The sequence below is a fragment of the Drosophila takahashii genome, unplaced genomic scaffold, assembly GCF_030179915.1.
Source record: "Drosophila takahashii strain IR98-3 E-12201 unplaced genomic scaffold, DtakHiC1v2 scaffold_173, whole genome shotgun sequence".
Lineage (NCBI taxonomy): Eukaryota > Metazoa > Arthropoda > Insecta > Diptera > Drosophilidae > Drosophila > Drosophila takahashii.
Window position 1 is genome coordinate 1 of NW_027221671.1, and position 60,347 is coordinate 60,347.

At 59.1% G+C, this 60,347-nt stretch overlaps 4 protein-coding genes across 4 annotated transcripts; 2 read left to right on the forward strand and 2 right to left on the reverse strand.

The window, feature by feature from the left end:
• Nucleotides 1-5,955: 5,955 nt before the first annotated feature.
• LOC138914268 (uncharacterized) lies at nt 5,956-7,452 on the forward strand. The gene has a single exon (XM_070219379.1). It carries the CDS (start codon nt 5,956-5,958, stop codon nt 7,450-7,452), a length of 1,497 nt encoding a protein of 498 aa, XP_070075480.1.
• An 8,911-nt stretch (nt 7,453-16,363) lies between these two features.
• On the forward strand, nt 16,364-17,563 carry LOC123003133 (uncharacterized). The gene has a single exon (XM_044394683.2). The coding sequence runs from the start codon at nt 16,364-16,366 to the stop codon at nt 17,561-17,563; it is 1,200 nt and encodes a 399-aa protein (XP_044250618.2).
• A 23,317-nt stretch (nt 17,564-40,880) lies between these two features.
• LOC123003136 (uncharacterized) lies at nt 40,881-42,587 on the reverse strand. The gene has a single exon (XM_044394686.1). It carries the CDS (start codon nt 42,585-42,587, stop codon nt 40,881-40,883), a length of 1,707 nt encoding a protein of 568 aa, XP_044250621.1.
• Nucleotides 42,588-43,161: 574 nt separating this feature from the next.
• Nucleotides 43,162-44,844, reverse strand: LOC138914269 (uncharacterized). The gene has a single exon (XM_070219380.1). The coding sequence runs from the start codon at nt 44,842-44,844 to the stop codon at nt 43,162-43,164; it is 1,683 nt and encodes a 560-aa protein (XP_070075481.1).
• Between the last annotated feature and the right edge of the window lie 15,503 nt (nt 44,845-60,347).

Consider the following 60,347-nt stretch of genomic DNA (forward strand, 5'->3'; position numbering starts at 1 on the left):
CCCGCTTCATTACAGAAATGTTAGAAATGGATGTTGAAAATTCTCGTACATGAGATTCGTGATAAATGACTACATAAGTTAGAATATATATATATGTATGAGTACTATTTTATTTTATTTTATTATTATATGGCTGTTTTCTGCCGTTTTTTATTAAATTTAACTTAAACCGGACTTAAACCAAACGCCATATCGTATAAGATGAACGCCAAAAATACTAAAAACATTAAAATGTCCCCACCCTCAATTTTCGGCGGCCTACTGCCGTTTTTTAGGGTTTTCGGCGTAAAATCCATATAAACGGAACGCCAAAAATACTAAACCAAACGCCAAATCTTATAAACGTTAAATGCCTGTTAAAATTTAAGTCCGGATCATTTTATCCTCCGTCGTCTAACGTTTACCTCCCGGGGTCTAACGTTTACCCTCCGGGGTCTAACGTTTAACTTTTTGCGGAGATAAAATTTAAGTCGCCGAAAGATAAAAAACCACCCTCGGACTGTAAACGTTAAACCCGATTTAAATTTTAACACGGGTCTAACGTTTAGGCTTTATGGCGTTGGGTTTATACGTTGTGGCGTTCCGTTTAGTGTTTTCGGCGTTCGGTTTATACCCCCGGGTATAAAAATGGCCCGTAGTAATTAAACTACAGGCCGCCTCCCACTGGTTTGTGCGTAACGGTCAGAGGAACATTTGTGCGTAAAGCCGCGTTACTCGCGCCGCGATCCTCCGGACCGAGGACGCTTGGCCGATACCCACTGCCTCCGGAACCTCCGCGCGGGATAGCGTTCCCCCCGGAACCAATTTCCATCCCGGCATAAAGGTTATGAATTGGGATTCAAACTGCGCAAGCCTGTTGAGCCGGATAATCTCCCCCAGCCAATAATAAAAAATGGCGCGCTGAAAACTTCCGTTGTTATCCCGATCCGGGCGTTTACCCATATCACCCGGCATAGGACGGGATAGGCTGGCGTCCAATTCTATGGTCCTGACCAGAGCGCAAGTGTGGGGGTATTGCTGAAGAGCTTCCAGTGTAGTGAATTGATCCCGGAGCGAAGCAATCTCATGCGCGTGGGCATAAACCCGTTTAGGGGTGGTCATGCTACCACCTCGCAACCAACAGCGCGCCGCGCCGCAATGTAAGTAGCACCCTCGACCCAGCGCCGCACGTGCTGGCAGGCCGATACCGCTGTAAAGCTATCCACGACCGCGGTCTCCAATTCGCCAGCGGCGTTATAAAACGAAACCCGGAAAGTCTTGTTTGTCATCGTCGTATCTCCATGCGGCGTGATTGCCGAAGTCCTTTAGGCCACAAATCCTCTAAGATTACAACCACCAAATTTAAAAATATCAGAAACCCCGCCGATTTTCAGGACGCCAGCCCATACCACGCCCGGCAATCCGGAACTAACAGCCTGAGAATCGCCCTATGTTCCCGCTATGTTCGCGCAATCCGCCTAAATCGCGCCCGCGCGCCTAGTGTGAATCCCGCGCGTCGCGCGCTTTAAACGCCCGCGCGCCCGCGCGATTATATGGCCGCCGCCTGGGCTCCCCCCCTATGGACCACCGAAAAACTTATAGGGGGGATGTTGAGCAAGACCGTAACCCATACGATAATCTAGGTATTTATATAAACTAGGTAAATCAGGTATAGTAGGTAAACTAGGTAAATTAGGTAAACTGTATAACTAAGATAAATTTAGGAAACATAGTAAAGCGTAGTGCTTTGCCGCGCCGCCATGTTCCAGAAGGCGTATATCCCGCGCGAGTGAGGAATAAGGTACTTGCGCCGCTGCTCACCTCGGGCTATATCGAACCGGTCGGCAGGACATTTAAACATTCCGTGCAACAGGCGTTTCTTGACCTGCCGGCGCTCCCGGACGATGGACATACAAGGGGGCTTGCCTCCTATCGTCAGCCGGCGTATAACGTCGGTATCCCACCGGCCTGAACACCCTGTGAGATACGAAGCTGACCGAGCCCCAGTAACCCCCCGCGATGGACCCCACGCCATTCGGGGGGTTATTGCGTTTATGGGATTGTGGTATTTCCGGTATGTCTGCTATACCGCGTATGCCCCTGGGTGTCGCAACCGGGGGTAAACACGCCGGGCGCTGTGAAGTGTCTCGTCGCTGTTCTCCGGGGAGTGGGGGTTGAGGTCAGGCGGACAGCGGCCCCCACACTCTGAGAGAACACCATGAGCGACAGTATCCGGAACACGCAGACCCGAAAGTCAGCGAACCCCTCCTCCCCCCTGGTCTATATTCTGCGCCCCGGGATGCCCCCGGAGCCGGTCCTTATCGCGTCCCTCGCACGCGAAATCGTCATGTACGGCGATGATCTGCCGGGGCTGGCCGCGGCCTATTCCAGCACGGTGACGGATCTGACGAACCTTGTCGAAGGTTCAACCCTGCTTCAGAAAGAGATAGAGGCCATCCGGGCGGAGGCCAGCCACTACACCCGCACCCAGATGCGGATGCGCGACATTGTGGAGAACAGGACAAGCGTTCTTGTGGGCATACTGGATGACCCGGACGCGTCCGCCACCCTGAAGCTGAAAGCCTATGAACTGGCTGCATCGATGGCTGGAGTACTGACCCCGCCGAAGCAGCCACAGTCGGAGGGCGGACAGAACTCCGGACCGTCTGTGACTGTGCTGATTGGTGGCGCCGTGAACGCGCGTGTGCCGGGAGCCCAGGTCATAGAGGGCACCGTGGTCGAAGCGATAATGGAGAAAGCAAACGGCGGCGGGGACGCGGACGAAGCCGAGGAAGAGATGGCCGCGACCTTCCTCGCACGTTCTGCGTCCCAGGATGCGCTGTCACGCAAGCTGCATGATGATCTGGTGCTGGAAGGCGACGATGCTGCTGTTATAGAAGATGAGGCAGACTGGCGGAACGAACAGCCCGAATGATAGGGTCAGCCAGCTATAGGAGCCCAGACGATGCCTGATATTGGCGGATACACGTATACGGATACGTCCAATACCCAGACCCCGGCCGCCGGGACGATCGGGAATTACACGTATACCGGCACCCAGAACAATACGCGGGACTGTCTCTGCGACGATGAGACGACGACCGCCACGGCCGCGGCCGTAGCCAATGGCTAATTCGTTCGGCCTGTTCCCAAAATCCCGGCCGTTAGGGGGAACACCACCACGGAGAATAGACCCGAACGCGGTCGTTTCCGTCACTTTCAGTCTGGCCGCCGACCAGAGCAAGGTCACGGCTGGCGCTGCCTATATCGTAACCTCTGTGCTGGCGAATGGTTCCGTCGTCGTCCGCAACGAAGAGTATCCGGACACCGGAAGCGGCGCACCATATACGCTACCTGTGGCTACCGATAAAATACTCGGCGGTGTGAAGTCGGACGGCAAAACCATGAAGATCGCGGCTGACGGCACCATCAGCGTGGTGGACGGCGGTTCCACATACGAACTTCCGATCGCTACAACGAAGGTCCTGGGCGGCATCATGCCGGATGGGACAACCGTCACCGTCACGGAGAATGGTATCCTGAGCGCCGTAACGGGGGGCGATGGCGGTGATACTTCCGGGCTATCGGCGTTCTTCACCGTGAGCGCGACGGGGAAGCTGGCTATTAAATCCGGCGCCCTACCCACGGCGGACCCGGCCGAAGCTGGCGCACTGTGGATGAACGGCGATATTCTGACTGTATCGGAGGGATGATGAAACGGCTTTTAGGCGCGACGCTCGGTGTCAGCCTCGCACTCTATTCGGTCGCTCACGCGGCCCCTACCATATTCCCGAAAGGCATCCTCGAAGGGCAGTCTCTCTATAAGTCAGACGGCACCCTATCCGGCAAACTGTCGATCAATGCACCCGGCGGCATTGCCGGACTGGACGCTGCAGGTAACGTCACCTCGCCGGTGAATAACGCAACGTCGACAGTGCAGGACGTAAACATCCGCACGCTGCCGATTGTGTCGTTGTTTCCGTCGCGGAACTACAAAGCCACGTTCTTCGATAACTTGCAGGACCCCAGCACAAACCCGGATACGATTGTTCTCGGTGGTCACCAGCAGTACGATGACGCGTTCATAAAAATCATCGGCCAGACCTATAGCCGCGGCGATCTGGGAGGCACCGTTCTTACGGTGGTTGATTCCGATCAACCGACGTTTAACCTCCGCAATGGCGCCGGCAATGACGACAGCATTGTGGCGTTTCTGGAAACCAAAGACGCCGCACCGCGGGTTGAAGCCGGTGCGGATATCACGGACGCGGTGGATGGCGTTCCGCATACCGTCACCTTTGCCTCCGGATCTGTTACGATAACGCCCGCCCTGGCTGCGTCCGAGGTGGCGAATATCAAGAATAAGATGCGGCTTTACACTAACTGGAAAAATGGAAACGCTACAGATGGGGGGTCAATCAGTATTACTGACCTCACGGCGCACCATGTTTTTGTAAAACCGAACGCATACTACGCGTACGTCGGACCAGTGACGTCGACCCCGGCTTCGACCACAATCACCGTTTACAGCGATCCTGATAACCAGACTGTTGGCTGGCGCACAGAATTGTCGGGGTCAGCCGGAACACCGGGCACAAACTCCGGGGATACGATCGACACCACGTCCGATACGACGTCCGCCGCCCCGGGCCTTGTGTGGTCCTATACGCACCCGGCGGTGTTTATCGGCATGGCGAATAAAAAATTCGTGGGCAACCCTATGATCCAGATGACCGGGGCGCACGATTCCATTACGCGCCAGACTGCGGGTTCTGAATTGGATATCGGTGTCCCCTCGGGCATGACAGACTATTCGTGGTTCTCCAGCGGAATGACGATCGCCGCGAACACCAACGGTCACCGGCTGTCGGACGACAGCTATATGTTCCATATGGGTGGCACCGGTTACCCGCACATGCTGGAAATCTCCGGCGGTGCAGAAGCGTCCGAGGTTATCGGTCGCAATTTCTATGCGGGCACAATCGGATATGGCGACGCGGACACGTCTCCTTCATCCGTTACGGATCTGGGGTATTCCAAACTTATGCTGCGGACGACGCAGTATACGGCGCCCAACCCCACCAATCAGGTGGTCGGCGGACACCCGCACTCGTTGCTGGTTTACCAGCAGCGCATGACGGACGATTCTGATGGATCGCATATCAACGCAGACGATACGTCCCTGAACATTCAGGAAATGTTCGGAGGCACCGATCCGGATAGTTATGGTCATGCCGGCATGGACGGTATCATGCTGGGGAAAGTGCGTCTGTTTAACGGGAGTGTTTATCTCTGTGCGTCTGGGCAGGGGCTTGTCACCACCACTGGCGTCGACGCGACGGCGTGCGGCCTCACGGTAAGCTCCGACGGAGTGCATTTCAGCGGGGACATTGCGACGGGCACCGGCGGCGCTTTGGTTCCGACGGCTCCGAACGGAACACACAACAGCTATTTTTCCGCGACGAACGCCACCGGCGTCGCTGTCGGGCCATGGGAATTTCAGCAGAGCCTCATGCTTGATAATGGTGGCACAGTCGGTCCCGGTCAGGGGCTCGCTTTCCAGTTTTCGGGTTGGACTGCGGGGCAGCAGGCTCCCATGTTTGTGGGCACCAGTCAGACCGGGGTATCCCTCACAACAAACGCGGGCAATGCGGCCGACCTATCGGTGCGGAACTTCAACGCGGTCGGCACCGTAACCGCCGGGTTGCAGATCAATAACGCCGCCGCAGCGCATGACGGTCTTACGTCCTACGGCGTGGTGGGGACGCAGGTATATTGCACAGACTGTTATTCCGCCTCGAACGCAGCGAAAACGCCGGGCATCCCGGTTTGGTGGAATGGCTCGGCCTGGGCCGACGCGTTCGGGCAGACTGCGCTGCATCCGTAATACAGGGTGGAGACCACACCTGCGGGGTGTGCTAGATTATGGGAGGGGTGGTGACACTCCTCCTTTTTTGTTTTCTGATGGGAACGATCATGAGTGATACAACGGGCAGCAGCCCTACCTCCACCCCATTGACTGCGGCAACAGCCGCCAGCGCCAGTGATCCGAACGCGGTTGTCTCGGTTTCGTTTACGGAAGCCGCCGACCAGAGCAAGGTCACGGGCGGAACGGCGTACGTGCGCACGTCCACGATGGCGAATGGTGCGAAAGTAGCCCGCACAGAAGAATACCCGGCGGGCGATGGCTCCGGGGCTTCCTATAAACTGCCGGTTGCAACCAAGGAAGTTCTCGGTGGCATCATGCCGGACGGGAAAACCGTTTCGGTATCTGAGGCCGGCGTGCTGAGTGTTATCGACAGTGGGGACGACGACAATAACGGCGGCTCTACAACGAGCAATTCGCTGCTTTATAACTGGAACCCTGCGAAGCAGCTTGCCAATTTCCGCAAAGCACAGATTGGCGTTCTTGGCGCAGTCGCGGGGTCGCAGTGCCGTATCGCTTGTGTGGGCGATAGCACGACTGCGGGCGTCGGCTCCGGAACAGCCGGCAAGGAAGACAAAGACCAGCTTCGTGTGAACAGCTATCCGGCGCAGCTTGCGGCCGATCTCGCGGCGCGGGGTTTTCCCACCAGCTTCGATAATTTCTACGGGTCGCTGAATATCGGGGATGACACAGATCCGGTAACGCGGGTGGACGACCGGGTTACGTTTACCGGCACCGGAAAATGGGGCTCTGTTGCATCCCTCGGAAGCAACGCAATCACCCTCGAACCCGGCGATACTGCTGTCTTCACCCCGACGTCTGATCTGTCATACGACCAGTTCGCCCTTGCGTATGTGGATCACAACACGACGGGTCAGGTATCTGTGCAGATGGGAACCCAGACTGCCCAGAACTCTGCAGTATTCACCGGCACCAACAACACGCTGCAGCAGGTGTTTACGTTCGCTACGGCTGGATCGGGTGCGAGTGCCGCCATCACGATCAAGAATACCGGCCCCGGCGAGATTTATATCCCGGGTGGCGAACTCTGGAACAGCAAGACTCCCTACATTACGATCTGCAACTGCGGTGACGCCGGCGCGCTGTCCACGGACGTTCTTGGAACCGCTTCCGGATACAACCCGGCGGGAAGTCTGCTGGCGCTGAAGTTCAACCTCGTGCTGGGCAATGTTGGTATCAACGATATCAACTCGCAGTCCTCCACGGGGGCGACCATCACGAACGGCATCGCCGCTACACTGACAGCCCTCAAGGCGGCCGGCACGGATGTTATCATGGCGGTGCCGCAGCCGTTCACGAGCGATAATTACGCCACCCTCCTGCCGGATCTGCGGACCGCGCTGGAAGCCCAGGCGAAAACGATCGATTACGGGCTGATCGACCTGTCGGCTGCCTATAACGACAACGTAACCGCGCTGGGTTCGCTCATGTATAATAATCTGCACCCGACACGGGCGCTGTATGGGGATATTGCGCGGCTGTGGCTAGCGGCTATTGCGCCGCCGTCTCTTGCCGTCGTTATTTAACCCAGGCGGGGGTTTTCTTGACGGGAAACCCCCATTTCAGTCAGATATGGTTCCACCAGGATCTGACTGAGTGTTGAGGCCACATGATACAACTCACGCAAATTCTCCGGAAAACCTGGACCCGGGAACGAGATAATATCGCCGGCTCGGTGGAAGGGCTGTCCGGGATGACATTGATGCTTTACGCGATATCCTGTTCCCGCCTCGCACCCGGAGAGTTACTGCGGTCTCCCATTCGTTTTGGCCTCACACTGCTGGCGTATCCTGCGGTATGGGAGGACACGATATTCGCGGTGGGTATAATGCAGGTTTTGTGCGCTGCGTTCCATCACGCACCGATCTGTTCTGTTATTTCATCGTATCCGGCGACGATCGGCTGTATTTTTGCTGCATTTTGCGGGCTGTTTTTGGGGCATACGGTAGAGCCGTTGGCTTGGTTCGCATTTGCTTTCGGCGTCCTAAACCTTCTGGTAATGCAGCGGAATGTCAGAAGGATGAGGGGTCAACCAGGTGGGAGAAAGTAACGGAATACTAGCCTCTCTTGCAGTATCGCACCCTTACGCCGTCCTGTTCATTATCGCGTTGCCGGGTATCACGGCGTTCGTTGAAGCTGTAGCCAAAGTGATGGAGGCCGCGCAGCCTACGGTAGAAATGGTGCTGCGCGGAATTGCATCCCTCTTTCGGCGGAAAGGACCACCGCAGTGAACAACCTCGGGCTCTATTTACCCCACCTCAAGAACTATATCGTTCGCCCCGCCCTTGCTATGTGGCGGCCGCCGACGGAGATCGAGGTAGCCTTGATTACCGGAACGGCACTCGCCGAAAGCGGGGCTCGATATCTGGTGCAGCTAGGGTCGGGCGTAGCCAAGGGTCTGTGGGAGATGGAAGAAGCGACGTCTGAAAGCCTCCTGAACGACACGCTCCCGGGCATCCCGGCGCTACAGGCGGCGATTTACAAAGCCGCGGGCGGTAGGCCGACGACGGACATGCTGATCTGGAACCTTCGGGTCGCCCCGCTCATGGCGCGGGCGAAATATATGACGTCGCGGGAACCGCTGCCGCCGAGTGACGGTCTGGCGATGGCTGTGTATCATAAGACCGTATATAACACTATGGGCGGCGCTGCCCGACCGGACACGAACGCCCCCCTGTTCACTGCCGCTATCCGAGCGTAGGAGCCCACCATGACCGCAGTTACACCAGTTAAATACGACAGCGACGTGAAGAAGCACGCCCCGTTCGCCTCGGGCGATGTTGTCCCGGGGTCGGATATCCAGATTGATCCGGATTCCAATAACCTTCTGCGTGCGACCGACGCGGGCCTCATGGTGGAACTGGCGGCGTCTCCGGACCGACAGAATCAGTATGTGTCGTCCAGTTCAGGCAACGACGCCAACGACGGATCGCAGGCAAACCCGCTAAAAACAATCCACGCGGCGGTCAACCGACTCCCTGATTACACCTCGGGCTCCATCTGGTTGAAATCCGGCGATACCTTCAATATCGCGGATGAGGTCACGCACGACAATACAACCGCCGGACAGGACGCTGCAGTGTGCAGTATCGGCAACCGGACAATCAACTTCTACCCCTATGGGGACGCGACGTATGACCGATTGGTTGCGATCCCGGGGGCTGTCGTTGGTCAGTATGCGGGGATCACGCAGCCGGTCATCAATTTTTACGCGGTGCAGAAATCGGACGATGCGGCGAACTGTGGGGCACCCGGTTTTGCCGTGGGTTCGGGCGGTTCGCTGTCCTTCCAGCAGATCACACTCGCACTTCTCAACCAGAATAATCTTACAACCTTTATGGCGACGCCACCGTTCGATCTGGGTGCGGGAACGCTGTCTTTTGTGGGATGCACCCTCCGCACGTCATCGTTGATGTTTATCGGTGGCTCCCCCGCGGGCACAGCCGCAATTTCTCTCATTTATCCGCAGATCGATACCACGGCCGGAAAGGCTTTCCTCTATGCGACGGGGTATCGTTTGCAGGCGCCCTACACTGACGTCGCCCAGTCGACAGATAGTTATGGCACCATCCGGGCGCAAAACTTCAACGCGGCGTTGGGAACGACAGCCAGCTACCCGGGGATTGAAATTATCTCCGCGGCCGCGCGCACCTACCAGGGGTTGGTGACCACGAACAATATCACTGCGGCGTAACATGGCGCCCCCCGGAGAAGCGACAACCGAGTTTGTTTTAGACCCCGAGGCTGTATCTGACATGGCTTCGGGGGCTGTCGTTACGGCGGATTTTTCGCAGATCCCGACCGTCGCGGATATGTTCAATACGGAAGCCCGGATAAAGGCATGTGTCGGACCGGCCGGTTCCGGCAAGACCACGGGTGTGTTCGGAGCCTGCCTGCTGCACGCGATAATGCAGCCGGCCGCACCAGATGGCGTGCGGTATACGCGCATCACCGCAGTTCGAAACACCTATGAACTGCTGAAAAATGCCACATACAAGTCGGCGGAACTTATTTTCGGGAGGCTCCCAGGGCGGTTTGTCGCCTCGATCCCGGCCATTCACGTCAATTTCCCGCTGCCCGACGGAACGAGGGTCGACCTCGAAATCGAGTTTCTGGCGCTCGACAGCGAAGATGCGGTTACCAAACTGCTCGGTAAGGAAATGACGATCGTCCTTTTGGATGAGGTATCCGAACTTCCGGAAAAAGTAGTCTGGGCGGCGATCCGGCGTGTCGGGCGATACCCCTCGGGCCGTAAAGGCCGGCCAGCATATCGCGGCATTTATATGGTCACGAACGGCCCGAAGAAGAACCATTGGCTGTATGACTGGTATATGGGGTCGAACAAAGAACAGTTTGACGCCCAGTCGCTGCGCCTCGGCTTTCCGTTTTTTCGTCTATGGTTCCAGCCCCCGGCGCTTCTTCGGCCCAAAGATCCCCGCCAATGGGGAAACCCTCTGGCGTGGGCGCCGAACCCCAAGGCGGAGAACATCAAGCATCTGCCCGGTGGATACGATTACTATTATTCGATGATGGGTGAAGGCGATAAGGGCGACGCCGAAATCACGTCTTACGTGGAGGGTCGCTTCGCCAACCTCCGCAAAGGTGCGGTGGTGTTTCCTGAGTTCAACCGGGTTCGGCATGTTATCGATGCGGATCTGTTTGAACTACCGCCAGACGCGGCCATCGGCTTTTCGTTCGACTTCGGTCGTACTCCGGTCTGCCTGATGTGGTGGGTGAACGAGGACGGCCGGATGATCTGCATCGATGAGTTCATGATGCGGAACGCCTCGATAGAGGATCTGATGCAGCAGAAGGTCTGGCCGGCGTATCTGGACAAGTATAACCGGCCGCTCATTGACTGGGCCACAGGTGATCCGGCGGGCCTCACCGGAGGGCAGGGCGTCGGCATCAGTCCGTATGAGGTGTTGATGGGACCCCCGTTTAACCTACCCATGGAAGCGCCCATGCTGGGCAATCGCATTGATAGCCGCCTCGATAGTATGCGCCCCATGCTGAAGACCCTCGGACCCGGCGGCCATCCGTATTTAGGGGTCGTATCAAACTGCACCGGCCTGATTGATTCCTTGGAGATTTCGTATGTCTATGAGGAGAAACGCGCGTCGAACGGGGTCGTTAAAGATACACCGACCAAAGAACACTTCACCTCGGACCTCGCTGATGCCGCCACGTATGCTACGCTATACCGAACGATGGTAAGTCGTATGGAGGCCGCGCAAACCCACCGGGGGGCTGCGCGCCGTAGGTGGAAACTGGGAGGGTAGTATGGGCGCGACAGTGCCGCGCAGTGATGTGAAAGTCCTGCTGACGAAAAACGAAATGGCCCCGGGCTATGACGCCGCATCTGCGCAGACACTCGCGGAAGCTGCGGCCAAGCGTCTGGGCGATATGGTGACCCCTGCAGCTATTGTCGCTGCTGTACAGGCAGGATCGGGGGTGGAGGCGCTCGCCGGCAATCTGGGCGCACTGGCTGATGCGTGGTTGGCGCTCACCATGATTCCCGCGGTTTACGGTATCGACGCCCAGATTTTTTGGGCGGAAGTCTCCCGCCGCGAGGTGGACAGTCAGGCCGTGAATTATAACGTGTTGGCCCAGACGGCCCTCGCCTCCAAGTTCGGAGAGGAGTATTACGAAAAACTCAATCTCCCCACTGGCCGTAAGGACTGACCATGGCGCGGCGGAATAACAGGCTCGCGGTAGTTCAGACATTGGCTGCGCATGTGCATGGCTGTCTGGATAGATCCCGCGACGCGTGGCAGCCTGAGTTCCGCCGCATGGTGGACTGCATCCGGACGGTCCGAGGGTTCCCCCTCGATCTGCCGGCCGACGACGACCCGGATGCGGACGCCGCGAGCCGGATAACTTTTCCGGTTATCCCGGCTGTTGTGAAAGCGGTGACAGCGAATGTCCTGGACGTATTCGGTTCGTCGATCGACGCCCCGATAACCTGCGTGCCAACATCCTCCCCGGAACTACCGCAGGATGTGCAACAGTGGCTCATGCAGCTTCTGATGAACAATCTTCAGACGTTGATGCAGATGACCGGTGGCGACCCGTCATTGGTTCAGCAGGCTATCGACGGGATGCAGGAGGCCGCGAAGGAACAGATTTCCGAACGTGCTACGGACGCGGCCCAGAATCTGCAGGATGAAATAAAGGAGCGTCTGTTTACCGCCGGTTGGACACGGGAGTTCCGGGACTTCATCACAAACATGGTCATTTACCCGACGGCCGTGCTAAAAGGTCCCTTCCTCGCGCCCCGGAAAACTCGAAACTGGGATGCAGTCACCAATTCTCTTGTATTCGACGACGATAGTGTCTGGGCGGTAGAAAATGTAAACCCGTTTCGATTTTACCCCGCGCCATATGCGCGCGATTGCCAGTCGTGCGAATACGTCATCGAGGTGCGCCGGACGACGGCGGTCGATTTTGCCCTGCTGGCTATGGTGGATGGTTACGATCAAGATGGCGTCCGCGCGTGTCAGGAGGCCAACCCGGACGGCTATACAGTGCCATACTGGACCGGCATGGATCTGGACCCGGATCGGGACCTGCTGACGCTCATGGGGCAGACCACGATGGACGGCACCGGGGCGTATGACGTCATCTGTTTCTACGGGCGTATTCCGGGGTATATGCTGAACGCCGCGGGCGGCTATCAGCTAAACGACTGGCAATGGTACGAAGCCGAGATCGAGGTTTGTGGGGATGAAGTTATCCGTGCGGCGCTCAATGCGCAGCCGAGCGGACGCCGCCCCTACCAGACCAGCAGCTTCGAACCGATAGCCGGAAGTATCTTCGGGGAGAGTGTCCCGACGCGGTTGTTTGATGTTCAGCGCACCTGCGAAGCGACGGTGCGGGAGATGCTGCGCAACATGGCGTATGCGTCCGGGCCGATTGGCGAAGTAGACATTACCCGCCTCGCTCCGGATGAATCTGCGGATTTCATTGAGCCCCATGTTCTGAAGCGCGTAAAGCCCGGACTGGCCGGGCAGAACGGCACCGCGTTCGTTTTCCACGATATCGAAAGCCATCTGCAGGAGATGCAGACGGCGCTCGAATATTTCAAGGAACAGGGGTTCGAAGTTATCGGCTTCTCCCGTATGTCGCTCGGCGGACTGCCGCAGAACGGCGTCGGTCGCACTTCTGGCGGTATGAGTATGGTTCTGAACCAATCCTCAAAACCCCTGAAGCAGATTATCTCCAACCTCGGACAAGAGATTATCGTGCCCGTTGGACAGGGTTTTGTGGATATTGTCCTTATGTCCGCGCCTGATCCCACCATCCGGGGTGATATCCGCGTGCATCCGAAGGGCGTCGAAGGGCTGGTCGATAACCAGCAGCTATCGAGTGATATTCTGATGGCGATGCAGACGTTGGCGCCGGTGGCGCAGGCGCTTCGTGAGGGTAGCCCGGTCGCGCAGGAAATGTTGAGCCTGTTCTATTACTGGGCGAAGCTGAACAATATCCCGACGAACGGGATGCAGAATTTGGCTTTGTCCAACGCGTTCGCTCAGTCTACCGGGTCCGCATATCAGGCGGGGGGACTGGGAGGGCCGGCCGGGGCAGGGCAGCCGAACCCGGCCGCGCCGCCGCCTGCGCAGCTTGACGGTCGCTCCGCTCCGGCAGTCGGTGCTATACAGCAGGCGAACAACCTTCCGCAGACGATGGGACGCAGTTAATGATGACCCCCGATGAATTTAACGCGTTGGAGCCGAACTATCTCTACCCCACGGAGGGGAGTGGGTCGGTCCCGGATATGGACGCGTCCCTGAAGCCGGCCGCCTGCCTTAATTATACGTGGATGCTGGATCTGGTGCCCGAGGAGGTTTCCCCCTCGTTCTCGTGTGCGCAACCGGATGGAACCACTATCACCATCCCTGCGATCATTGAGACTTTCGCTGTCCCGGAAACAAAAGACGTTCTGTGCTTTACAGTTCCTCCGGGCACGTTTCGGGTGGTTCATACGGACTGGGAACTATCAGACTGCAACCGTCCCCGCATTTATATAAAGCGGGTCGCTGTCTGCGCGACCAACTGTTGTGAGGAATCAACCTTCACGTATTGCTGGCCGCTGGGCTGCCCATTCACTATCCTGCCCCCCGGGCGATACCAAATAGGCTTGGATATTGGTAAGGTAGTGGTCGATGAGGGTCTGGTCGGCACTTCTGTGGGCGTGACTGTTAAACTTGAATACGTGGGCCGGGACTTCATCCTGGCTTCGCAGTTCATAACTAAAGGGTGCTGCCAATGAGCGCGTCGACCGTAAATAACTGCTGCCCTGATCCGGACATGATTAAAGGGTGGGTTCAGGCGTATCTCTGGGCCGAGATGAACGCGGGTAACCTTCAGGCTCCCCTACTGGGCTGCGATGGATCGCGTCTCGGTGCGGCGAAAGTGCCCACATGTTCCGACATGACGCAGGCTATTGCGCAGTCCAAGGTCGTTATTCACGATTCGACGCTGACCGGCTCCGGCACCTGCGACAGCCCTCTCAGCGTCAATGAATCGTGGCTGAAGGCGTTCATTGATAACGAAATGGACACGCACGGCATTACGGTCGCGCCTAATTCTGGTATCGGCGGCAACGGGACGACCGATACGCCCCTCGCGCTCAATATTGTCCATGACACGTCGCTGGATGGCGCCGGAACCGAGGCCAGCCCGCTGACCGTCGACGCGTCGTGGCTGCTGAAGCAGATCCAGAACGGTATCCACATGGGCGGTGGCTTCTCCGGCACCGGGACCGCGACTGACCCTTATGTGTTGGATGTCCAGCACGATGAATCTCTGGATGGGACGGGAACTACCACAGACCCGCTTAAAGTCGATCCGGACTGGCTTAAAAACGAACTCGCGGGGGATGCGGTGCTGGCTCCCGACACAACGGATACGGTAGCGACTACAGAAAACGGGACCATCTCGACTACCATCATCGGTGGCACGAACTCTACGATGGGTGGCCCAAGTGTGTGGTTCAAGCTGGGGGGCTATATGGTGCCCGGCTACACGCCAACTCCGGTTGCGGGCTAATGGGTTGCAACTGCGGAAGTCGTGCCGCGGGGATCTTCAGATCCTCGCATCTGGCCGCCACGAGCCAGCAGCCCACGACAAATAGCCCGGAGCCGAAGGTAATTTCCCCTCGGCCTCCCCTCCTCGCTCGTATTACCCGGGCAGGTTCCAGTACGGATAAAACAACCGATGGCTAAAGCGTTCCACCGCGTCCGCCCGTCTCCCGCAACAGTCACGCGAACCGGCCCCAAGCCTCGGGAGATACCGGTTGAGGTGGTGCGGGAACGCCATTTTATTACAGAACTTCACGGGGAAGACGGGGAAGATGGGGAAGATGGCAAGCACGCCTTCCCCACGCATACCCTTGTTTACTCGGTGTCGTATCTGCGGGACGCTGATCGTAAGTATCGACACTACCGCGGACTGCGGTTGCTTTCGGGCGATGCTGAAGCGGCGGGGATGCCGGCTACCGCCAGCGGTATAACCGCGGTGCCGCTGCCAGCGAAGCAGATGCGCCTCACCCTCGCGCCGGACGTGGAAACCTTTGCCCCCTGCGGTATTCGAATATACAACCATGGCGGGTCAGAACCGCTACCTGATATAAGAGGTAGTTTTATACCGGCGCGGATTGTGTTACCTCCGTTCGTGGCGGGGGTCCCAGAGTTTGATTTACGGCTCTATGTGGAGTTTATCCTGTGACCGATCGCACCCTGTCATCGTTTCGCCGGTCTGCTTATGCGGCACCCCTGCGTCAGCTTCTGACAGAGCGCCTTGCGCTCGCGCGTGAGGAACACGAAACAACCCCGATCTCTGCTGAACGAACGGCGCGTGTCCTGGCGTGCCGTGAGATAATGACCATCCTGTTTGGGGAAGATTGATGGTGGAATTAGTCACCCGAAAATTCCAGATCCATGACGGCACCGGTAAGGTGGCTATCGCGGTCCGTTTTTTCGATGAAGACGTCCTCGCGGTCATGTATTCGCCACTGATCGGGGCCAATATCCCGGATGGAGATTTCGTGGAGTTCCACGAAAACGGTAATCCGGTGGTCCTGAGTAAAGCGACCAGCCCCCTCGTTCTCACCATCCCCGGAACGTATTTCTTCGATGTAGACGGGGACGTTGGTCCGGACGCAGAAGTCCACGTAAGTGACAGCCCGTTTAAAGTCGTCCTGACCCGGGCTATTTCTTCGGGAGGGGCGACCACATGAACGAGGCCGATCGACAGCGCATGATCGCGGTCATCCGAACGTCAAACGCCCACGCGGCCGTCATAAAATACATGCGGCAGACTTTGGCGGATGAGCGCGAACAGCTTGAAGCCTTTGATACGTCCGAGTATCGTCGGGGCCGCGTGCGGATGATGCGCGACCTACTCGAACAGTTTAACCCCGGAAAGAATTAAGCGATGAGCGGATACACACAGCAGCAGCCACAGGCTCCTCAGCAGTTCCAGCCCCAGCAGCCGGGCCAGCAGGCTCCCCAGCAGCCGGCATCCCCGCCGGTTCAGGGCGCGGCCGGTGCCGTTGATCTGTCAGACCCGTTTTATAACGCGTATTTTGAAACGGATCTGACGAACCAGATTCAGCAGGAACAACAGCAGGCGGCGCAGCAGCCGCAGGCTCCCCAGCAGAATTGGCAGCAGCCGAACACCGCTGCGGCTCCCCAGCAGCCGTATTACCCGCCGCGCGCGCCGGCAGCCCCCGACAACACTGCTGCCCTCGTTCGTTCGGAAATCCAGCGTGCGTTGGCGGCTACGGCGCAGCAGTCCCAGCAGTCTCGCCCACAGGCGGAAGCGCCGGCTCCTGTTTTCCGTCCGGAAGACATTACGCTGACGCCGCAGGAAGAACAGTCGATCGGCGGCGCGGCTGGACGGGCGCTTCTGGCGAAAGTGGCTCGCCAGGCCATCGCAGAGTACGATACGAGCCGCATCACGCCGGAGATGCGTAATCTGCGCCAGCAGACCGAGACACAGGCGCAGGCGGAACGGGCGGCCCGCGAGGCTACCACGGCGCAGCTTATGACGGTTCGCGTTCCCGACGCCCAGACGCTGATGAACAATCCGGCGTATAATTCGTTTGCGTCCGAGATGGTTTACGATGCGGCCGCACCGTTCCCCGTCCCGCGGGGGGAAGTTCTTGCTCGCGCTTTTGGGAGTGGAAATGTGGAATACGTTGCCCAGCAGCTTGAAGAGTTCCGGCGCCGCGTGACCCCACAACAGCCACCGGCTCCTCAGCAGTTTCAGCAGCCGGGGCAGCAGCAGTTCCAGCAGCCGGCGCAGCCGCAGCCTTACGGCCAGCAGAACTGGCAGCAGCCGCAAACCCAGCAGCAGCCGTTCCCGCAGCAGGGGCAGCCGGTCGGCGTTTCTTACGGCCAGCAGAACCAGTTTCCGACCGTTCCGGGCGCACCAAGCGGTTCGCCGGGGCAGTCAGTTCCGCCATCGATGGCGGCCCTTATGGGCGGTCGTCGGTTTAACCAGGCCGCTGCCGAAAAGGCGCTTGGTGATTTCGCTGCCCGTATGCGGGCAGACCCACGCGACATGGACGCTCGCGTAGGCTACGAAAAGACTTATACTCTATTGCGTGCTGCCCAGAGCGGTCGCCGCTAACGTAAAGCAGGAGTTACCCGCAAATGAATTACGGCGCCCCCGGTGGATACCCCGGCCAGACTGTCGTCCCCGCCTCATCGGGATATGGTGTATTCGAGGCTCTGAAGGACCCGATCTTCGTCACCGACCTTGTGACGCGGTATTACGCGCGCACGCTCGGCGGCCTGATCTGTTCTCAGGATATTGTCCCCTCGATCATTTCGCGGGTGGGCTCCACGGTTGTTTTCCGCCGTCCGCCCCGCGCTACGGTCTTCGATTACACAAAGAATCAGGATCTTGAGAGCGACGGCCTGAACACGGTCCCGATGGAAATGACCATCGACCGCGGCAAGTATTTTAACCTGAAGCTGGATGACGTGGATCATCTGCAGATTCAGGACGTCGATAATTATATCGACATGTATAAATACGACGCCCTCGAACAGATCGCGCAGCGCACGGACGTGGAACTGTTCTTCACGCTCGAAACGCAGGCGCATCCGGCCAATAAGGGGTCCTGTGCTGGCGCCACCTCGGGCGCGTATGACATGGGCTCCCTCGGCGCTCCCGTCGTGTTGGATAAATTCTCCGTCCTCGACTACATCAACAACGCATCCGCGGTTCTGTCCGAAGGCAATGTTGATTTCGCGGATCGGTTTATCGTGCTGCCGACGCAGGCGCTTCCGGTTCTCGCTGGTTCGCAGGTCCTCGGCCAGGCATACGCTTCCGGGCTTCCGCGGTCACTGCAGCTTATCGGTCTTGAGGCTTATGACGGCCCGATCGGCGGCTTCCGCAATATCTACTTCTCCAATCTGCTGCCGCGTCGTTGGGACCCGGTTGCCGGCGTGTGGACGTATGCGATGCCATTCGGTCGTCGGGATGCGACCGGCTTCATCACACAGATGGCGAAGAACGAGGTTGTCCCGGTCGACAGCCGTAGTTTCCACTCGTTCTGGCGCGGCCTCTTCATTTACGGAATGAAGGTTCTCCGTCCGGAAGCGGTGGGTATTATGTATGGCACGTTCAAAGTCACGAACGGCGCCAAAATCATCGCGCCCCCCACCAACGGCTAATTCCGCAGAGGGTAAGAAACTACCATGACGCAGTATAACGTATTCCTCGGTGGCAATCTGGCTCACTGGCCGCTGGAATCCACACTTAACACCGGTGTCGAAGGCCCATTTGTTCCGCTGAAATACGCGGTTCATCTGCCTCGCCGCTTTTACATGCTCCCGTTCTATTTCGACGGCGGCGATGAGCAGTGGCAGAACTTCATGTTCCGCACGACTGCCAACGGTGCAGGCTTTGCAGTCGGTGATATTCTGACGGTCCATGAGGCGGGCGAGGATCATGTTTTCGCCGGAATGAACCTCATCCTGAAGAAAGACCTCCCCTCGGGCATTGGTCTGACCATGACAGCCCAGAGCAAGGTCACGACGGATGACGGCGACACATACCAGAGCCGTACAATTACCGTCCCGCCGGGATCGAAAGCTGGTTCGGCCTACTGCCCGCCTGATTCCGACGATGGTGATTACTCCACGGCTGGCGTGTGGGTGACCATTGAAATTACCGGCGCCGCAGGGCTGGACGTCGGCACTGTTCTGGATATGACGGACGTCTGTTTCGCCACCCGTTACGCTGTCCAGGACTTCCACGATGAGCGCGGTTGTTCCTGCCGTCCGATCCACTGCGACGCGACCTACCCGCCGGTCGGTTGCCTGCCGGATATCACGGCGAACGTCAGTCAGTTCCGTCCGAAAGGCGTATCGGAAGCCCCGACGACTTCCGGCGGTTCCACGGGCAGCAGCACTTCGTCCGGTAGCAGCACCACCTCCGGATCGTCTTCGACGTCTGGCGGCACGGTGACGTCCGGTGGTTCCACCTCGGGCACTTCAACGTCTGGTTCCGCTACGTCTTCCGGGACAGCGGCTACGACCAGCGGCACGGTGACTTCCGGCGGTTCCACCACCGGTTGATTAACGGGGCTTCGGCCCCACCCCTCTTGGGAGAATAAGCGATGAAGACTTCACAGCACCGCACGGAAGTGCGGGAATACGATAAGGCTTTGGTTCCTGCGCCGCGTTACGGCATCATTGGATACACGGACCTTGGCGGCGCGCCATATCCGTGGGACCCGGAAGCGCCGTTTGACGTTAAAAACATGGAAAACGTGCGCGTCTATACCCGGAAAGAACAACCGGAATTTATCGCCGTTATCCGGGAATACAGAGCAAACGCACGGGCGAATACGTTGGCCCCTGCGCGTTGGGATCTGGCTCCTCCGCAGGAGGAACTACCGCAGGGCAACGTGCCAGACGTCGGCACCGCCGGACCGGTCCCACTGGCGGAGACCGGAACAGGTCGTGTTGCGCCTCCTATGCCTCCGCCGCAGCCGGCCAAGGCCGCCAGTAAAGGCCGGTAATGAAGGCCAGTCCGCTCATAACGGCCTGTTCCAGACTGATGGAGGACCAGCGGAAAGGCCATGAGTTTTCCCGTTGGTCTGAACTGTATTGGTTCGAGGCATATTCATGGGCTGTCCAGCAGGTATCCGCGTGGCGCCCCTCGATCTTCTCCCGGTCGATAAAACTGACGCTTCAGCCGGGCAGCCTTCAGACGCTGCCGTCCTGTTGTAACCGGGTGTCGGATACGACGGAGAACGCAATTCCGGTATCCCGCCGGGCGATGCGTATTGTGGACCCGGAGCGGGCATGTCCCCCACCGGCCGGCCGTCCGTATCGGGTGCGGGAGTACACATACGACGGCTCGGACAGTCCGAATAATATCTATGTGTATCCCCCCGTGCCGGCTGGCGACACCAGCCAGACATTCACTGTTCTGTGCGAGTATTCCCCAAGACCCACCAGTATGGGCGATGATCTGCCGGTCACCGAGAGCATCGATAGTATTGTCCAGAGCCTGATGTTATTTTATGTCTGCAATGGGGAAAACGAGAGCCCGACGCTACGAGAGACGGCCCGCGCGCACTATCAGGCCGCAAAAGACGCCATTGGCCTGACCATATCGGCGGATCTCCAAAACGAGCGGGACGCGCAACAGGACCGCCAAGATGTCAACCGCTGACCAAAAAGTCCCGCTCGAAGAATTTCATACTTTCGTGCGTCCGCTGGTGGGCGACGTCCCCTCGCTCATTCTGGATCATGCCTTGCAGGAGGGCATCATCCGGTTCTGCAATGAGAGCCGGGTGTTGGTGGACCATACCACGATCCAGTTCCAGCACGGTGTTCGGGACTATATGCTGGATATCCCCTCCGACCAGTATCTGATTGCCCCGGATTTTTCCCGTGGCCGACAGTACTGCCGGAACCCGGCCGATTACTTTTTCGGGGATATTTTCGGACCCGGCCGCAGTGACTTTATCCTACGGGATGGCCCGGAACCGGTCATAGAGTTCTCATACGCCCCTACCGGCGCCTGCGAAGTGCCGCGCACGATAGATTATTCGTGGCAGCCGCAGCGTAATTTCTGCATGGTCCCCTCCGAATTATATAACCAGTGGATGGAGGGGGTGAAGTATTGCGCCCTGGCCGAGATTTTCGATATGCCGAAAGAGGATTGGTCATCCCAGCCCCGGGCTATCCGTTATCGGGCGCTTGCTGAAGCAGAGATAGGTAAAGCCCGCGACCGGAAGCTGTCCAACTATACACACGGCGTCCTGCGTATGCGCGCTCGCCCCTTCGTCCGGGGGCGCAGAGCGTTCGGCGGCCTTACCTACGGAGCGGGGTATAACTGGTGAGAGCTTTCGGAAAACTTCAGCCACCACCTGCGGGGCTGTGTAATGACCCGATGATAACCGTCCCGGTCGTAGTGCCGTTCGGGTGTGGTCGGTGTTACGACGCGTGTGAATCAGGGATACCGCTGCACCACGCTCGCACTCACGCCCGCGATACGATCCGTGTCCCGCGACAGACGGCCGCATCGGTAATCAAGCTGGATGATGGCTCCGGCGAAGGATATCGTTTCCCGATGCCCGCAGAGTGTCTGTCCCTGCATCTGCGCCGGAAGGGGCAGTCCTGTTTCTGCCTGCGGATCGAGCCTATTTTCGCTCGATATGACGGGGCATTGGAGATCCGCTGGCCCCCGGAATGGCACCGGTTGAAGGATGGCTATTATGAAGGCCAGATTTCACAGGACCGGGGCTGCGAACAACCATGGTTCGGAGGCTGGCTCCTGTTCCGAAAGGAAGGTGCCCCTCGCACGCGGGTAACCGCTACGCAATCGATAGAGCGGAGACCTCCGGAGCATGTCGGCGCGTGTATGCCGCATGATATATCTGGTGTAACCCCAACACTATCGACAGATTGTGACGATGGTTGTGGAGGGTGTGATGATTGATTTCTCGAAGGTCGGCCGACGATCGAAGCTGTTGGACGCCATATCGCCAACTGATACCGTTTTGCAACTGGTCACGGATGGCGCGGCTCGCCTCGGACCTGCGGAAAACATGCAGGTTTACCTTACGCTGACCGCAGGACCGCAGACCGAAATCGTGCTGGTAACCTCCGCGTATGGTAATTCTCTCATCGCGGTGCGCGCTCAGGACGGCACCGTAGCGCAGAATTTCCCCGCCGGGACGTGTCTGGAAACGGCGTGGAACAAAGCGCAGATGGCGGCGTTCGTGCAGTCACTGGTTGCCCCCGACCAGGTGGGGGGCTTTACGGGAACCGCTACCCCGGGTTCAGTACTGTCGATTACGAATGGTATCGTCACCTGCGTGCGGCAGGGCGGCGCCGGCTGCGGGGAGTGCGTCTGATGTTTGTTGGATTAGACGGGTTTCATTCCCATATAGTCGGCCCGGTAAAAGCAACAGACGACTTCATCATCCTGCCCGCAACCCAGATAGGCCGCCTTACTGCGATCGCCAGCGGGGACTACACGTATCTGTTGTTGCAGGATTCCGTCGTTACGGAAGTCGTCAAATACGTCGGCGGCACGACGCTGACCCCCTCGCGCTTCGGCCGCTATACTGTTCCGGTGCAGCGTGGGTTGAACGGCACCCGGTATAATATGGGTCCGGAAGTCTGGGCACGGTATGGTTTCTGCACCCAGATCGTGTCTGACCTTGTAGCCCTAATGATCGAGAAGGGGGCGTCCTGATGGCGTATGCCCAGCCACCGATTACTACCGTCGGAGAACCGCATAACGCGCTACTCATTTCACCGGTGGCCGCTGACGGTGCGGTTCTTTACGTCGACGACACCAGCCGGCTTCCTGTCCTGGCGGATGGTGATTTCTATTACGCCATCCTATCGTCCACGAACCGCCAGAACGCGGAGCGGGTGCAGGTAACAGGCGCATCCGGGACGAATAATACCATTCTCACCATAACGCGGTTGTCGGCTACGCCCGCGTGCTACCCGGCCGGATCGTGGATCGTATATGATTCGTCATCGTCCGAGGCGCTGAACCAGAAGGTGGTAGGCACCATAGGAACCGCGACTGCGCCCCTTCAGTATGATCCGGCCACGCGGGTACTCGCGCTCAATACCGAGGAACTGGGAAACGATCTCCCGGGTCTGGTGCGGGGGGCTACTGCGCCGATCACCTATGATACGTCCACGGAGATGGTCGCCCTCGATCTGAATAGTCTGGAAGCCGAACTGCTGGCATGGGTGCAGGATACCTCGCGCGGGGCCATCAGTGTGGACGCCAATGTTCTTACATTTACCAACGGCCAGATCGGGGTGAATATCGCCGGCCTTAAAACGGCGCTCGGTATCACCACATGAGGATATCGGCTTTTTCCGGTATGTTGCCGGGTGTGGTGCCGACGGCACTCCCTCCGGGGCGTGCGGAAGACGCCGTTAATTGCTTCATAGGTAAGGGGGATGCCCTACAGCCGGAGCGTGCGCCCCAGTTCCTACCGGATGTTATTATGTCGGTAGCCGGTGGCGAGTTCGTCGGCGTCCCGCGCAGACTGTGGCGCTCCGGGGCGATGTTCGTAGCATGGGACCACTGGGTTGAGGTGGTGCCGGACCCCCGCCGGTGGGGGAGCCCGAACGCGTTTCTGTTCGTGGACGGAGGCTTTCTCTGGCGTTCGTCGGATACGTGGATAGCTGCGGGTATCGGCCCGAAACTTGTCGGTGTCGCCCCACCCACGGAGCCGCCGGCTGTGGCCGATGCGACGGCCCTCCTACGATGGGCGGTTCCCGGAGACAGCCTGATACCCACCTCGGGCGAAGCGTGTCCGGCCACCTGCCCGGATGGCGCGCAACCCGGCGAAGCCCGGATCTATGTCTGCACATGGGTAAATGACCAGGAAGAAGAAAGCGCCCCGTCTCCCCCGAGTGCGCCCCTTATTGTTGGCGCAGGCGCTACGGTAAGCGTTACTGACACCGCGAGTTCCCGGCCGGATACAGTACAGCGGTGGCGGTGGTATAGGTCCGTCGCCGGCGATAAAGGAACCACGCTCCGGTTCGTGGGGGAGACGGACGAACCGACCTTTCTGGATACCGTTGATCCCCTCGATCTTGGCGATGAACTGGAAACTACCAGCCACCTGCCGGTTCCAAACCCCAGGGGGATAACACTATTCGGCGCGACGTGCGTCATGCTGTGGGATGACGATGGTCATCTATGGCCTTCTGTTGAACGGCTACCGCACGCCTATAAGCCGATTGGTCGCGTTCGGCTCCCGTATAAAATCGTAACGGCCCGCAGCACGCCCCGGCGTTTGGAAGATCCAGCGTCCAACGATCTGCCCGGCGTCGCAAATCTGGCCTATATCCTCACGGATAAGCGGCCGTTTATGATTCAGCACCTACCGAACGAAGAGGGTTCCTCGGCGTCTGTGCATGAATATGCGGTCGATGAGCCCTGTCTGGCCCCGTGGTGCGCAACGACGGGCGAAGGTGCCACGTTTTATTGCACGCCCCGGGGGGTCATCCGGCTTTATGAAGCGGAGATTTCCGGGGTTACCGACGAAGCGTTCACCCGGGAGGCGTGGACCCGGCTCCAACCATCCTCTTACGCGCTGACGTATAACCAGAACCGTCTCCTCCTCGTTCGTAAGGATGGGTCGTGGGTTTTCGCATGGAGCGAGTACGCTCAGGATCGGGAGCGGTCGGTCAGTCGGTCGACGTTCCAAGGAACTGCTATCTGGGAATCCCCGAAAGATAATTTCATCGCGGCCGGCCCGAGCGGGGACCTTCACCAGTGGGCCAGCGCCACATACTATACCGAAGCGTCATGGCACTCCCGGACGTGGACATGCCCGGAATACTGGGGTGCAGGCGCGCTTAAAGTCGAAGTGGACATACGGCAGCCGTGGGACAGCGCCGCCGATCGCGTATGGATGTTATTTAGAAATTGGATACAGACCAACGGAGCGTGCGGTGCGGCTGCGTTCTGGGAGAAATACCCGGAATATAGGAAATACCGCCCGTTCGTCGATTATCGACTGTCGCCCCCGGTTGTGGAATTATTTTGTGACGGTGCCCGCTATTGTCGTATAGAGGTGGACACGCGGCATCCGATCCGGCTGCCCCGACACGGTAAAGGGCTTTACTGGTCCCTGCGGGTCACCAGCCGGTATAGGATATTGCGCATTATGGTGGAGCGGGCAATTCAGGATATGGCCGCGCCTACTGAACCCCAGGGAGTGCTATAAATGGCACAATCGGATAAACTTCTGGGGACGTGGCAGAACCGCCTCGTTCCTGCGTCCCTCGCCAAAGGATCGACAGCGGTTGATCGCCCGGGCGCTCGCGCGGTCACACCGCCCATTCAGGCCGGGACGCTACAGTTCGGGTCATACAATCAGGCAGATGCCCGCGCCCGGATGTATGACGGAAGCCCTTTCGCGCCGGATGACAGTATGATGCCGGCCGCGCCTATCGCAAGGAAACGTAAATGATCCAGATCAAAAGGCTCGCGGTCAGCGCGACCCTCATGTGTGCCGTCAGTGTGGCCGTTGTCGGCTGTGGTGCGCAGAAGACCGTTAATCAGGCCGCCTATGACGGGCTCGCTGCCTATCAGGTGTCCGGGCACGTAGCCGACGGCTATCTCACCTCGGGCATCGCTACCCCAGCCTCGGCGCAGATTATCTCCACCGCTTCGGATGCAGCCCTCAAGCCGTTGCAGACCCTCGCGGCGGATATTCATAGCGGGGCGACGGTTTCGCAGCAGGAAGTGGCAACGGCCCTGTCCGCCATTGCCGCACTACAGAAAGCGGTGGCGTCTGTGCAGGCGGCAAACGCGGCATCGACTGCAACCACATCGGGAGCATCCAAATGAATTTCTCCACCATTGCCGCCATCGCCACACCGGCGATTTCCCTTATCGTGGCGCTCATCAAAGAGTTCCCGGAGGTTGAGGAGATCGTGGTAGACGCGATCGCCAAAAACAAGAAGGGCGTCGAAGTCACAGACGACGATATCCAGGCACAGCTTGCGAAGGCGAACGCGCTCGGGGCGCAGATCGATGCGGACGCCGCGGCCGTAGTAGCCAAGGGATAATCCGCCAACCACCAACAGGAGACCATGCGATGGCGAAACTCACAACGAAAGCCCGCAAGGCGCTGCCGAAAGGCGACTTTGCGGGTCCCGGCCGGTCTTACCCGGTGAACGATAAAGCGCACGCGGCGAACGCGAAGGCTCGGGCTACCCAGGCGGTTAAAGCCGGACGTATGAGCGGTTCTGAACGTAGCCGCATCGATGCGAAAGCGAACAAGGTTCTGGGTAAGACGAAAGGCGGTAAGAAATGACCGCGGTAGTCGATACAGCTACAGGGACCCTCCTACTACTGAAATCCGTTCTGGAACGGATGCAGGCCGGGGAGATCGCCGCCGCCTCTGCCGTCATCATCCTTGGCGACAAAGAGGGGAACTGTATCCGGGTCGGGCGTTCCGCCCAGAATGTTGGAACCTCCACACGTCTCGCGGAGAACGGGTTTATCGCGCTCCGGCAGGATGAACCAAAGCCCCGCCGTCAGCCCGAGGGGGGAGCTGCGTGACGCTGATTGTTTTCCGGAACGGTGTCCTTGCCGCTGACAGTCTCAGCACGGACCCGTATTACACCATTCATAGTCGAAGCACGCCGAAACTGACATATCTCCCCTCGCTCAATGCGGTAGCCGGTATCAGTGGGGATTATAATTTGGCGCAGGTCGCTCTACACGCGGCCGACACCGATTGTCCGCTCCCGGCGGGTAATTACAGTATGTTGTTGATGACTGCGGATCGTAAGATTTATGTGAAGCAGGGGGATGCGGCATCCTTGGTCCTCCATTCTGAAGGCGACCGTCCCTTCCTCGCTATCGGGAGCGCGTTCGAGTTTGCTTATGGGGTTATGGCTGGGGCTCCTGATATGAGCGCGGAACGTGTGGTCGAGGTGTGTTGCCAGCATCGACAGGATCTTGGGGGTCTGGTGCAGGCGGCATCTTGGGAATCCGCCCATAGTATCGCGCAGTGGAAAGAACTCCCCCGACATCGGAGAATTTTTAATGGCTAAAGCTGCTAAATCGTCTGGTAAAATGACGATGAAGAAATACGTCAAGTCCGGACAGGATCGTTCGGAGGACGCCGCGAACGCCAAGGTCGTCGGCATGAAGACTTCGACGTTTAAAAAGACGCCCCAGGCGAAATCGATTGATCGGGCGATTGTATCGCTGGATAATAAGAAAGCCGGCGCAAAAGGGAGTAAGTCCAGTGGCAAGCGAAAATAAGAAACCGACGACTGCGGTGAGCGTGGGAACCGGTTCCAAATCAACCACCGCGACAAGCACGGGGAAAGGGAGTAAAAGTCCTTTCACCTCGAACCTTCTCTGCAAGTAGGAGCCTCTATTATGGCGCGATCCCGTTCCGCGAATAACCTGTTTGACGTGTCCGGGATCAAGCCCGCCGGCACGTATCAGAAAGACATTGGCTCCAACGCCATGAAAACAAACCCGGCGATCCGGCAGGTCCGGGTCCCGAATCAGAATATGCCGGGGGGCGGCTCCAAAAAGCCTGTCGCTCCGTCGGTCCCGCTGGGGACGACCTACAACCGTAAGTGAGATGAGGTAAGCTATGTCGGGCAGTTCCGGGACAACTTCTTCTGGCACTGTCACGTCTGGCGGCACCGCTACCGGGCCAGAAACCAACACTGCGTCCGGCGGCACCGCTACGGCGGCGGAAGAGGGCGCAACCGCCAATGCCGGCTCTGCTGCAATCCAGCAGATCATGCCCAAACAGAATAACGGCCAGTGGATGGCTATCGGCAGTATGGTCGGTAGCATCTTCGGCCGGCTATATGACAGCACCACCCTGTCCAAAGCCCAATCCGCTGAGGACACATGGGTAATACTGACCGGCGACGTCAAAGACAAGGGACTGGCTGAGTTCCAGACCCATGCGGAAGTTCTGACTTCCTGCAACGATACGCTATGGGCAGATCTCTGCTCGTTCGCTGAAAAGGGCTATTGCCCGAACTATACGCAGATCCTCGTAAATGTTCGATCCGCTGCGGCGGCAGCGTTTGATGCGCAGCTTCGAAGCGCCCGGCGTATGGGAACGCGGTTCAATTCCGGACTGAACGCTGATGTAGCGGTGCGGCTCCGTATCGGAGAAGGGCTGGCGGTAACGACGGGATACGCGGTCGCTGCGGAACAGGCCCGTCAATTTATGTGGTCCTCCAATTTCGATATGCTGAACACGGCCGCGCGTGGCGTCGAAGAAGCCCGACTAGGCCGCATCCGTATCGGCGGCGAACTGGTAGCGGCCGCTGGGCAGAACTACGCCAATGTGGCACAATCGCTACGGCAGACGGCAGCTATGGACGTAGGCGACTGGTCGACGCTCGGCTCGCTCCTGGGCGTTGTGCTGCCTCTGCTGTTCGCGTGGGGCTGTTCTCCAACTTCGGGGTGTGACTGATGACGTTTGATAAATCCGCCCGTATCGGGCAGTCCCCATTTTCTGGTAATCCGATAAACGGGCTGGCCGCAGGTGCGAGGGGCAATCTCGCTGGCGGTGGCGTATCGCGCCTTGTGGATCAATATCCGGTCGTTGCTACTGCCCGGCCGCCTAAAGGGTTTCCGGATTTTCCGGTTCCGCAGCAGTCCGCGGGGCAGGTAAATTTTCTGAATAACAATTATCCGATAACCCGTGAGGCATCAGTGACCATCCCGGGTGACACCTCTACCATGAGCGACGGCGCGGCTCTCTTCAGCGGCGTTCTGGGTATGCTGGGAGACATGGCGTAATGGCGAATGAGTTTACGTTTGCCCCGGACCCGGCGTACGGTTGGGGCGGCTCCGGCGCGGTTATGGGCCGGGCGCTGTTCGCTGGCCTGACCAATGGGCTTGGCATCCAGAAAATGTATGCGGACCAGGAACAGGACGACCTGCGCAACTATGGGATGCGGGCACAGCTTGGCGGGATGCTCCAAACACTCCCCTCGTCCATTGCTGCGCAGAACGCGGGTAACTGGGCGCATGTGCAGCAGTCCAACCTCGGTAACCTGACAAATCAGATCGGCATCGGCTCTATGTTGGGAGGGATGGGACAGCCGGTTCAGCCGTGGGGTTACACGCCCGGCGGCGCGGCCGGTCAGTCTTCGCAGGCCGTGCAGTCACCCGCGGGTATTCCGCATCCATATCAGCCGCAGCCTGTAGCGCCCCCGCAGTCTGGCGGCACCGCGCCTGTCGGCCAGGCGTATAATCCGCAGATGCCGGACCCTATTTCGTGGCAGGATAATCCGGCGGCATCCGGGGGGTATGGTCCGGTATCAGATGACTGGTGGGCCGCGGCCCTGCGCGGAGCCGGCTACTGATGGCGCGCACGCTTATTGATCCCCTCGCTCCCCAGCAGCCGTATACGCCAGCGCAGGCATACGGTCCCATGACGTTGCCGACTGCGGGCAGCAACATCCTCGCCGGGATCGCCAATACGGTAAACGGGGCGCTCCCGCGCATGGTAAAGCCGCTCCCCGGCGAAACCCCGGATACGCCGTGGGCTCCGTGGATGCAGGCGGCCGCGCAACAGCCGCAGGTTCCGCAGCAGGCGGCACCAGCATACGGAACACCCTCCGCGGTATGGCCCGGCGGTGAGCCGGCGACGGCAGCACCCTCCGGGATGCCCGCGATCACGCCGGGTATAGGCGCGTCATTTCAGCAGGCAGAATTTGCCCCGGCACTTCAGGCGCTCCGGATGGCGACGCAGCCACAGACTTCCCAGCAGGCTGCCCCCGCGTATGCGCCACCTACGCCAGCCCCAGCCCCTGTCGCCTCGGGCTATACGCCCCAGACAAGCCAGAACCTTAACTGGCAGGACCCGAGAGCGGTTACCGTGCGTGCTGCGCAGCAGATGCTCGGGATCAATATGCCGGCCGCGCAGCGGTCGCTTCAGCAGCAGCAGCAGAACGAGGTCTACAATGGGACGCAGGCGGGTCAGACGTTTACGCAGATGCTTGCCGCGGGTATTCCTGCCCCGCAAGCTGCGGCCCTTACGCATCTGTCTGGTGCGCTTGGTAGTCCGCAGGCTGCAATGGGTTACATGGATAGCCCGCAGGCAGCGCAGAACGCACAGACCCTTTCGGCCTATCAGCAGCAGCTTTTGGGGCATGGTCTGCTGACCGGGGATATGAACCCGGTGAATCAGTTTATGCACGAGGGTGGTTCATACTACACCCCGGGCGCACCGCGAGGATACGAATACGGCACGGATACCCGGGGCATGCCGGAACTGTATACGACCGAGGCGAATGGGCGGCAGACTGCGGCCTCTGACCCGCTCGCCTCTTCCGTGCAGATGACGCCCGACCAGATGCTGCAGATGCGCAGTGGCATGATGCAGCGGCAGTTCCAGTCACAGGAGAACAGCCGTAAGGAGATGGCCACCCTTCTCGGCTCGATCTATCGAAACTACGGGGCCGCGTCGCAAGGGCAGCGTATGTTGTCCATGCTGTCCCCGGCCGTCCAGCAGGGCTGGCTCACCCCGGAACAGGCGCGTGCCGTGTTTACCTCAACTATGACCGGCGTTAATCCCTATATGATGGATGGCGGCGGAGACGGGGGGCAGTAATGGATTATGGCGCAATGCTGCGCGGGTATGCACAACAGTACGGTGTCCCGTCTGACTATGCGTCGTATATCCAGCAGATTGAAAATGCCCCGCAGAACCCGGCCGCAGTTTCGGGAGCCGGTGCAGTCGGGTTGATGCAGCTTATGCCGGGAACGGCTGCGGGATATGGGGTGACGCCAGCCCAACTTACCGACCCGGCGATAAACATGCAGACGGGTACTCATCTCCTCGGGGACTTGTGGCATCGCTATGGCGGCAACCCGGACCTTGTGGCGATTGCTTATAATGCCGGCCCGGGCTGGGCGAACCGATACCAGAACGGCCAGATCGGGCTGAATGGACTACCAGACCAGACACAAGGATATCTGGCTAAACTTCATGCCATGATGGGCGGCGCGCCGTTGCCACAAACCCAGCCACAACCGCAGTTCCAGCATTACGCCGCCGGAACCGGCATCAACGGACTTATTGGCGCGGGTATGCCGGCCGGGTTCGGCCAGCAGCCGGCGATGGGTAATGTAGCGCCCCCGCTCGGATCGCCGTATAGTGCCCCTCGAACGCCAGTAATGGATATGGGGGGGTCGAATGTCGGGGTCTATGGTGCCAATTCCGGTAATGAGTGGTTTGGTGGCGCCGGGGGCGCAGCCCCAAGGTATGCCACCGGCGCCGATGCCCTCCGCCCCTTCGGGCTTGCCTTACGGGGCGCCTCCGCCTTCGGCTGAAACCCAGTTTCCCGGCGTGCATTATAGCGCGCCGCTACCGGGTGTTTTCATGACCGATACTCCGCAGTCACCGCCTGGTATGGATATGGCGGAACTGGGTCGGCTGTCCCAGGCCATCCAGCAGATGACGGGGGGCGCGGCACAGCAGCCCCAGCAGCAGATCCCTCCTGCACTCCGGCAGCAGATGGAACAGGACCAGGTTACGGCGGCGCTGCGTGCGAGGGGGATAACTGATCCGGCCATTTTCGGACAAGGAGAGGGATACGGTGCTGCCGACCTCGCCCGGTATCCGCAGTTCAATCCGGCGAGCCCCCAGTCATACGCCTCGATCCCCACGGGCTCCATCTATCAGGAAACCACCGCCGGCCAGAATGGCGCGGGGGAACTGGGGACCGGCGTATTCCGACGCAAAATGTCTGCGGCCGTCCAGAATCATACGGCCAACCCGCAGGTAAATACAGCGCCGGGTATGTTCGGCGCCGCCCGGGATGAAGTATCTGCGGCCGGGAACCAGATTGCCGGCATGACGGATAACGCGATCGCCACAGGATTGCGTGCCATCGGCGCTACAGGCCGCGCACGGGAATACGCACAGGCTGGCTCGAACCGCGAAAACGCCGCGCAGGTTCAGGGTAAAATTGGTGCCGCAGCCGGTGGTATTATCCCTATCCTCGGCGCGCTGGCCGCAGCCCCGGAAACACTGGGCGCGAGTGGCGCTCTGGCTCTTGGGGCTGGCCTGTCTGGTGCGCAGGGGCTGACGGAAAGCACCGGACACGCGACCGCCGCAGGTTCAGGACCGGGCCAGACGGCGCTCGATGCGCTTGTTGGTGGGGCTGGCGGTGCCGCCGTTGGGGCTATCACACCTACCGCCGGGAGATCGATCATCGAAGGTTTGGCGTCTTTGGTAGGTAAAGATGCAGCGGCCAAAGCGGCTCCGGGACTGTTGCGCAGTATAGCGGAAGGCGCGGGCACGTTTGGCGTAGGCAACACGGCGGTGCAGGGCGCGCAGCATCTGATCGACCCGACGGCTTTCGGCGCACCAACCTCGGGCGATATACTGGGCAATATGGCCTTCGGTGGCGCGCTTGGCGCGCTCCACCATGTGAGCCAGCCGGCTGTCCCGGACCCGCTACAGCTTACGCATGATCCTAATTTTAACCAGCCCCCGCCGGAAGGGGGTGAGTCGCAAACACCGCCAGTATCCCCGGAAACCCCCGGTAATCCGACGCAGAATGGTGAGTCTATCCCCCCGGAAGATTTCCCACCGGCCGCACCGGCTGCGCCGCCGGCAGAAAGTGGCGCCCCGGGGGAACTACCCGCGGAAACGCCGCCGGGCGAACAGGCCGCTCCCCCCGAAGGCGCACCAGCGGAGACGTCGGGTGGCGAACAGGAGCCTGCGGCCGAACCACCGGCAGCCGAACCATCCCCTCGTGCCCAGCCGGTAGAAGCGGGTGAAGTGCCGCCGGTCACGCAGTTTACTCCGCAAGCGGTTCAAATGGGGCTCGCGCGGCTGGCGCAAGACCACGCCCAGGCGATCCAGGCGCTCCACGACGTGCTGTCCAATCGCAACGTCGATAGCGAAGGGCGATATAAAATGCCCGAGCGGCAGTCTGCGGTAACGCCCTATATGGTGTCGTCGGACCTTAACGGGCTGACAGCCAAAGAACTGGGCGAACGTGTCGCCGCCACACAGGCGTATCATACGGCATTGGCACGAGAGGCTGCGACGGCCGGAATAACGGATATCCCTCCGCTATCCCCCGCCGATCCGGATACCGCCTCTGCGTTGCGGGATCATGTGCCCCTAACCAGCACTGAGTACGGCGACGACGGAACGGCTCGCGTCATGCTGCATGAGCGTCCCCCCGCGCAGCCGGACGAACAGACACCGGATGCACAGATCCTTAACAGCCTCCGGGAACAGTCTGGTATTCCGCTGGGCGAACCGAAAGCCATTCCGTCGGAAACACTGGGCCGCATGGCGCCGGAGATCCGGGACACACTGGCGCGGCAGGACAGGGTGATGCGCGCGTATGAAACGCCGCAGGCCCGTATGAGCGCGGAGTATCTGCGCCGGCAGTCCCAGCTTATGGATAGTCTGCCGGATGAGGATCTGCGTAAAATACAGGCGGAAGGCGATAAGCCAAAAGCGGCGGCCCACTCGATCATACTTGGTGAACGAGCGCGGACAATATTGGAGGGTCGCCGCCTGGGGGAGTCGCAAGGGGCGGAAACGCCCCGGATTGAAAACTGCCTGTAACCCCGGAGTGAGCGATGGCCGAAGATAACCGACCAAGAGAGTGTGGTGTAGACGGGGTGGCGTTTAATATGCCCACCCCGGAGAATTTCCCTCCGTCCAAACAAGGGGGTGCCGGAACTGACTGGGTTACCCCCACGAAAGCCGTGCATGATATCAACCCGGAGCGCATCACGGGGGCGACCCTCCTGCGTTACGGGGACAGTTCGCTGGAAGCGGGATACGCTTTCCACGACCCCGAACTGGGATACGGCACACATACCAAGGGAACAGGCCCGGTATATTTTCCGACCCCCGAGGCGCGGCGTGCCTACTGGGACCAGCAGAACTTAGAGCCGACGGCCACGGCGGATCTGTATGTCCCCTCGCGCTACGCCCTTAATTTCTCCACCCCGAACGAGTTCTCCAATGCGCCTCCGTGGCTGCGGCAGGCTGCTATGTATCTCGCCCGGCTTGATGGGAATGTCTGGTCTGGCTCCCAAACCCTCCGGGCGCTTCAGCAGCGTGCCGAGTTCGCGCAGCTTGGGCGGTGGGAGCGCATGGTGTGGCGCTGGAACCAGTCTGCGGATCTGGATATGAACCGTATCCTGTCCGAAATGCCGGACCAGCGGCTTGAAAACACGCTCACCGGGCGGATGCTCAATGCCGCGAAATGGACTGACGCCAACCTACTGGACGATCTCTCGGTGGTAGACGACGCAGAAGTCCGAGGGGTAAATCCGGAAACCGGTGAAGCCCTACGCGACGAAGCGCGTCCCGCCCTCGAACGCCTCCGGGGGCAGATGGCGGCGGCCGTCAACGGCGAACAGTCTATTGTCAAACTGTTCCACCGGCAGTTCCGTGACTTCATAAAAAAGAATGGTCTGAGCGCCGAGACATTCGGGCAGTACCGACTGGCGCTCCATACGCCAGAGCGTAATGAGATGGTGCGGAAACAGTTCCTCTCCGAACTGGAACGCGCCCGGCGCGGCGTAGCCGCAGCCCAGAAGAAGCTGGATGGCGCCAAAACGGAGGCGGCCAAAGCGAACGCCCGTGCCGAATTGGCTGCGCGGGAAACAGACGCCCACGCCGCAGAAGTCCGGACGCAGGATTTTTATCGCAACCGAGATAATACAACCGCGTTTGAATATACGACGCGCGACGGCACCAAAATAACCGGTGAACAGGGCGCTAAGGCGTTTATCGAAAGTTTGGCTCCCGACGTCCGCGCTAAATACGATGCGGTAAACCGGCTGGCGACCAATTATGTCCTGCAAGTTCTGGAACAGCGGGCGGCGCAAGGTAACGGGCTGACTGCAGAAGACCTCGCGTATTACCGGGAACACGCCTCGAACTTCATTCCCCTGCGAGATGAGGAGGGTTTGGGGTTTACGGGTAGCCGGTCACCGGTGGGGCTGCGTGGTCGATCCTCCGGCGTGCAGAACCCGGAACGCCAGCTATTTGAATGGCTGGACGGTCAGACGCGTTCCATGTGGATGAACAGCTATAAGCGGTCGATCGTGGACGCAGTGCTAGATAACCCGGGCCAGTCGGTGTTGCTGGTCGATAAGGCAGATCCGGTTCGAGGGCGTGACGGGTTGTCGTGGGTTCTCCCTAAAGCGGATGAACCGAATACGACGTATGTGTGGTATCCGCCGGAACAGGCGGGGGGACCACCGGATCTCCGCCGCGTTACCGTATCCACCAAAACGCCGACCGGCCGCACTTTCGCGTCTATACTGACGAACCAGAACAAAGATGCGGCGTTCCAGTATATCGCGGGCACGACTCGCTTTATGTCATGGATGATGACGACTGCACGTCCGGCGTGGGCGCTTAAAAACCTTGCGTGGAATACGTTCCTTACCCCCTTTTCCTTGCAGTCGGCCGGCGGCCTTACCTTTGGTGAAGCGACTTCCCTGCTACCCGGCGCCAATGGAATCGGCTCCTACATGCGCAACGTCCTGCGTATGTTTCGGGCTGGCGTAAAACCCGGAGCCACAGACTGGAAACTGGCGGCTGCCCAACGCCTCGGAGCCGGGTCGCTTAATGACAGCCGGTTCGAAACTGGCAGCCTTGGGCGTCAGTTCGACTATGATTCAGCCCCGCTCCTCGATCGTCTTAAAGCGGCACCCGCCCAGACGCTTCTCGAAGGCGGCGGCCGGATCGCTGCGCAGGCGCTTCACATCACGCATACGCCGGATCTGGCGTATCAGTATGGAGCGTTCTGGACGTTTCTGGAACACTACGCGGGCCGCGAGTTCCAGAACGAAAACGAGTTCCGCGCCTGGTCGGCCGCGCCGGATAATCAGGAAATCCTTACCCGCGCACTGAACAGTAGCCGCCGTATCCTGCCGAATTTCGCCAATCGCGGAAGTGGCTGGAACGGAAGCCGTCTTCTGTCCGCAGTATTCCCGTTCTTCAACGCGACCGTGCAGACTGCCCCGTTCATGAAACAGATGGCTACCTCGGGCTACGGGCAGCTTGGCTTTGGTATGGCGATGGTAGCTGCTTACGCCGCGACCGAGGAAGCATACCACGAGTTCGGAGATCGAGCGGATACCATGCGCAATCAGGAGAGCTCGCTTTATCTGGGTCACGGCGTTGCGCTCCCTATGGATTACGCTTTCCACCTCCCGATGACCATCGGCGCAGGTATGGCCCGGGTTATTCGGGGGCGGCAGAAGCCGGAAGAGGTTCTGGCCGACGTCGGCCGGTCCGCGGTTTCATCGTTTTCCCCGATAGACCTGCCCTGGAAGACCCAGACGACCGGGGCGTGGTTGGAGAACCTGATCTTGCCTCCCGTGCTTCAGGCCCCAATCGCGGTGATGCAGGGCATCGATACAAACGGCCATCCTCTTTATAACGAAAACCCGACTGATGCTTCCGGGCACCGATTGATGAACGCTGCGGGTTGGCAGGAGGGTCGGCCGGCGGACAGTATCTGGGCGACGCAGGTAGCGCACGCCCTGCACGGCCTTAGTATGGGGCTGGTCAACCTCGCACCCGGCCAGGTCAGCACGCTCATTTCAAGCTACGCCCCGATCGTCGCTGACGCTGCCGACGGCATGGAGGGTATCCGCACTGAGCGTACAGGCCAGACGCCGGATGCGCTCACGAGCATACGGGATACGGTTGCCCCGGCCTTCACATCATCTCCCACGAATAGCGGCGAGCAGGCGCGATTTATGGGCACATATCGCAAGCTGGTCGGCCCTACGGCATCCAGTCAATCCCTTATGCGCGGCGATGCCGGACCAGAAGCCGCCGCGGCCGAGCGACTGAGATCACAGGCGTCTCACGCTGCCACAAACCTGCGCGTCGGCGGAATGACGTCGGCACAGATCCGCGCCGCGCTTGTAGTGGCCCAGCAGCAGCGCAACGTGGTAGAAACACGCAGGCTCTCAAACCTCTCCTCGGTCATGCAACAGGCGCAAAATCAGATCTGGGATGAGGCAGCGGACCATGTTGAATCGTTGGGGGACAGAAGATGACAGATGGGGAAGCCCAGAAAGTTATTGCCGGCATCGAAGCCGCAGACCGGTTCTGCCAGCGCAGGATCGAGCAGACGGAAGCTGAGTGCAAGCGGATGCTGGCAGAGACCGGGACGTGGATTGACGGGGCGCACACAGACGCGAACTGGTTCTGGCGTGGAGTGCAGAAACTGTTCTGCCAGGGTCCGTTGCGCCGGGGGCTGGATTTCGCCCTCGGAGCCGCGCGGGATTGTTATTGTTGCTCCGCTGTCCGCGGCATCCTGATCGGGATGGCGATTTCGTCTGCCGCGGAGATAGCTGTGCGGTTCCTCGTTTACTAAGGTTTCCACATTGGCGGCATGGGGGGAGCCGCCATAGGAAGCGGGGGTGGCGTAATCTTGGCGGGCACGATCTCGCCGTTACCCTGGACGACCCCGAAATTCCGTTCAACGGGCGCATCCACAATAAGCGCGGCCGGCACCTCAATCGCTTTGCGGATGAGCCTCGGCACGTCCCTACAGCCCGCCCCCATATCGATGGATATCCCGGTATGCACATACGCAGCCTCGGTCCGCAGCCACGACAGGAACGACGCCCACGGGATACCCTGCTGCAACATGTAATTCTGCAACTTCTTCTCATCCAGATATGCGGTATCCCGGTCCACACGGATGACCACGCCGTCACCGCGCAGGACTGACACGTCCGGAACGTCGAAGCCGGTCGCCTGCCCGCTACGAACGGCGATATTCGTCGCATACTGCGCACAGAACTGCGACAGATGGCTGCCCAGGTCAGTCTCCACGCGGTTCGCTTCGACGGTGCTGTCCATAAGGTTCGGCAGTTCGAGAAGCCGGCGAGCCGTGCTTTCATACTGCCAGCCCGGGGCGATCTGGTTGTCCACGATCCACCGCAACGCCACCAGACCACGGGCGACGTTCGAAATATGGTGCCGGTAATGCGACCACTGCGCCTCGCGGCCTTTAGGCTGCAGCACAGAAATAACATGGTCCCGCACTGCGTCTTCTGTCTGCCGCAAAAGCGTCTTCACGTAGTCCATATTATCGAGGATGAACTGCACAAACCGCGGACCGATATGTCCGTAATTCTCCTCGATCGCGTGGTCAAACGGGTCATTGCCGATACGCATGGTCTTCGGATCTTTAAGTGGAGAGCGGTAGGGAACGCACAGGATACGGCCCAGATTGGCAACCTTGTTCTGCGCGTCATCCATCATGGCGAACACCACATCCAGCGGCATATTGCTGGTTGCAAACACCGGGGCGTTCCATGTCCCGGAGCCACGAATTTCGGCGGTTCCTGTACGGTCCGCACGCGATACTTCCTTACCCTGCGTCAGTTCGAGGTAGAACGTCATATACTCCTGCGCTTTTTTGTCCCCCCGACGCAATGAGAACCGCAGATCGTCCGTGACGACTGGAATATCCCGATACGCGACCAGCCGGTTACTGACGGCGACGATCGAACTGTTCGCCACCATGCGCATACGGTTCGGGTCGCCCCACAAGCCGAGGCCGATATTGGCCGCCGTGGTCTTACCCTGACCCCCGTCGGGCTGCTGGATATAGATGAGCCCGGATTTCTTGCTACTGAACGCAGCCAGCGGCGCGCCGAGCATCATCGACAGAATAGCTCTCGGGTCTTCATCACCAACACGCACCAGACGTCCCGACGGGTCGTAAACGGGTTCGGCCGAGAACTGCGACAGGATCTTTACCTGCGCCGCCAGAGACCCGCGCGTAGCGCCAACCGGGGCGATGAAGTCTTTTGCTCCGTCCCGCAGCCGGGCGGTGGTGGCCGGCATATGGCTGTGCAGCATCGTGGAGCCCAGGACGAATCCCAACTTCCCCTCGTTCTCGGTCCAGCCAAAATTCGTGTATTCCCGCTGCGGCTTACGCTCGCGCCGCATCAATTCAGCCTGGTGTTTCAGATACTTCGACACGCCGCCTAGTCCCTCATCTTCTCCGACAAACCCGGACGCACCGCGAGCGCCCAACAAACGGGCAAACGCTCCGCTGTCTTCCAGAACAGAACCCGGAATACGAAACATCTGCCCCGGCCGTTGTGTGCCGCGATCCCAGAACCGCACCAGATAAAAATAACTGTCCTCCTGCGTGCCCCGGTCCCGGCTGACCACCACGTCTATCAATTCAAATGGGCATCGCAGAACGATTTTAAACTCGGTAAGGATTTTATCAGTCTTTTTTGCACCCTTTATCGGCGCAACCCGACCGATCGCCAGCTTATCTTCGCCGCCCCATTGATATCCGTCCGGCAGCATAGCCCGAGGGGCGCCGTAGGAGGCGCGCATAGGGATAGCGCCCGGGAACGCCTCGAACGCCTGCTGAATCTGGGCAGTGTGACGTGGGTCCGGAATGGCCGGAACCGCTGCAACCGCCGTTTCTTTCAGATCCGGAGGCGTATCCGTGCATAGAGGATCGCTGTCGATATCCTCATCCGGGGTCGGCATCACCCCATCCAGATAGCAGCGTATGTCCGGGTTTTCGGCAGGGTCATCATCGAGCGGGGGTTCGAAGTCCACCCCGTCCCACATACCCTCCGACCCCTCGGGTAGTTCTTCATCCTCGGTATCACTGCACGCCAAAGGATCGACAAATAGTTCCGGCTCTATATCCGCATCGTCATACAGTTCATGGAACTGCCGAAGGCGCGGGTTATAGCCCTTGCCGTATAGTTCCTCGACTTCTGCTTTCGTCAGAAAGTGCAGTCCGCGAACCTCACTCGCAGCTTTTTTCGTGCCGTATTCCTGCGCCGCCCAGTACAGCGTGCCGACACCGATACGGGATTCCGTGCGCTCGTTATCGCTGTCCCATGTGTTCGTCAGCCCTTCCAGCCAATCGTCGTATGATTTGGACGCCCGGGAGGCCCACTCAACCGCAGCATCCCATGCGTTCGGGAGCGCAGTCCCTTTGATAGCCCAAACGACATTTCGATAAGCAGAATAGCTGTCGGCCGCGCCGCCGGCCTTCGCAGAGAAATCCGCCGGGATACGCTCCAACAAAAACCGCAGACGTGCCTCGTTCATCGGGCAATCGAATACTTCGTCCGAATGGTCGTTCGCTTTACGCCGGGTCACTTCCTTCTGCGCGGCCACCAGCGGTATGGCCCGGTCGGTCATCAGCGTATCGAGGCTGCGCAAAAAAGGCTTGGCGTCCAATGGTGGCGCGTCATGGATAATCTGGGCGAATGAGCCCGAGGCGCTGTTGCGTGTGTTGGGGATGCGTAGGACGCGGGCTCTATCACCCTGAACTGCGGGGTCCATCCGCAACTTATAGAACGCCAGCACGGACCACATTTTGTCGGATATCTTCAGCCACTCGAACGGCGTCAGATCCCGGTTCAGTGTCCAGAACGCCTGTACTCCGCGACCGGTCGAAACTATGCGCGAGGGGAATAGGCCGGTGCTGCTGCAGATATCCCAAAGATGCGTGATAGCTTCATCCGGGGTGGAGTACTCGCCGGGCTTACCGTGGCAGTCCAGATCCACCGCGTAGGATCGGAACCAGTGTGCGTCTGCGGCGTAGCGACGGGCGGCCACACCGGTCGGCCACTCGAACCCGGCGAGAGAGAAATAATAATCAGTCGCCCCACGCGACCGAAGGCTCTGGATAGCGCCATCTATATAGGCTTGATCGATAGCCTCATGCGGGTAAAGCCAGACTGGGGCAAAACCTTTAGAACGATCACCGGCCTTCATTCCAATGATGCCGACACGGCCTTGGAATGGGATAACGGACTGAATTACTGACACCGGACCCCCACGAAATTTTCCTGCCGCCCAGAATACCGGTGCGGCAGAATAGACCTATGCACCCCGAAGGGCGAGGGGGCACGCGCCCCCCGATCGTCAGAAGGGTATTTCGTCGTCCAGGGCTGCACCGAGGTTCTGCGGTGCCGTCATGGGGGGCATCCCCGGCGCGTTCAGCGGTCCTGCGACCGTAAGGTCAGAAAACTGCTGAGGAGCCTGCGGCTGTTGCGGCATAGCCGGAGCCTGCTGGAACTGCTGAGGAGCCTGCGGCTGTTGCGGCATAGCCGGAGCCTGCTGGAACTGCTGAGGAGCCTGCGGCTGTTGCGGCGTAGCCGGGGGCTGCTGGAACTGCTGAGGAGCCTGCGGCTGTTGCGGCATAGCCGGAGCCTGCTGGAACTGCTGAGGAGCCTGCGGCTGTTGCGGCATAGCCGGAGCCTGCTGGAACTGCTGAGGAGCCTGCGGCTGTTGCGGCGTAGCCGGGGGCTGCTGGAACTGCTGAGGAGCCTGCGGCTGTTGCGGCATAGCCGGAGCCTGCTGGAACTGCTGAGGAGCCTGCGGCTGTTGCGGCATAGCCGGAGCCTGTGGCTGGAACCCCTGCTGACCAATACCATAACCACCCATGGGAGCCTGCCCGTATGCCTGCTGGTTTGGCTGGAACCCCTGCTGCGGCATCTGGTCCTGTTGCGCGGCACCCCCACCCGGGAACGGTCCGCGACCCTGTTTGAACGCAACCCACTCGGTTACGGACTTGATGTTGCGGTCTCTCGACCCGTCGACCGGCATCCCATTAACGTAGTCTGTGTAAAGATCGCGGCCAGCCTGCGTCAGCATCTGAGCGACGGGTCCTGTTTCGAAATCAACCGCACATCGAACGGCGTTCTGATATGAATTTTTGGTCCCCCCGTCATCATACGTCCCGTCAATATACAGGCTGTCCCAATGCTGGATCATCGGCCGGTCGTAATTGAACGCCATCAGGGTGACGGTCGGAGGGGGAACGTTTGCCGCGTAATTGACGTCCTGCCCGGACACCGGGTCCTGGACGACGGGGTAACGAACGGATTTGATCCCGATATACGACTGGTTCGTGGCTGTGACTTCCTCGGCCAATTCAATCAAGTAAGCGTTACCCACCATCTGAAACAGGGACCGAAACTGAGAATTAGGGTCCATGTCCGTCATGCGCTGCTTCATGCGGGCGCGGGCGTTCAGAGAATAGTTCAAAACCTCACGCTTGACCGGGCGGCGACCGTCCACCTCGGGCCACGCCGGACCAATCAATTCATAAGCCAACTGCATCTCCCCGCGCACTTTGTAGCCAGCGCGGGACGTATAGTGCTGCTTACCGGTATAAATAGCGGCGCACAGCCGGCTCAACCCGTAACCCTTGGATACTTTGGCGCCCCCGGAACTCTCCTCGTGCATATCCGGAGTATCAGCAAAGTCCTGGGCGAAGTTCATCGCCGGCTGCTGAGGCTGGAACTGCTGGGGAGCCTGCGGCTGTTGCGGCATAGCCGGAGCCTGCTGGAACTGCTGGGGAGCCTGCAGCTGTTGCGGCATAGCCGGAGCCTGCTGGAACTGCTGGGGAGCCTGCAGCTGTTGCGGCATAGCCGGAGCCTGCTGGAACTGCTGGGGAGCCTGCGGCTGTTGCGGCATAGCCGGAGCCTGCTGGAACTGCTGGGGAGCCTGCGGCTGTTGCGGCATAGCCGGAGCCTGCTGGAACTGCTGGGGAGCCTGCGGCTGTTGCGGCATAGCCGGAGCCTGCTGGAACTGCTGGGGATTAAATGGCGTGTTCATGGCGTTCATTTCTCGCTGCTGTTAGAGCCCCGGGTCCGACGAAACTGGACCCGTTCAAATGGTGCGTAGGCCGCGCCCGGCGGCATACACTGATTCAGGTCAAAGACCGATTTCTGTTCCTTGGACAACTCGGCGTAGCCCAGTTCGCTCTTGCGTCGCTCGACATATTCTTTCAGGGGGCCGGTTTTCAATTCGTTTCCCAGAACCGATAGAGGGGTTTCGCCAGTCAAGATCGAGCGCAGCAGCGCCCGGTTGTCTGTTATGGTCATCCGCCCCGCAGTCGATAGAAAAAAGGTCCCGGCCGCGCTTCGGATCGAAGCGTTATCCATAGGGTCTTTCTCCGCGTCCAAGGCAGGACGCATCAGTTCCTCGATTGTCTCCATCCCCCGGGTAAGAACAGCGGCCCGGGCTTTTGTATCTGCTTCAAGACGATCTTTAGCCGACCGGAGCATAGAGTATAGCGCACCGAGGCGTTCGATCTCCTCCGGCAGCATAGAGTAAGTGTCAGTCATCGCAGTTTCTCCATGTCCTTAATGGCTGTAGCGAAAGGACATTATTACAGTGGCACAGTCTTGTCGCGGTGTCAAACCACTCCGGACATAAAACTGCTATAGAGTCGGAGGAGGTCCTGCTGGTTATTGCTACCTTCACCCAACTGGTCATAGCGCTCCCGCTCGGTCGCACAGCAGGCCAACTGCGCATAAAACATAGTCCGGTGCTGTCCGATGCGTTTTATCCTGAAATTGGCCTGCTGATACGGCTCACCGCGAAGGATAGGGGCATACCATACAATCAGGTTCGCCGCGGTAGCCGTGATCCCATGAGACATTTTCTGCGGAATGGCGACAATGACTTCCGCGCTATTCGGCCCGTCCGTCTGGAAATCACCGTTAATCGCGTCCCGCACGGCTTGCGGGCTCATCGAGCCGTAAATTTTCACAACCCGCTTCCCGGCGCGTTCCAGATACGCGGCGACCCGATGCACCACAGCAGTAAACGGAACGTAAACGATGGCTTTGCCGTCCACCTCATCGATAAGACGCAGCATCTCCTCGTTCTTCTCCCGGACGTCGAACTCCATAACCGGACGTTCAGAACCCTCATCGATGCCGGCGATGATCGGGTTTTCGGGTGTATCGGCATACACACAGCCACAGGCAATCTGAATGACTTTCGACAGGAGCGCGACGGGCGCTTTGATGGATATGGTCTGTCCATCGTCACCCTCATGTCGCTCCCCTTTACGCAACGTCGTCCACGCTTTTTTCTGCGCAGCGGTAGGCTTCAGGTCAGCCCGAGGTAGCGTCACGGTGGGCGGAAGATCCACACAATCTTCCGTGCGGCGGCAGAACGCCGGGCGCATGTAATTCATGACGACTTCATTCGCCCAAGGGGCAGCTTTCCAGATTGTTCGGTTGCCGACGTTTTCGGAAACCATTGTCGCCTTTTTCCATTGCTCCTCTGTCATGAACGCACCGCCCCATATCTCGCCCGGCGGGCATCGCTGCGCCTCGCGGTTTATGTTTCCGATCATTCGGATCTGTCCGTAGGCGTCCATAGGTGAATGGGCAGTCGGCGTGGCCGTCATCAACCACAACCGCAATCTCGGGTTCGGCCGGACCAGAGCATCCAATCCGCGCCATCGATCTGTAGAGACGCGTTTTATCGCGGTGCTTTCGTCATAAATAATCAGATCGTAGTTATTTTCCGCCAGTTCGGGCCAGAAATGGGCCGGCCCGTCGTGATTAATGATATGGACCGGGGCGTCCGACTTCATCTTCTTCAGGCGTTTTTCTGCGTTGTCGTCCGTGAGAACTGTGAACGACATGTGCGGCAGATGGGTCTCGATATCCTCTGCCCAGGCCGAGTACAGCGTGGGCTTATAGACGACGACCAGAACCTTCCTGACTTTACCCGTCAGCAGCAGATAGTCCGCGGCCCACGACGCAGTCAGCGTTTTGCCGCTACCAGCCCCGGACAGCATATAAGCCCGCCGATTGCGGGCGAGAAAATCAGCCCCCTGAATCTGGTGGACCATAGGCGTTTTCTGAAACATCGGGAACGAATAATCCCGAGGCATCGGGGATACACACTCGATCCCGATATTCGCCAGCGCATAGGCGTTATCGTAAGTCCAGGGCACGCGCACCTGGGCTATGTCACCATTAACCCAATCGCAGGTCAGATCCGGGCAGACAGAATACGGCAGTCGGGGGTCAAACTGCCCCTGCACAACCATATACCCACCTTCGATAGATACAGCCATGGTTCAGCCCTCAAGGGCGCACTGGCTCAAAACGGCTCTGCCTAGCGGGGTAAGGGACCACGGCGCGTTCACATGTGGGTTACGCTCATCCCCGGGGGCGCCGACCGCAAAGCCAGCGCGGCGTATTGTAGTGAGGCGGGGGGCGAGCCACCGGCCGCCGACCTTACGAGCCTCTTCTGGTTCGAGGGTGGCATACAGATCCGTGGTGCCCCAGAAATCCTCCGGATAGTTTACCCGCAGCCACTCCCACAAGGTTCTCTGGTCGCCGGAAGTCGCCTCGATCGCCCGGAGGATCATCACTTCCTTGGGTTGCGGGCGCGGTCCATTCTCCGGGGTGACTACCTCGAAGGTAACTTCCCCCCGGTTTGACCACCCTATACCGCCGGCCATCATCTGTCCGACGGGCAGTTCCGTTGTAGTATCCTGCGCCAGATTATCAGGCGCATGGACGACGATAACCAGATACCCCACGTCATAATCTCCTAAATCTTAAACCGTTCCGGGTGCTGTCCCATGAACGTCATCAACTGCTGGTCCGTCATGTCCGCTATTTCCGGCATAGAACCCTGTAGCCTCTGTCTTACAGTGGCACACAAAATTGCGATAGGGTTTTTTTCTTCGCGGCCCTGGGATCTATCAACTTTCTGGATCTCTTCCCGGCCACGCTTCAGGGCGACCAGAATTTCCTCCATTTTGGGGGTGACCAAATCCACAATAGCTTCAAACGCGAGGCTCCGCTGCCGATAAAAATCCGCAACGGCCTGCCAGTCTACCGGCGTCTCTGTCATGGCTTAAACTCGCATTTCACGGGGCATTTCTCACAGAGCCGGCCGGCGTTCGCCGGTGTTCCCTCGGGCCATGCCCGGGATTGCAGTCGTGCGGCCATGGCTGTCGTGATAGCCGCCACATGCTGCGAACACTCCCAGGCTGGCATCCCCCGGTCGGCCACAGTCTGGTAGGAGCCGGGCCAACGGTCTCCGGGAAAGTATGGACTGGTTGGCCACAGAAACACAGCAGCGTGCAGTTTACCGGGGATCAATGGCGTCCCGTAAGCGTCCGGATGATCCTGCCCGTAAACCAGAGCGCACAGCGCAAACAGCCGGGCGAGGCGCGCTTCAGGCGACGTCTCTCCACCGTCCATGGCGAACAAATAACTGTCCCCCTTCTGTCCCGGCTCCGGGTAAATCAGAATATCGACCACCCCCTCAAGCCACGCGTCACCCTCGTTCTCAATGAGTGCGCCGCTCATGTGGTTTATGCGGATATCGAGGGAGAAAGCGGCTGTCCGCTTCGCCGCCAGTTTCCTCGCTTGGTCGTGGACCAACATCGCAACAGTATCCGGCGTCGGTGCTGCCACTGCTGCCCCCAGTACCGCCCGCGTGGAGAAATAGGAATGAGCGGGCATGTCCGCGCCATAGGTTCCACGCCACAACCGAGGGCATGAAACCCAACATTCGATTTCATCGGCGGTTACTACTCTATCCGGACTGGTCAGTTCATCGTCCGGTATAAATTCAGCCATTATTTACTACCTTCGAAAATGGATAGTGGGATGAACCAGACCGGCAGGATTTCTCGCATTTCTTCCGCCCCCCAATCAGAGACCAGTCCGTCTGTCCACGCTCCGTATCCGTCGTTCATGTCGGTGTCCCACCAGGCCACGGTACAGAAATCTCCACAGTGGACAAAAATTCGGCTTCCCTCTTTTGGGGCCAGGTCTATAGACTTCCACAGGACAGACAGCATCTGATTGAAGACGTCCCGGTAACCCCGCTGCTCGGCTTCTATCAGATGCTGGGTGAGTTTCCCCTCGGTCAGATCCTCGGCAAAAATGAACCGCTCGCCATCTACCAAAAATTCCGAACGGACCTGTTCTTCTCTAGTCCGGGCCATTACCCACAGACTCCAAAAACGGAAAGAGGGATATAATGGGTTGGTTGTGCGAGACGCGCATCACCCGTTCGGTAGGCGTCCGCACTATTGGCCCAATAAGGGCGCGGCTTACGCGCATGACGATCATCGCAATATTTACCCCGATCCACCCTGGCGGCGCGGTAGCCCACGGCGGGGATCAAAAGCAAAACATCCGTCCCGTCTTTGGGGGCGTCTTCAATCGGCCTACGCATCGCGGCGAGGGCCGCCTCAAGCATAGCCGAAACCAGCTTGCGGGGATCGCCGGGCACAAGCTGATTTTCATTTACCTGGAGCGCAGCCTCGATCATTTCTGGCGTCGGCTTCATGCTACGATATCCCCACTAATTGCGGCCCAAATCAATATGGCAGCCACAAGCATTACTATGACGGCCATAACCCAACACCCGGAAGCTAACAGCCCCACGGTGATGGTCCCGAAAAATAGAACAATGGCGATGATCGCTGGGATCATGATACACCCCCCGCTCGTTTATTCCACGCGGCGCGTGGGTCTTCATGAGGCGGCATCGCAGACGGCCCCTCAGCTAAACACGTCGCACACTGAACAAATTCCTTGGTGTCCGAGAGGGATACAAGGACCGACCCGCAAAACGGGCACGGTTTCAGTTTCTCGGTCATGATGCGGCTCCGGCGATACGTTGGGCCGCTATCCCCACCCGGTCAGTTTTAGCCGGAGCGGGGAGCGCATTTATCCGGCGCAATATCTCCCGCAGTCTCTCCACCTCAGCTTGTGCTTGGCGCCAATAAACCTCCAATCCGTCACGCGCATCCGCCATTTGTGCCACCTCAGCCTGTTTCTCTGCGAGCGCGGCCAGGTGGTCGGACTGGCGGACGATCGGGAACCAGTCGAAGTAAGGCGTAAAAGAAATACTCGCCCCGACGAGTTCCCGTTCGACTTCAAAATCTCGCGGACAGGCATAGCCCGCAACCGGCACCGAACTATTAACCGGCGTTCCGATCCAAGGAATTACAGGTTCGATCGCGCCGGGATCCAAACCTCGCAGAACAGCGAGGCGCGCCGACTCCGCATCCGTAAACGGAAGGCGCACAAGGAAATATTTCTCCTCGCTCATGAAAAATACTCCCGGATTATTTCATGTAGTTCCGCCAGTAGCCGCTGCTCCACAGTACTCTGGACGCGGGGGATCACCGGATTATATCTGTCATAGACCGCGGTGAGCCTGCGCCCGAGGGCACCAAGTTCCACTTGCAAGGGCGCGTCTATAGGTTGGCGTGGCCCCCGATACCTAAGCGTCTGCATCTGTTCCCGGGTCAGCGGCGGGATAGCGGACGCTTCAATTTCGACCCCCCACACATCTTTACATAGCTGACGTAGGGTCGGGCTATACTTCGCGTGCCCAATCGCCAACTGCCGCAGGATTTCATCTTTCGCAGTCTCCTGCGTAGCCACTTCATCGAAAATATCGTTCTCGGTCATCGCAATTCTCCGTTCGTCTGTGAGTGTCCCACATGCAGCCCAATCAGGGCACGTTTCGCAATCGCGCTCCGCCGCGTGCTGCCCGCGGCGATAGTCTCCAAAACAAGAAGGAGGCGGCTGGATGGGCGACGGCCCAAAAAACCTCCGTATCCCCCGAAAAAACATCACACCCCTCCTCACCGACATTACAGTGACACACTTTCACCGTTGTGTCACGCGGCAATTTTTATTTCCTCAGTCTCTCCATAACTGGGGCCGATTTCCATAGAACAATCCACCGGCAGCCACGGGAGCCACGGCGGTGATTTCTTCATCTCGTGGGGCACCCAGTATTTTGTGTATTGCAACCATTCGTCAGTATCGGGAATGCAGTACACCAGGCTATCGTGGACCTGCATGACCGGGTAAAACCCGCGGTGCGACAGGTTTACCGCCTGCTCGATCACGACGTCCGCCGCACAGCCCTGCGTGACGTTCTCGACCACCAGGGACCCATAAACACGACGGGCCGACCGCTTCACCGGGTCATAGAACATCAACTCCCGGTTCATCCGTTGGTCGCGTTCGCTCCACACCTCCCGATACCCCAATTCCCGATATCGTATAGCGCGGCCGGACGGCAGGATAACCGCATCCCCCTGCACCCGGAGGCAACCCTGATAACCAAAGGTGCCCTCGACCCCGGACATGATCCACTGAAGCGCCCTGTCGGCCTCGCGCCATAGGCGCACAACCATGGCGTGTTCGCGGCGGTATACGGCCACAATCGCTTCCGCCTCTTCGATCGTGAGCATAACACCCATGGAGCGAGCGTAAATCTGGAACCCAGCCGCGCCTTGCCCGTAACCATTGCCCAGCACAGCGGCCTTCATAGCCTGCCGTTTGAGTTTATCCGCTTTGGTGATGGGGTAGCCGTAAAATTTGGCGCCAAACCCGCAGTATGGGTCGAATGTTGGGTCAGAAAACGGACCCAGAATGTTAGGTTCGCCGGCAAGCGCGCCCAGCACGCGGACCTCGATCTGCGCAAGGTCGGCATCCACCATCGTGAACCCGTCGGGCGCACGCATGGACAGCCGACAGGCGTTCTTTTTCCCGTCCGGGTTACTGGCAGATGGTCGCGCCGAGAAATTCTGCACATTGATTTTCAGGCCGCCGCCGGCGGAGCATCGCCCGGTGTGCGCGCCGAAGGGCGTAATCCCGGCCGGCATCATGTGCCCCGGCATAAGATCGCATATCGTCGTCAGCCGCTCGATGCGCGAGGTGAGAATGGTCGATTTCACATTCCGGCGCGCTCGGACTAGCTGGGCCACACCGGGTATCGCGCTATCCTGCAGGTCCGTGAAATCATGGTCGGATTTCGCCAGCGCGGGGACGAACTTTTTCTGCCGGACAGAGTATTTCTCCGGGACTGCACAACCGAAAGCGGTCATGAGACCGACGAACAGTTCCGTCGACCCGACGGCTTTCTTCAGCGCCTCGCGGAACGTGGGCTCCGGGTCGCATTTACGTTTCTTCGCGTACGCTTTATCGGGGAGCCGGATCTGGGAGAACACCAGTTCCCGTTCGAGGTCGTCCAGCACATCGGTCGTGCGTTCCTCTTCCTTCAGTAGCCCCGCTTCCAATATCCGGCGGTCTAGCTGAATCTGCGGCACGGCCATCATCCGGCAACAGAGACTGATCCACTCAAGATCCACCTCGCGCCAGTAACGCCGGACCAGATTGAAAATCTCGAAGCTGCGGTCCGTATCCCCGCAACAGTAGGCCACATACCGGGATAGGAAGTCCGGGGACATATCATCGAGGTGCAGGCCATCAGCCAGTAGCACCTCGGTTCCCTTGGCCGTGAGCCCGAACGATTCACAGAGAGCCTTGAGGCTGGCTGACTGGCGCGCACCGAGCAACGGCCGCGACATGAGCATCGTGTCAGCGTAATATTTTGGGACGAGGCCGAAAATCCAATACAGTATCAGGAAATCGAACCCAAAACCGTTGTGCGCGACAGCGATCGCGTCATCCCAGGGTAGGCTCCGCAAATATGCAGCCATCGCCATCATATTATGGCCGAGCATATACACCGTCGGCTGGGCGTTGATTTTCACCGACACCATAATAATCTCAAACCTCGGCGACATAATATATTCGACGGGCGTCAGCGACGACAGAGAGTATTTTTCGCGGCGGGAGTAATAGGTTTCGAAGTCTATGGTTATCGTATAGCGGTATTGCATCAGTAACCAAGCCTCAGATATTTATTAAGGGCGTCGCAGCGACGCTTATATACACGACCAATATAATCGTTTGTTATAGGTGCCCCTAGTGCTTGCAGAAGCGACGGAAAAGCCAGAGCCTCTTCCGGACCGACTGCGGCGAACAGGCCGCCCATTGTAATAACCCGGGCGCCGAACGTCTTCTGCGCCCGACTCATCCGACACGACCGGACGTATTTCGTCCCATCCCGACGGGTGCCGATTTCGCCACCTTTCGCCTCGATCCCGAACAAGCGGCCGTTCAGAAACCACACAATCGCCAACCGATCGGATATGCCGGGTTCCGCAAATTCGCCAGCGGCGGCAGCCCAGTTATAAACATAGGCAGCCGCGAAATCCGACTTTATCCAGTCTTTAACCGTATTCTCCGCGAACCGCGCCGTAGCCATATCAACGACCCCGCGAGGCCGCAGGCACAACAAACAGATTACGCAATTTGTCCGGGTGCATAACCCGCATGGACCCCGGAGGGACGACGCCGGCAAGTGCGAGGGTGGGACGTGGCAGACCCGCGGCGGCCAGTGTGTCCGCAGGAACTCCGTAGCCCGCCAGCACATACGCCACGCGCACCAATTCGGCCGGCCCCCACGAACGGAAAGCCTCCACACGCGACGCGCGCGTCATGTCGTCCCGCACGCCGTCAATATAAACACCCATAGCCGCGGCCTGGGCGACAGATACTTCCCCCAGATCGCCAACCTCTTCCGCACGGCGCACTGCGTGATCCACTACACGCATCGCAGCATATGCACCTTCGCGTTTGGTTTCTTCCGCGACTGTCAGCCGCTGGCGCGCGATTTCATCCCCGATCGCACGACGCACGGCTTCAACGAACGCAACCTGATCCATGTCATCCCCCACGAGAAAGAGGGGCCGAAGCCCCTCCGCTTAAACTGACTTCCGGAACGAGGCGAGCATCGTAATTTCGATCTGGATTGCCGCTGCCTCCGCCTGAAGTTTAGCCATGCGGCCATCGATATACGCTTTAATGCTATCAGGGGAGATATCTCCCTTTTCGTTCAGAATGGTCTCCGCCATAGCCTGCGCCCGGCCGAGATCCATCTGCACCGGTGACGGCGGCGCACCAACAGGCGGAACAGAAGCCTGGGGCGCAGCGGTCGGCATCTGCGGAACAGCAGCCTGCACCGGAGGCGCCGCCGTAGCGGGCTGTCCCGACTGTCCGGCGGCCGCAGCTTCTTCGGCGCGCTTGTCAGCTTCGATCTCGGCTCTTGTCCGGCGCTTACGCGTTTTCTTCTCTCCTTTTTCGTCAGCCCCGGAACTGGCCGGAGCCTGCACCTGCGGGGGCACCACGGGCTGCGGAGTGCCCAGATCCTGCGGCGCGCCGGAATCCCCCGGGGCTGCTGCGAGCGCAGCGGCTACACGGTCCGCAGCGTTGCGCGAGTCAAAAGGCACCACGTTCGGGGTCGGCTGGGCCGTCTGCGGGACGGGAGCAGGAGCAGCAGGAGCAGGAGCAGGAGCAGCAGGAGCAGCAGGAGCAGGAGCAGGAGCAGGAGCAGGAGCAGGAGCAGGAGCAGGAGCAGGAGCAGGCGCAGCCTGCATCTGGGGCATCTGCGGCATAGCCGGAGCAGCCTGCTGGATCGGAGCCATGTACGGGGCGATCATAGGCCAATTCGTATTGACGTAACTGGCGGCCGCACCTCCGGAGGTGCGATAACGCTGGAGTGCTTCCTCGGACACATACACGCTACCATTATGGGGCAGCAACGCCGCATCTCCCACCAATCCCGGATTGGCGAGGTCATTATAAAACTGGGCGTAAAGCGCCTGGTCGACGATGCCCGCAAGCTGCGCCAGCATACTGTAAGCAATATAGTTCATCGCGTTATCTCCGTTATACTATATTACAGTGATACACAAAAAACCGCGTAGGGGTCAAGTGTGTTTGGGTGGTGTGTTTTCTATTGAGGCTATAGCGGCCTGCGCCAAAACCGGAAGCGCCGGAGCAATCGTGGGCCAGTCTGCGAGGTGGGAAACATTGATCCCCCCGTTCCGGATCACCGTAAGGATTTTAAGCAGGGACTGGGCTTCCTCTCGCGCAGTCGGAGGTGCGTGCGCAGTATCTTCTGCCCCGACAAGAGTAGCGGACGCGCGGCTCCATATAAACGACCAGAAAGCGGCACGCACTGCCGGCACAGACCATTTAAACAACAGGGCGTCCAGACGTTCCCGGAGAGCATCCCCCTCAGCCTCGGGCGCATAAAGCATCAATTTGCGCAAAGCGGCGTAAAGGTCGCCGCCCACACCGGGAGACGTCATTATAGTATTCCGAAACGTGCGAGCGTCCACATCCCGCTGCACATCCCGGTTACTCCCTCCGGGACAAAACCGACGCAAAAACGGAATATGTCGGGGGTCAATACAAACATCATATCCGCGGCCCGCGACGTGGAGAGCGAGGTGGTTATCTGGATACTCCACGATCTGCATCGTCTCGGGGTTTGGGCCGATCAAGCGCAGCGTTTCTTTTATGACCGGGTTACGGAGGTCAAACCGCGGCACGGGCGGCGCTTCCGGGCTGGCGAGGACGACGCCGGGGATTTCCAGACCTACGGCTTCGGGGGGAGCCTCGGGTAGCGGCCAACGCGGTTCCATCCCTTCCGCCCGGTTCTCCGCCAAGTCCCACGTTTCTTTGTTCGCATCACTCATCAATAGGTCCTCCCCACCGAACCCCATCCTCCGGGATTCCCCCGCGGGCTCCGTAAATATGGTTATATAGTTTGGCAGTTTTCCGGGCGGCCTCCATAAAGAGCCGCCGTTCGTGGGCGATACCCCGTGCCGTCTCATCCCGCCGGGGGATCGTAGCCGCCAGATATCGCCTCGCGCACGCCTCATCCTGAAATGTGGCGAGGCAGTTCGCCTGGCGCGATAGATCCCCAGCTTCCAACCTAAGCCCGAGCGCAGTGTTTATCGTCACTGATACCGGCCCCGGCGGGAATATATCATCCACCGCCATCTCGTTTTTTCGCCTCGCTCTCCAAAACCAAGATACGTTCCGTCAGTCGGCAGTATTCTTTCAGCACGTCATCCTCCGCCACAAACGCACAGGACCGGGAATGACTGGGTTCCAGACTGATGCGAACCGTCGGGGCTGTCCGGCTTTCAAGCGCCGCGACACGCAGCGGATTTATATAAATACGGCGCATGGCCTACTCCTGTTTCGGAAACAATTCGTCGCCCAGATACGTCCAGAGCATTTGGTCAAGTTTGGCGTCCCGGACGATATCCCGGACGATATCCCGTACACTACCCTCGGGCGTCGTCGGGCATCGAGCGAACGGGTTATATACTGCGAGCCGGGCCATCAGCCGCGCCTCCACGGCTGCGAAATCAAGCGCAGCCAAGGATACCGCCGCGGTATCCGGTTTTTCCTGTTTGGGATAAAAAGAGTCGCCCGTCCCCACCAATCCATATCCAACCGGTAGTCTAAAGCGTCCTGTCGGCGTCACCGGGCCGATGAATGGTTCCTGTTTCTCAGACATATTCCGCATCCACACGTCTATTGACTGTCGCACTGTAATATCAGACCGCTTTTGTGTCAATGCTCTTCTCCCGAACACGCTCCCAGAGCGGCCACGCACCCTTCACGGCGGTGAGACATTCCCGCAGACGGCCCACCAGCGAACGCATAAATGGACCATCCAGCGTCAGCCCGGAATCATCCATAACCTGCTGGCCGAGGGGAGTTATCCGGTAAAACCGGACTGTAGGGCTCCCTCGAACTGTGCCGTCTTCATAAATATACGGCCCCTCCGCCACGTTCTCCACGAGACCGTTATCGCACAGAACCCGCAGAAGCGTGGACGTCTGGCAGACGGCCCGGGCGACATACCGGCCGGCCACGGCGGGGACGTCCCGCTCCGCCGCTGTCAAAATGACCACTACCAGTCCCGAGTGCAGCGGCACCTCATACGCCGCCGCGAGACGTAGCACCATCATGGCCGCGTATTTGCGCAGGTTCATCGTGCGTCGGTGGCCGAGACGCACGGTTTCCGATACCTGCAACCCCCACTGGTCCTCCAACTGACCAACGAACGAGGTGAGATAGTTCTTTGTCGCCCGGCGTAGGTCTTCCGGGTCCGTGGCCTCAGCCTGCAATCGCGCCCAGGCTGCATCCCCCGGACCGATACGCAGGACGATTGTGGGCCGCCCCTTAAATGCTGCCCTGCTCATTACAGGTCAGCCCCCGGTTTAAGGATCTGGGACGTAAGGAAGCACATAACCGCCATCAGTCCATCCCCGATCAAAGCCTCATCGCCGGTCCACCAATCCCGCGCCGCATAAGCGGTCAGAAATACGACAGCCCCCAGAGCGCCACGGCTCAGACCAGTAAGGAAGCCCCGTGCGCACTGCCGCGCCACTCGATCAAGCCGCATCTTCGCTACTCTCCGCTTTAGTGAAATCAATGAGCCGTTGCCACGCCGCAGGGTTATTCCAGCCCCCGCCATATCGGCTCGCCCACAGGTCTCCGTATGCCCGCAGCATACTGGCGGCCTGTTCCTTCAGACTGACATGCGTTCCCTGTACAGCCAGCAGGAATGCCTTCGTTGCCGCCTGTGCCCACGCAGCATCTTTACCTATGAAGGTTTCTATATCTGCGGCGGACAAGTCGTCATCCGGGTCATACCCGGAAACAAAACAGCCACACCCAAGGCCCGAGGTAAGCATTGCCCCTACCACTGGGGGCGACTGCGGATTCATACTGCGGTAGTCAGCTTCTATGATGAACGCACCGCAACGATACGCCCCGCCCTCAGTTTGATAGAGGAGCGAACAGCCTACCCCCGCGAACCACTTAACCGACCCCATCTGCCTCGCCACAGGGCACAGTTCTGCTTTGCAGCACACCCCGCACCCGTTGCAGGCTGACCCATACGCCGGCTTCTTAACCGGCCCCCAGTTCTCAATATCCATAATGCCCCCCACGTTAAGTCGTAATTACCGGCCGAAGCGGTTTATCCATGTCACCACGGCTGCGGAATTGTGTGCATCCAGATCATACTGTTGCGCATCGAGCCGCCGTACATGCGCCCGATGATCCTCGGTTATAATAGTGTGCAACCGGGCGGCCATCCCGGGAACATCATGCACCTCACACTGTGCATATCTCCCCAGCCAGTCTACTTCCGGCGACACCACAACCGGGCATCGAGAACTGACCGCATCCGCAGTGACGATATTGAACGTCTCCGTAAACGAAACCTGCATCACCGCCGCGAAAGGCGTCGTCCGCAACAGCTTTAGAAAATCCGCATGATCCATCCACGGATGTTCCACGAGTTCCGCATTTTCCGCGTTGTCGAACAACCCCCGGAGGTTATGCAAAACTGGCTCGCTCTTCCCCTCGATGCGCGTCGCATTGATATGGAAATACAGCTTGCGTCCCAGTGTGCGGGCCGTAGCCAATGCGGCCAGCGCCTGAGCGACCTGGTTCTTCAAAACGCGCACAGCCCCAAAACTACCGATACGCATCGGTCCATGCGGGACAGCCGCGTAGCAAACACCGGGCTCGCGCCAATAAACATTCGGTCCGTAGGTAACGAGCGACGGGTCAGCCCCGCACACTCGCGCCATAACTGACATGTCCGTCACCGCACGTGGGTGATTACACATCAGTTCGACACCCCGGGCCAGATACTGCGGGGACCAGCGGAAAATAATGCCCTCGCACGCTGCGAACGCCGTCTGCGAGTGGTCCCGGACAATCCACTGAACCCCGGGATGGAGCCGCCGCAGAATGTCGAATTTCTCCGGGACGACCCAGAACGCCTCGATGATGACGTGCGTCGGCCGGAACGCAGTCACTTCCCTGTCGATACAGTTATTGTCTGCAACCTCCACCACATTGGCGGTAATGCGGTAATGATTCAGCGCGCGCACCAACATATTCACAGAATTGGATAGGCCCGAGGCGCGTGCGCCACTATAACCCCAGGACTGCTCGCGCTGTTTAACGATGAAAAGAAGTCTTGCGTCGCTCATGTGGTCCTCCGCCGTCTGTTCGCGCCGTATTGTCTATACTGGGATTTTGTCACGCCGCCATGTTCCAGAGAAACAAAAATAGGCAGCCCGATAAGCGCGGCGCGCATCCGGTGCGCCAGCCGCTTGGCGGTTTCCAGATCCGGAACCGTTATCGAACCACTCTCGATCGTCGGCCGGCATCCGTCCGGGATACGCCCGAGGTGCGCAGTGCTTACCTCTATACGAACCACAGACGCCGCCGACACCCGGACGCTTACCGCCGTATTGGCCTCCGACGCCCCCATAACCCCACGCATCACATCAACCCCCGTTTGGCCATAAGAAAACACCCCGCGGCAATCGCCAGACATGCCGCAATCAGGCATAGCGCCGCGACACGCAGCCACCACACCCACACATCCCCGGCCCTCATTGGTCAGCCGGAATAGCCAACAGCATGGCCCGCAGGCGCCTTTGCGCCTGTATAGCCTCCGGATAGCTGCGGGCCGGTATCTCCACCCACCCCGCCATACTATGCGGGGCATCGAACGGATGGACGCCAACCAACAGGCATTTAAGAACCTTTAACGTATAGCCCGGGCCTTTAGATCCCGTCACATACACATACCCCCCGACCAGGGATTTACTGAATTTCCGTTTCATAGATACCGCCCTCCGTACCACGTCACCCCCGTGACGACCCCTGTCCGCCCCTCGCTCTTGCGATGTATCACCGCCACACACAAATTCGCCCCGTCGTAAATCGACGCCTCCGGCCCCACGCGGCGCGCGTAACGCTCCGCAGCCTCAATCGAAGGAAAGATTTTTTCTTTCTGGTTATTGTTCCGGGGCGGTGGGTGGACGATGAAATGGCCGCCGCCATGTTCCAGAGATGCGTCAGCCATCCACCATCCCCGCCCGGATGGTCGCCATCGTCACACACTCCCGATAATCCGAATACCAGCCGCTGTGGCGAGGGTATCCACGCACAGACCATTCCGCACGCCAACGGCACCCATCAGTCCCCTGCGGGGCGCCCGGTATCTCAGGGGCGATGAAAATCTGTTTCCGGTACAAACGGATAAACAGGGCAGCCGCAGCCGTGCGATGGATCGCGCGGACCTTTTCTTCCCAGCCCTCCACATTCCGCAGCCGGTACGCCATTTCCTCGCGTCCCTGCGCCTGCCCATACTCCCATATTTTATACCCCGGTCGTATTCTCCGCAGTCCGTGGCGTCCGAGGGATGACGGCCCCATCCTACGCCACCCGTCCAACAGAACGCCGTCCCGGGAGTACAGGCAGACCAGGGAATCCCATACCCGGAAGAACCGGAAATCGTCGCAAACCATCCAAACCATAAACACCCCCCCACGATACGCCCCACGGCGCGCCGCCATGTTCCAGAAAATCAGTCTTCGACCGGCTCACACGAAAACGGCTCAATATGAGAGACCGCGCAGTTAGGACATTCGTCCTCTACCTCCGGCGGCCCGACGTCTTCCCAGGCGTCACCGCAGACCGGGCATAGATACCTATTGAGATAAAACATGAATCACCTGTGCATAACGATACGATACAGCGCAGCCCATAGAACCGCGCTGATCGGCAACAAAAGGGCGTACGCCCAGCCGGGGGCGTTAAAGCCCTTCCTGAATTGATTCCTCATAATTGGCATACATACCACGCCCGAATGTCATCCACTCGCCCCGGTTGAATTTCCGATCGCGGGGATACTCCGGGAACGACCGGCGGAAATCCAGATATGTTATATTTATGAGGGTCGAAAACAGGGACGCGCCTATTTCCGGTGTAAGGATACCCGCGACATGTAGCTTGTGGAGCGTCCGAATTATCGGTTTTGTGTGAACCGTATAGATCAACCCGGTATTAACTGCCCACAAAACCAAGTCCTCGATCCTCGCGCCGTTGGTGTCTTCCTGCGGTTCCGGTTCCAGATCCCGCGCCCAATGGAGCGCCTCCGCCACGCTATCCCCCAGAATAGTCGCCTCGCCCACTATAGGGCTGCCGTCCGGCATTGCCCCGGTGTTAATGCTGGCGCAATCCAGCGCCGTATATAGCGCCGTGGCGGCGGTAATCGCGTCCTCCCCTCGCACGGTAAAGGCCGCGCGCAACTCACAATCGAAGGTAAATTCTTTGGTCATCATATTATTCCCCGCAATATGCCCGAAGGTTTTTCAATGTCAGTTTCATGCCGGTATCGCATTTTTTCCACACTACCCGGCTCAGGGTACTATCCCACGCCCACCCGATCTCGCTGCCGTCGAGGGTGCGTTCGACCGCATCCATAAACCGGTCGAACTTCTCCGGGTCTTCTTTCGGCCATGTCCACGTCATGGCCGCTTCCTCACGATACAGGCGCAAAAATTTTTCTCTATTAGACATCTCTTCATCCCCACAAAAACAATACGGAACCCGCGCCGTTTATAACTCTTCCACGGTCTCGCCTGCGCCGGCGGCGGATTCCGCAGCGGCGCGCGAGGTGAATCGCCGGGAATAATCCCGCCGGCCATCCACCCGGACCACCACGAACATCATGCGTCGCCGGAAATGGACAATATGCGACGCATGTCGTCCGACCAGTCGGGACGACCGTCGTCCGAGAGGTAGGAAAAGACGGCGACGTCATGCGTGTTTTCCCTGCAATAATAGAGCGGTAACCGGCTCCGGGCGTTTAGTGGTCGCCGGAACCAGCCCGGAACGCCGTTTATTTCCAGATACACACCCACGACACCGATAGACCCATCATCTGGGTTCTGGGCAATATCAAAGCCCGTACGCGGACAGATAAACCGAATGTGAAAAGCCTCGCGGGCCTCATCGTCCATAGGAAGAATTGAATCGAGTAGGATCCCCAGATGACCCAGGCATGTCAGCAAATTGCCCTCATTAAAGAAATCCCGAGGCGCAACACGTAAGTAACGAGTATTCATTATATTTCCCCACGTTGGTCGAAATGACCAGACAACCCACCCCGGAGGGTGGGAAACCCGGGCATTACTTATCACTCAACTCAAAAAACAATACAGCCTCAGACGTAAGAGCATCCAGATCGTTGCCCACTATTGCCCAGCCGGCGCCGTCGGAAACCATATATGCGCCGGCGAAAGCGGGATTAACCTCCGGATCGCGTGGGCTGACCGTAAAACCATGAGCAACAAGTATGTCTCGGTTCTTTGCCGCTGCCGATTTCAATTCTTTACGCCACAAGGCCACGACCGCAGGTTTTAGAAGGTCGGTTTCCGTGACACTAATCAGCCCCTCCCGGCGATGGCGCGAAGTATAGGTTATCCACCCGCTCGCCTTGTCCATCTGCCCACCGGGACGGCGGAAAACAACCCGTGCCTCCTCCATAGCAGAAGCCAAGTCCTGCGCCTCTATGAACGCTCCGGCTTTGCTATCAGTCCGGAAATCTTCGGATATCGCCAAATATTCGGTCATCGATTCAGCCCCCAACACCACGTGAGCATTTCCGCAAGCCGCCCGGTGGTAGCCTTCGACGCCCCGGCGAGACTAAGTGTCCCCAAGCCCTTCATGCGCTCGATTGCGTCCAGGACCGATACCGTCCCGGCTTTCAATTCGGCGACCAGTTCCCTCCGGGCTTTCTGTCGGTCCGTCGCCTCTTTATCGGCGTAGGCTTTCACATAGGCGAATTGCTTTTCCAGCTCCGCCCGGATGCGTGGAGACGGGCGCACGCAACTCAGGATAACAGCACGGCGGTTTACTCCCTCGGCGTCCTGTAGCAACCCCTCACGGCTAAACCACGCAGACCACGCGCAGCGGGAACGCGAAACCAGACACCCATGAGCGATATACTGAAGTACAGTCCCATCTTTATCCGCCGTTCGGCTTATATTTCTCATTT

Excerpts from the sequence above, each read along its gene's own strand:
- LOC138914268 (XM_070219379.1), top strand. The coding sequence starts at position 5,956 with ATGAGTGATACAACGGGCAGCAGCCCTACCTCCACCCCATTGACTGCG.
- LOC123003133 (XM_044394683.2), top strand. The coding sequence starts at position 16,364 with ATGAGCGGATACACACAGCAGCAGCCACAGGCTCCTCAGCAGTTCCAG.
- LOC123003136 (XM_044394686.1), bottom strand. The coding sequence starts at position 42,587 with ATGAACGCCATGAACACGCCATTTAATCCCCAGCAGTTCCAGCAGGCT.
- LOC138914269 (XM_070219380.1), bottom strand. The coding sequence starts at position 44,844 with ATGGCTGTATCTATCGAAGGTGGGTATATGGTTGTGCAGGGGCAGTTT.